Here is a 60,948-nt window from a genome sequence, read left to right as displayed (position 1 = left end):
TAGGGAGACTTTTTGCAAAGAGGCCTTTCCTTTCTACTACTAATCTCTTCTTCCAGTCTGGTCACATACACACACACACACATAAATAATTGTAACGTTTATTATTTCACCACAAAATCACTATTAATAAATGAAGAGCTTTAATATCTAGCACACAGATCCCTGACAAATGATTAATGTTGTCTGTTTTCAAATCTCACAGAGAATTGAACATGTTCTCTAGCGTTAAGATTTCATTTCCTTAGGAAAATGTTATGTCAAACAGCTGAGAAATAACAGAAAAAGAACCCTGAGGAGTCTGTGCTCCTTGGGTATGGCAAAGGAATGTGGTGATGATTTCACCTTTTAGACATTAAGTCACAACAAGGAACTCCAGAGTGACCTGAGATGGTGGAGTTAGTTGGGATGATTTCCTAGGTGAGGAAGATGCTGCATCATGCACTTGGCTGGAGGCTTTGGGTAGTTTTCTTCCTGAAGTCTCATCTAAATGGGCCACGTGGGAGTGGCAGGGACCTGTGAACTGAGTGGCTTGCAGGGCGGAGGCTCCCAAGAGCCCTCTGTGGCGTGGTTCTCACTCCACACCCTGAGAAAGCACAGCAGTGACTTAAAGTTGGCCTAAGTAGGGGTGTTTACACCATAAATTGACAAGCACTATCAACCATGGATTTTTCCAGGCAAGACAGTTATTATCAGCATACCACTGGCTTTAGGGAATTCAATCCTGGGAGTTCGGGGCATAGATGATTTTGGGGTTGAGCAGGTTTCTGAAGAACCAAGCACAGGCAGTCTCTCTTAACTGGAGCAGGGTGAAGAAAACTCCACCATGTTTTTAAATCATGATGATGTAAATCTTTAGGGTAATGCAAATAAAAAGAAGAATTTTTGATTCTAAGCTTCATTATACCTTTTGGAAAATTAGTCATGCAGTGATTTAAACCACAGAGAATAATGAAAAGAGGCTAAAATTATTCTTAACAATTAAAAACCAGCCTATTTGCTCCAGTTTGAAAAATTTAAGGGCAACAATGCGGTTTTTTTTTTCTTTTCATTTTTTAAGAAAACATCAGATTAAGACACGTGGATGGACCAAGGTGTAAATGTTGAAGGATCATCTCTGGGGATCTAAAAAAGATCAAGAGAAGAAAGATAATTATTGATAGAATGTTGTTAGATGAAGAAAGTTTCTTTCTTTCATTTTTTTTTTTTTAGATGAAGGAAGTTATTAACTCAGAAGAAAAATGACTTTAAAAAAGAACAGGTCAATGTCCATCTTATTTTCATCAAATTATGTAATTTTCATATTTCTTTCAATTCATGAGCCATACATTTTATCATAAATTTCTTATGTTTGGGATGAGATACAACATATTCAGAAACCCACTAATTTTAAAGGCAAGGCATAAAACTCAATCTAATTTATACCAAGGGCTCATGTAGGACTGTAGCAGGCAGTTCAACAGTAGAATAGTCTCTGATGATGGTTGTAGGTGTATTTTTAGCAACTAGAAAATGAACTGTGTTATATTAGTGTGTGATTATAAGGCGTATCAAAGGTGCCCACTGACTTGATATTGTCATTTAAATTATTTTTATTAGTTTGCTTAATGAATACTTTCTGAATAACTGACCAGGTAAAATATCTATTCAATTTAATTTAGTTAGTGAGGTAATTAAAAATATCAGTTTTATCAAATATCAAAATACCACATCAGTTGCATTTTCACAAAATGTTTAAACTACCATGATCATTATTAACACTGGCTTAATTGAGTGTGATTTTCTCATCTGATACAATGAGACCATCATTTGAAGAAGTGCCACTTTCTATTTGCTTTGAGGCATATAGGAAGTAGCAAGTGGAGGCAAAATGAGATTTTTCTTTTTCTTGCATAGAAGAACTGTAAGTCAGAGGTACAGGGGGTGAGAGGATTCACCAAAGAGTGGGGAGCAGAGCAGGCAGATCTACTGATGTATACTGCTGTGGGGAGCAGCAGGTGAGACAGGAGAGGTCTGCTGTACCGCATGGGTTAGCTCCCTGGCTGGGCATAGAACTCAAGCCATAGCAGTGATAGTGCTGAGACCTAACCTCTAGGCCACCAGGGAGGCCCTAAAATGAGATTTTTCATTGGAAAAGATGAACCTGCCCTGAAATTTTGTCATGGTCATCAAATCCAGACCAAGAACCTAGAAGGCCATATAAGGGGTGATCATCACAGGGTCCTCCTCAGAGCCCTACTTACCATGTCAGTGAACTGATCCACACAAGTCATCCTGATCAACTCAGGAGTTGCGGGGCTATTCAGGGTGAAGGTGTTGGTCAGCCCCCTTTCTCTGCGGGCAGCAGACACTGCATCATAGATGGCGAACAACACGGAGGATCCCAAGAACATTCCGGCCTCACCCAGTCCCTGAGAGGAGGGCAAAGGCCATCAGAAATGGTTCATTTAGGATTATTTTGTGTGTGTATAAATTCCAGAATTGAATTCCCCCAAATTGTTTTTGTGTGGGGTGCTCCTTGGAGGAGCACAGCACATCAGGATAGCAAGGCAGCTTAATATTCTCATTCCCCATCTGGTAAAGTCTCCAACACCAAAGCACCTGTGCATTCTCAGATGCTCTAATTTGGGCTCCAGACCATTTGTGTTTAACTCAAAACCCAAATAGAACCGCCACAGTCTTTGCATTTGTGACTGCAACTGCGAGTGATATGGCTGCCCCCGCCGCCTCCCCCACCCCAGAGCGGATGGTGAAGTTCTTGTATAAATAAATTATACCAATTATACCATTACAAATAAAAAGCTTCTCACGCATGCTGCTTCTCTGGCTGTGTGGGGGCTCTGAGTTAACAGGCGGTAGTGTTAAGTTTTGAATAATTCACCAATGCCTCTTTGTACTGATTTTTCTTTTTCTTCAAAATAGTCTAGTCTTGGTCTGTGCCAAAGACCTTAGAGGGGAGACAGGACTAATGGCCTGATGCAGGTAAAGTCTAGCCCAGGCTTTGTTTTCACTCTGCAGCAAATGTGGAGCTGGTGGAAGGCCAGCTTTCCTCTGCGGTGAGGAGGGGGTGGGAGCAGAGAGGCGGCTTGAGCCTGGTGCTGGGATGGCCCTTAGAAAGGCCCCTGGCCAAAATCTGGGGTTACATTGGAGAGAGAGGCCATCTGGACAGGCAGACTTGCCTCTCTCCCAACCTAGAACTACTATGAAAGAAAGGGAATTCCCTGAAAACCCCAGGTCAAACTTGTAACCTGTTCAAGCAGAATAGAAATAAAGTTAGAGAAGGTGTGATTTTGCCCTAGATCTTTATACATCAAGTGAAGCTGGGGGCGTCAGGAAGCTTGGAGTCCAACTCCTGTCAGAGGCTGCCAGAGGCTGATCCAGTGGCCTTACAAGACTGGCATCCTTATAAGAAAGGGAACTCAGGACACACACGAAAAGACTTGTGCACCCACAGAGGGGTGACTATATGAGGACACAGGGAGATGGGGACCAGCCAGCTACAAGCTACAGAGAGGTGGCCTTGGCAAAAATCAAACCTTCCTTGGTGACGTCTACTCTCCAGAACTGTGAGAAAATACATCTCTGTTGTCCAAGCCACCCAGCCTGTGTATTTTGGTGTGGTAACCTCGCAAAGTAACACAGTCTTTAGTGCTTACCTTTTTTTTTTGTTGTTGTTTTTTATGACAGTCTATCTTTTTTTTTTTAATAGTTTATTTTATATAATTCTTACATCATTCTTCATTTTTGCACAATGTATGCATTTTCGTTTTGGTTATATTCCCCGTACAATTGCACCCCCCCCTTATTTTGACCCTAATCCTTCCTCTCCCAACCCCCAACCCCCGCAGTGCGTCTCTGGTCCATAGTTGCTTGTTGATTTTAATTTTTTTTGTATTAATTAGTCTTTTTCCTGGTCACTTATTTAGGTTTTCTAATTTCCTGCTATGAGTGAGACCATCCGGTATTTTTCTTTTTCTTTCTGACTTATTTTGCTGAGCATGATCCCTTCTAGCTCCATCCATGTTGCTGCAAACTGCATGTGTTTATCTTTTTTGATTGCTGAGTAATATTCCATTGTGTATATGTACCACATCTTCTTGATCCAGCCATCTATTTTTGGGCATGTGGGTTGTTTCCATAGCTTAACTATTGTAAATAGTGATGCTATAAACATAGGGGTGCAGGTGCCCTTTGGAATTAATATTTCTGTGTCATTTGGGTAAATACCTTGGAGTGGAATTGCTGGATCATATGGAAGCTCTATCTTTAGTAGGTCAAGAAATTTGAGCTCTTACCTTAGACGAGTAGATGGCTATGGGGTTTCGGGAATGCACCAAAGTGACATAGAACTCTTCTGGTATTTCAGTGACGGTGGGGATTTTGTAGTCATCTGGACTCCGAGAATAAAGCACGCCTTCTGGGGAGTATTTCAGTTCTTCTATGGTATATAAGCCCATGCCTTGGATAAATGCTCCTTCAACCTGCAGGCAAAAATTTCACGGTTTATAAGTACCTGATGCAGGTTGAATAAATATTCCAATGGGACTGAAAATGGAGATCCGAGCCACAGTTAGCAGTTCCAGAAAGCACTGGGGTGGACTTAACAAAGGGCCTTTGGGATATGAGCCTTCTCCCCTTCCTGACCTCATCCCTCTCTCCTCACCCAGGTACCTCGCAGTCTATGTACCTAACTCTCATCTAGTTCCAAGTCACTCTCTGGACCCACCAGATTTGTTCAGGACCTCGAGTCTTTGTAGATGCAGTTTCTCCTGATTCTCTTCACCACTCCCCACCTCAGCTTGCCTACCCGGCAAACTCCTAGTCATCCTCCAACATGCAACTGAAGAATTACTATCTCTTTGGCGCCTTTTAGATCCTCCCAAAACCCCTGGGTGGATTTAGGAACTGCTTCTGCCAGAAGCATTGTGTATTGAACATATCCCCCATCCTGGTGGCTCTCAGAGGGTATTTTCTTTGCTTAGCTCTTGCTTGCATTCTCATTTTCCTGTTCTCGAATTTAGAAGCCACAGTGGGAGCTGGCCTTCATGTATTCTGCTCTTTGTATGGAGCTTGGTGCTTAGATTCTCAATAAATGTCTGTCGAATTAGACAAAAAAGAAGCTAATGTTAAAGGAACATGCACTAGAGTAAATGGAACCAGGACACTGTAGTTTATTATAATACCTGGATTTCCTTGCTTTCTATTATAAATTACAGTGGAAAGTAGGTGAGTGTTAGATAAGGTGGGTTGGAAGAAATATCTTTATTAAAATATTTTTTTTTTATTAAAAGCTTTGTTAAGTTCTATTTACAAACTACCATGCTCTAGGAAAAAGACCCCTTTTAAAGGATTTTTTATGATCTCTACCTGGAGATTATACAAATTGAAGGAAAATTACAATTTGCATTTTTTAAATGCTAAAATTGGATAACATGTGAATAATAAGGCAAATTTAAATGCTAAATTTGAAAATTCTAAATAAAAAACATCAAAGAAAAAGAAAAACACTGAAGTGCAAGAGTTCTAGTCTAAGCCACTTCTGGCTTTCCGTCCTTTTCCTGTGGGACAAATGTAGGGTTTTCCTGATCATAACATCTCCCTTTCTGCCTTTGCTTAAGCAATAAAGAGCAAGATTGAGAGGGGAGTAGGGTGAAAGGAGAAGGGGAGGCAGGGCTTGGTGCCAGTTCTCACACTTCACAGGCTTTAGGTGGGTTTTAGGTTCCGGTTAAGAGTGCACACTCCAGGTCCCAGGCCAGCGAAGTTATGACGAGCAAGCCTGGGTCTATTTTTATTTATTTATTTATTTTATAGAGGCATGTTTTATTTATTTATTTGTTTGTTTGTTTGGTTTGTTTATACAAGCACTGGGTACAGTCAGAAGCGCGGGAGGGTGAGAGAATTCACCAGAGCCAGAGCGGGGAGCAGAGCAGGCAGAAGGACCGAAGTACACTGCTGAGGGGAGCAGCGGGCGGCAGGAGAGGTCTGCGCGCCATGTGGGACCCTCCTCTGGTGGCCGGGGAGCAGCCGGGGATCGAACCGGCGCTGCAGAGGCCGCGGGCAGCTTCGCAACCCAGCGCTCAACCGCTGCGCCACCGGGGAGGCCCAGCCTGGGTCTATTTTATCCACATTTGCAGAATAAGTGTTTATTTTGCTAAGTCTGAGGACCACATTTTGAGAAATATTGAAGAGCCTAAAAATTCTTCCTTATAAAGCCCCTGGGCCAATCTAGGTAAACAAGTCTCTCAGGACTTGGGATGGTGAGAAGCTGTTGGCAGACAAAAGCACCATGTCTGTTAGGTTTGATGCCAAGTTGCTCAACCTCCAGATGGTTTTCAGGTGCAGACAATGGACCAGCCAGCTCACCTCACCTGGGAGCAACTTGGCAGGACTGGATGGGTTAATGTGACTGGCCTGGTTGGCTGCATTTTGAGAAACAAGAATAGGCAAAAAAGGCAAAGCTACACCAATAGCTGGAAAGATTTTAACTTGAAGTTTAATAAGACTTTGGGTATATAAATTCTATTTATTGTTGAGGTAAAAATTAGAACTAAATTTAGCAACTGGGGAAAGATTGCATTTAATAATTTCTTTTTCCCTTATATTTCTTTAAGTTGCATGGTCTGCCTAAATTCATATTAATATGAAAATGAATGTAATTTTATTATTATGTGCTTATATGACATTACCTAATTATGAACATTAAATCCATTGAGGAAAAATGAAAGCATGGAGAATTATATCACACATATTCCTGCTACACAAAGACAATTGTTTACTTTTTCTTGATATTTTCTTCCAATATTTTCTCTATTATTTTCACTTGTCATGTATTTATTATATATTCATATTCTTCTAATATGTATCTACTTTATCTGTGTAATTTATATTACCCAATATGTTATGCAGAATACTTGCACTAGGAATGAACAATGTTTGGAGGACTCTGGAATGGAATTCAGCAAAAGCCCCAATTGGTGATTCTGCTATCACGCACCTGTCCAATGTCCAGGGCTGGGTTTATGCTGAAAGCAGCATCCATGAAGATGTCCGTCCTGAGGAGCTGTGCCAAGAGAAAATGTATAATGGAGTCAACTATTTGTTTAAAATTATGTATGTATCTATGTATCAATAATTTTACTAAAGTTATTGGGAGGATCAAATTGGTTTTTCCTTACAGCATAGAACACATCTATGTTTATGTTTACACTATTAAGATTGTGAAGACAAATGTAGCTTTTTACCTTATGAGCCCCAGTCAAACAGTCAATTTCAACCTCAGAACAGGATGCTCCATAAACCCAGTATGGGTAAGGCTTGCCTTCCTCCTTCTTCCAGTCCATAAACGTCTCATAGCCTCTGAGAAGGGAAGTCAGGAGTGAAAAGAAAATGCACTTTTCCCACCAGTGGTCTGAAAGCCTGTTGGGCTCTGGGCCCTGGGGATCAGCACAGCACCCCTCTGTGACTGAAGATCCCCTTACCTGTCCCCCTCTCGGGGGACCATGGTGATAGGAGTGGTAAGAGTAAACTGCAGACCCAGGGAGACCGGTGTCTGACCCCCACCCTCCTGCATGCAGACGCTAGGATGGGTCAGAGAGCGTGTAGATCACGATGGTGTCCCTGCTTGGTAAACAACAGTGGCCCTAAAGCATTCCTGGCCTCACCCAGCCACCGACCCGAGGCTGAAGGGTTGATGGTGGGCAGAGCTCCAGTGCTCTCTGCACATCTGTTCAGATTGATGAACATACCCCAGCGTGGCCCAAGTGTCAATCTCAACCAGGATAAAATATGTCCCTTACTTGAAATATCCAGTGGCTGAGAGATTGATGGATTCTTGAAAGGCTTTTGAAATCTGGAAGAGATGATTAGGTACAAAGAAATATGTTTAGGAAAAGTAATGAAAATGCCTTCTGTACTGCGCTTGCCGTCTCTTGTTTGCACCTGGCTCAGTGCTCTCTTTCACCAAGAGTAAGACTTAAGAGTGTACAAGCCATAGGACTTTTCCAAGGAAGGTGTTAAAGGCTGCTGCTGGCTTTGCTTTGTAACCCTCTATTCTTTCTGGCTTTATTGTGTAAAGTTTCTTACTTTTCTTCTTTTTTTTTGAATTAGGGAGGGGTCCAGGCCATACTTATGTAGTAATGTACAGTGGTAGGTATGTAAATCTGTGTATGTGTATATAGATGCGCATCTATATAGATACACATGTGTTTACATGTATGTATGTATCTTCACCCTGCTTAGTACATTATGTCAGCTTCTCTGATGGAATAAACTGGGGTAGGCTGGAAAGTTATAATAACATGGTAATTGTTACAATAATTATTAAAAATAGACTAATCCTTTGATTATTAGGACTGCTATATTTTCAGTTGCTCTGGTGAGAAAACCAAGAAGGCCTGGGGTAAGTTGTCCCACAGACCCTAGTAGTGACAGAGCAGAGATAAGGACTGAGGAGTGTTTTATTTTGGAACCCATGCTGTAATCCTTCTCTATAAGAAATCAGACTTTGCAATATACAGATTCAATGCTATTCCAATCAAAATTTCAATGTCATTCTTCAAAGAAATAGAACAATTATTGATGAAATTCATATGGAATCACAAAAAACCCCGAATAGCCAAAGCTCTCCTGAAAAAAAAAAGAAGGGAATGGAGGCATCACACTCCCAGACTTCAAACTCTACTACAAAGCCATAATCATCAAAACTGCATGGTATTGGAACAAGACCAGACATACAGACCAATGGAATCGAATAGAAAATCCAGAAATAAACCCACAGATTTATGGTCAACTAATCTTTGACAAAGGAGCAAAGACTATGCATTGGAGCAAAGAAAGTTTGTTCAATAAATGGTGCTGGGAAAACTGGGTCGCTACATGCAAAAGAATGAAGCTTGACCACTACCTCACACCATACACAAAAATCAACTCAAAATGGATTAAAGAACTAGACATAAGACCTGAAACCATAAAATATATAAAAGGAAATATAGGCGAAACACTACGTGATTTGCACATCAAAGACATCTTTACAGACACATCACCCAAAGCAGTGATAGTGAAGGCAAAGATAAACAGCTGAGACTACATCAAATTAAAGAGCTTCTGCACAGCAAAAGAGACAATAACAAAAACAAAGAGAAACCCCACCAACTGGGAGAACATTTTTGCACCCAACACTAATGATAAAGGACTGATCACAAAAATCTGCAAAGAGCTGATGAGACTCAACAACAACAAAGAAAATAACCCAGTCAAAAAATGGGCAGAAGAGCTAAAAAGAAACTTCTCTGAAGAGGAAATGCAAATGGCCAACAGGCATATGAAAAAATGTTCAACATCACTTGCCATCAGGGAAATGCATATCAAAACTACCATGAGATACCATCTTACACCAGTGAGAATGGCACATATTAAAAAAACTAGCAACAACAAATGTTGGCGAGGGTGTGGAGAAAAAGGAACTCTTCTGCACTGTTGGTGGGAGTGCAAACTGGTCCAACCACTGTGGAGAGCTGTGTGGAGATTTCTGGACCTACTAAACATAGAGCTTCCATATGATCCAGCAATTCCACTCCTAGGTATTTACCCAAAGGACACAGAAACATCAATTCCAAAGAACACCTGCACCCCTATGTTTATAGCAGCACTGTTTACAATAGCTAAGCTTTGGAAACAACCCAAATGCCCAAAAATAGATGACTGGATCAAGAAGATGTGGTACATATACACCATGGAATATTACTCAGCATTCAAAAAAGATAAACACATGCAATTTGCAGCAACATGGATGGCACTGGAAGGGATCATGCTCAGCAAAATAAGCCAGAAAGAAAAAGAAAAATACCGGATGGTCTCACTCATAGCAAGAATCTAGAAAACTTAAATAAGGGACCAGGAAAACGAATAACTATAAGAAAGTGAAAATCAAAATCAACAAAAAACTACGAACCAGAGACACTTTTAGGGGGGCGGGGGTGGGAGGGGAGGGATTGGGGTCAGAATGGGGGGGCTGCAATTGTATGGGGAATATAAAAATAAAATTTATTATTAAAAAAATAAAATAAAATAAATTTTTAATTTAAAAAAAAAAGAAATCAGACTTTGAATTCATGTCAAGTTTCAATGAACACAGACACCTCTTTTACTCTTTTGAAAAAACAGAAGTAAATGCTATTAAATGTTTTATTCTAGAAAGGAGACCAATCAACTCAGGCACATAGGACTTTTATTCCTCTGGATATAGCTGCCTTTTCCTGGTTGGGATAATAAAGAGAATACTCACCCACTCCTCCCATTTTCCTTTAGGGTTTTTCTTGATGACTGGCTCAAGTCGGGACATAAGAATTTGGCAGGCATTCTGAAAATAAATATTTGAAATGGTACCAGAAGTTAAAGACACAAGAATAATGAAATGTTAAATACTGAAATCAATTAAAATGTTGACTGTAAGCTTCATAAATCCCTCTGGGCAGTTTCTTAAACTTGAATAATGCATGGCATCTGTTCAAGGAAAAATATTCTTGGGGATCTTGCAGTGTTGACTTAAAATTATTTTTATTATAGGGCCTCCCTGGTGGTGCAGGGTTAAAGTATCAGCACTATGAATCTAGCCACAACCACTGCAGCACAAGTTCGATCCCCAGCCAGGGAGATGACCCACATGGTGCAGCAGACCTCTCCTCTCTCACCTGCTGCTCCCCTTGGCAGTATATTTCAGTCAATCTGCCTGTTCTGCTCTCCACTATGTCTCTGGTGACTCCTCTCACCCCCTGCACCTCTAGCCTATACCCCAGTTCTTGTATGCATGAATAAATAAAAAGAAATCTTAAAAAAGTTCGATTTTGTTTTCTGATACAACCAGTCACTCTAGTAGCTACATAGTAGTAACGGTCTTCAATACCCTACTTTCATCAATGGATAGATCAACCAGATAGAAAATTAATAGGGAAATAATAATAATAAAAGGGATTTAGGCCACATAAACTTGATAGACATTTACAGGGTACTGCACCCCAAGAAAGCTGAGTACTCTTCTCATGCAGACATGGAACAACTAACTACTGAATGACTTGGATTAGTAAATGATTTCAATGGGAAGAAAGTACTGGAAGGAAACTGGGCAGAAGTTACCCACACCTCCTTTCTACCTGCAGGTGCAAGTTGCAGGTAGACACATTACAATTAGTGGACAGTAGTGGGCACTCTACAATTTGAAGCACATTTTGGACTGGACATTTTTAGTTATTGAAAGGAGACAGTCTGTGGCTAAACACGATCACTGGAGTTTTAATTATCTTAGAGTAATTACAAAAATGTAGGTAAGTTTTATTGAAGGGAAGGAAGAAGCTCACAGGGGAAGCGAGAAGCTCTTGAGTCTTGGTTCTAGCAGGAATTAGCTGAGGGACCCAGCCCAGCCATTTGACCTCTCTCAGCCTTGGTTTCATCTTTCATAATTGGGGTAGGATAAGATCACTTCTTGAATTGTCACTGGGTGAGCAAGAAGTGAAAGAAAATTCACCTGCACAGCCTTTCCAAAGATATCTGTCCCCATTGAGCCCGCCGTGAAGACTGGATTGGGCACAGTGTCTGTGCTTGTCTCAGACAAGTGTATATAAGACGTGGGGATGTTCAGTTCCCGACTGGCCACCTGCCAGAAGAAAAAAAATTATTTCATATTTCATTGACTTCTAGCTTCTGCCCTCCCTTTTCTTTTTTGAACTGAATATATAGGGCATGTGGCTATGTAGAGACAAATATTTAAAATAGCATCTTTGGCTTTATATGTAGATTATGAGTTTGAAATTTTTAAGTAGCACCGCAAAAGATACATTGCTTTTCAGAGACAAGCGGTCACCAAAGAATCTCTGTTTTATTTTACACCATAAGCTAATGGCACTATGGTCACTCTGGGACATCCAGGTTGGCATGACACATGGAAGTCAGAGGCCTGGTCTCACTATTTTATCTTCATGTTTTCCTTGTGGTTTACAGACAGTTTGGCAATTTTTTTCTCTCATGTGACCTTTTGCAGGCATCGGGTTTTATTATAAAGAAGCCAGATACATTCAAAGAAGGTCCTGTGGATTTTTGTGTAATTCCAAGCACACTATTAAATAATATTCTCTCCCTAAAGGAAATCTCTCTTCTCGATTTTTCATTGGGAGGTAAGTTTTGTCCCTCTTCCCCTCACACATATTTTGGATTCAAATGTCATATTTGACAAATTCTTAATATTAAAAAAAAGAAGGGAAAATTTCCCATTGCAAATAATTTCTTGTTCTTTCAATTGTACTGGAAATACTTCTTTGAATTAGCACACATAATGGCCAATGGAGTTTCTAAGCTGATTGTGATTCGAGGGAACATAATTTCTCATCCTATTAAACATACTCATTTCTAATGGAAAATTTGAATGAACACAGTATTGTCTTGAGCCATTGTCATAAAATTGGGAAGTATGTTATCTTTGAAAACTGGAATCACATTTTTCAGAAGACCCATGGACTTGATTCTTTGGTAAGCAGGAAGGATGATATATTTCCTCAATTCTAATATCCACTTCCCACTCTCACATGCAATTTTACATTACTAAAATCAAGACATGCCTTACAATTGATCTGAGCATTTGGGGGATGATATTTCTCCTGCTCAGCAAGAAGCTGTAAGCTTCTTTGTCAGGTGCTATAGTCTTTTACAGTAAGAAATGGACACTTAACTCACCTGAATCATTTTGGTATAAAGGCCTTGTCCCAATTCGCAGCCACCATGAATCACCAACACAGAGCCATCGAGATAGATGTGGACTAGAGCTGCACCCTGGGAGAAAATAATTATAATAGTAGTTTGGAAACCAGTGAAACCATATGTTACTGTGAGTTTAGCTGAGGTTGTCAGATAAATAGTTTTGCTTCATTGAGCCAATAGCTCATTTTTTTATAACATAGAAGAAAGCCATTATTAGTGTCTGTTGGAAATCTCCTTCAACAAGACTCCAGACTTAAAAACCATCAATGTCATGGGGGGCATGGACAAACTGGGTGAAAGGAGTCAATTGTCTGGTGAAAGATAGAATTGGAATTTTAGGGGTGAGCTTCATGTATACAGAGAGTTGATTTATAATGATATACATTTGAAACTTATATAATGTTATAATGCAATTATTTCAGTAAGAAATTCTTCTTAAAAGAGGAAAAGAAATATGTCAAAGTGGATATGTGAATGGTGGCCCATCTAAAGACGAGAGCCCTTGGGGGGCTGCCTCTCCAGAGTCCCAACCTGTACAGCAGTTTATTATACTTCCCTCCCTGGATGTGAAAATTAATTTTAAAGCACTAAGGACTAATTTATTGATGAGAGTCTCCTGGGTCTGAGACTGTATTCTCAGGACTACATTCTCAGTTCTCTACCAGAACTTTTGAACATTCTGGTTTCACCTAATGATGCTCTAAGAGGAATCAGGGATGACCATGGACATGTAAGAATGAGCATCATGAGACCATATTGGACTTCACGTTGATGATGATATAAACTTCCAATAGGGGCATATTAGAGATAAGAGCTGGGGACGGGAGACATCCTTTAGGAAAAAAGCTTCAAAATGCCTGCACAGCAGCCATCAGAACCACCTGATTTTGTGAGCAAAGATTTAGCTTTAGAAAAGTGACATCAGTCATCCCATTAAATTAGTGTTACTATTTTGAATATTACTGACATTTATAATAATATTTCTACTTAATTTTCCAAATTTGTGTTTTATGTAGGCATAAGAGTTATATGAAGACTTGGCCCTTGTTTTGTGGTTATAAACAGATAGCATTAAAATAAATAATGAGTTGAGCAACTATTGCAAGATCACAGGATTTTTTCCTTCCAAGGGTCTGTATATGTTACTCTGGCCTGGACAAAAGACTAAATCTATTCCAAGAGGTGTTGTGTTCCTAGCCTTCCCCCTTCCTCCTCTTCTTGTTTTCTACTTTATTATCAGACTCTCAGGAAGGGTGTGATAAGAAGTTAATTTTAGTGAGAGATAGTCTGGCTACTCCTCACTCACACCATGTAAGGGCTGTATCTTTCCTTGATAGAGATTTGGTTATAGGGACTTTTATTGATGGACTGAGAGTGAGAGAGAGACAGACAGAGAGAGAGAGAGAAACAGAATTTCCACAAAAAATAGTTTAATGATGAAACTAAAGGGAAGGAAAACTAGTTCCTGAGTCTCATATAGTAACTCCAAGTTTCTCTGTGAGTGGGGTAACTCCGTCTATTCTTGTGTATTTTTGAAAGCTCTGTCTTCAAATGACCCTATTCTTGTTACTAAGAAATTATAAAGGACAGAATGGAATCTTCTTGTTTCCTCCACTTCTTGCAAAGACTTGACATTCTATCCCATCCCCCAATGCCCAAGTTCGGAGCTCTGCCCAAAGTCAGCCCCCCAACCCCTGCAACCCCAGCCTCCCAAAGCAATCTGTTGAATATTTTCTGAGGTCTCTGATGCTATGTACCACCAGGTCAGCTCTGAAACCTGTGCCTTCAGTTGTTGCCCAACTGCGCTTTGTTTTCTGCCTAGGAAGTTGCCCTCATTTCTTCTTATTTCCTCGTTTCTTCTTATTGTGCACACTTGTCTCTTTGTGATAGTGAGTCATTTGGAAAAGGACTCCTGGCCAGAAGACAACCTCACCTGATTGTAGTAGGTCACCTCTCCAACCTCACCTGATTGTAGTAGGTCACGGGGATCCCAATTGTAAATTTCATGGGGACCACAGCAAGCCCCTTCTTCTTCCAGAAATTCTTTTTGTTAAATTCCTCAGCAGCCAATTTCCTGTTATAGAATGAAGATTTCTCCAGACATTCTTTCCAGCATCTTCGCAAGAGCTCTGGATTAAATGTTTCCTTAAAGGCTGTTTTGCTAATTTTCTTATACATGTTTATTTCTTTAACCTGAATGGCAAGAAAATAAAATAGATTTCAAGTATAAAAGCTTATTCCTTATGTGAAACATACATTTTTATTATGTACCTGATATAAAGGAAGTTTTTGTTAAAAAAAAACTAAGTGACTGTAAATATGTAAGTGTAAGTGTACATGTATAACAGAAAGATCAACAACAAAAGTAGCTAATACATAGATGATGTACTTTATTCCTTTGAATAATGTGCTTCGAAGTTGACATAATGCTACACGTAGGATGTATATTTGAACCAGTGAGTGATGTTAGAATTTTTTAGGGAGGCTCTGACTGATTACCTCTTCAGGGAGTAAGTTACACTGAAATGCCACAGCAGTGACATAAGCTTCAGGTACCACTGTACCCTGGGGAAAGCCAAATCCTCGAAAGGCAGTATTAGATGGCAAATTTGTTTTGCAAGCTCTACCACGACATCGGTAATTAGGAATATCGTATGCATTTTCAGATTTCAGCACAATGAACTCCACCACCTAAATGAAAACAGAGCAAAACTTCATATTTATCAAATATTCAAAACCACGTACCTGAATTTTATCTCTAATTAGAGCCTCTCATAGAATTTATCTAATTTGTAATGCAAATATTCGAGCAAGTAAAATATGACACTTCCAGCTCAATTATTATAGTAGCCTATGGGAAGGGCATGTTTGTTATTTACCATCTCAGACTCATCAGGAGTGCATCCACCATTGACATAATATTCAATATCAGCCGCTTTGATCACACCATTGTTCATGAATCCAACCTGGAAAGTAACATTACAAGTCATGCCATTGTTTTCAATAGTCCTTTACAATCAGACCACACTGTACACAAATGCTTCTGATCACAGTTGCCAACTCATAGCTAATTCAGGCACGTGGTTTGACCTGACAGTCATCAGAGGAACAGTGAGGATGGTGAGAAAGTTGACCAAGAGCCCATTAGAAAACTTTGATTAGTTTTAGGCAACACCCGCATGTCCCTTCAAGTGCCATTTAGTCACCGTCTTTATTATTGGTTCTCACTGGACAATATTTTAGACAGAACCTGAAATTTTTGCTCTCACTCACTTTGTACTTTGCGAGGAGTGGGTGTCGGCCAGCAGTTATCAGCATGTCATCACCACGCTCGAGAATAAACCGGATTGGGCGGCCTGTCCTGTAGGAAATGACTCTGTTACCATGTTGGATGCACCATAAAATTATAGTACACAGACATGGGGAAAAGGGGTTTGAGATAATCTAGCTTAGTGGTTTTCAGTAGAGGTAATAATGTGCTTTAAACAATATTTTGAAAGTTGGTGGGACATCAGAACAAAAAAAGTCCTATTGCAATTTTCATTCCAGTTTAGTGATCTCTGAGAATTTAGATATTAAAGTGATATATTATTTGGTTATAAGTTTTATTTCTTTTTCATATTACTTTAAGGAGCTGTATGATAATTTTGCAGTTATGTATATAAGTAGGTAATATCACTATGAGTTTCACTTTGGGATATTGAGCTATTTGCCATAAGGGATATTGAGACCCAAAGGGTTGAGAACCAGAGCTCTGTTGAACTCAGCTTTCCTTGCATTCAAACTTCCCTTTCATTAAAGCTCATCAAGGACTCCTCTGGCTTCCTCTGATGAAACGTTCCCAGTGCCTGCACATCTGTATTTACAAAGCAGCCTTTTCTATTGTTTTAAAGCGATACTGAGCTAAGACTTCCACAGTTTTTCTTTCCAAAGCAGTAGCCTGGGATAATTTAAGTTTGTCCTTTCTTTACTTAGTGAACAAGCAGTTGCAAAGTTCACAGAAGTCATGGCTACTCTTGTGTCTGGTTATTCCATCCAGATGCTGCAGAGGCTAAGCGAACATCCCGAGCATCTTCAGACCCTGCTTATCTCACAACAAAATGCATGCCTTGTAAGGTTGGAGTTTTAACCCTCCCTCCAGTCACCTCAGTTTAATTTAATGATTCAAAATACAGACATTTAAAGAGTGAAAGTCAATGCCATTCATTTAAAAATAATCCATAGGAATGTGCATGCTATGAGTCAAAAAAATAAAGTCATTTCACTTAATTCACACAATAATTTTGAGAAACAAGTAGATATTATTTTCCCCACTTTATGGATGAGGAAGCAATAACTTGCCCAAGCTTGACCTGGTGAGCAGGTAGAGCAGGGTGTGAACACAGGTCCTCTGGTCGTGACCTGGTGCTTCTTCATCCACAAGGTAACCACACTCTTTGGAAATGAAAGGCTGTGAGTACTGGGATCCAAGGGGCTGCAGGGTTGGAAGGATGCTGGTGGCATCTGCACCACTAGGACCAATGACACTAACAGCTGTCACTGTGACTTACTTGTTGGCGGCCACAGCACTGACAGCTCCTAGCAGAGCAGGCTTGGTCACTTTCCCCCCAAACGCTCCTCCAGCTCTTTTCATATGGCAGGCGATTCTATTCCTTGGGACCTTTAGTGCCGCAGACACAAATTCCTAGAGGAGGTAAGTCCCCAGAGTCACATAAGAGCGATTTAATACTTTAATTCCTCACTCTGATACCTCCTCTCTGCCTAGTAAGAGGAATTCAGTGATTCAACAAATATAACAAGCACAACCATCAACAAGATTTCATTTTAAACATCCCCCAAGAAACCTGATTGCTCTTAAACAGTCACTTCTCATTTCCCCACAACCTTGACTTTCTCCAGCACTGCTAATCTACTTTGTGCCTAGAGATTTGCTGGTGCTGAATCTTTCATATTAATAGAATTATGCAACATGTGGTCTTTGTGACTGGCTTTTTTCATTTAGCATAGTTTTCAAGATTCATCTATGTTCTAGCATATGCACCAGGTTCATCTCTTTTTGTAGCTGAACAATATTCCATGCAGGTATTACCCACTGAAGGACATTTATGCTGTTTCCATTTGGGGCCATTGTGAACAATGTGGCTATCAATATTCACATATAAACTTTTGTGTGGACAAATATTTTTCTAGTCATGGAATTTCTCAGTGTGTTAAATACTCTAACATACTGAGAAACACTGTTTAACATACATGATTGGTTGTTAAACACTCTTGAACATATTGAGAAACTTGCCAAATTGTTTTCCAAAGAGACTGTGCCATTTCTTCTGCCGCCAGCAGTGTGTGAAGGTTCTGATTCCTCTGCAGTCTTACCAGCACTTGTTATTGTCTGTCCGTTTGATTACAGCCATTCCAGTGGTGTGAGTATCACGTTAGTTTTGATTTGCATTTCCCTGGTGACTAGTGGTGTTGAGCATCTTTTTATGTGTTAATTGTTATCCAGAGACTTTCTCTGGAGAAATGTCCACTTAAATCCTTTCTGAGAACTGCTGTTGATACTGTCCCAAGTTCTGGGCTGTGGGCTCTGGGTGCAGAGAGCCCTAGTTACTACTGGGAAGAGCCTGCTGGAGCCCACAGCCACTAGTCTGCCAAAAGAGAGCTCAGAAGTGGTCACAGAAGTGATCACCTCCTTCCATGTACAGAAAAGGACATTGTAGGCACTCATGTGCCCCTTTGGGGCACAGCCGATATAGCCTCAGTCTTATGTCCATTTCAAAACTTGCAACTGGGGAGGTCCTGGCCACATCTCAGCTTAGCATCAGTCACTTCAGATTTTCCTTTTTGCCTTGAATGGCAGCCAGTAGATTTCTCCTCCCACTGTGGCTACCCAGTACTTTAGGGCTCAAAATACCAATTCACAGCGCTCCACCAGGAAGCCCCAGCTTTCCCCCTCATTGATGCTTGTTATTAATCCTCCTCCCAGAATAATTGTCTAAGAATTCACGTGTGCCTGGCACTACTCTGGGACCAACAACTCATACTGCAGGAGAGGAGAACGTCTGTGGATTTGCTTTACTGGCCCGGATGCAGCTGCAGCTTCTATCTCACCCATTAGAACAGGGCTGGACTTGCCATGCTACTGCTGGGCTGGAAATGTCTTGGAAATGCAATTGCTTCACACATGTAGCACCAAATACATAAAAACCATAGAGAAAAGCAGAGCAAATGGAACACAGAAGAAAATGTAAATGTAACACTAAGGCTCTGATCTCTCTGAGATTAAGTTTTACATGATTGGTTGTTATAAGGGAAAGATACACTTTGTTCTGCTTTGGGAAATAGCAGTGCTTTCAGATTTTTTGAGAGGTCTGCTCTTTTAGGAAATATTAGCCCCCATGTCCTCATCCCGGACTTGAGCGAACATCAAGAGTTCAGGAAGTTTGAGAAGCAGGTGTGTGAGGAATCAAAAGACCCCAGGATCAAAGTGCCCTGATCTAGGGACCTCAGGCCACATGTCATGTGCAGTCTCAGTTCCCCAAAATATCCTGTTACCTGCACGTGGGTTGGAAACTGTGTTCCAAGATGCAAAACCATTTCTTTATCTTCTTGTTTTGGGATAGCCAGGATAGATTGGGTCTCCATGTAAAAATGTTCCTGTCCTTCCACATGGACCTCACCTATAAAGCAAAAACACAGGACAATGTTTAGTTGGAAGTCCCAACCTGGGGATGCTCAGCAGTGTTTGGTTTATATCATGGGGTTAGGCCACTTTTTCTTTTTCTTTCTTTCTTTTTTTTTTTTCTTGGTACAATTTATGAGCTCATAAAAAAGGATTTACAAAAGAAACCTTACACCCCATTGTAAAGGAAAAAGAAATCATTTTAATCTATACATTATGACTTGTTAATCCAGCATGATCTCTACTCCGAATGCTTACCACCCCCCTCCTTAGCTTGATTTGCTTCATATCTATTTCCAACGTGCAGCAATCTTCAACAAGATAGTCAAGCTGAATTGTTTATTCTTAAAAAGTAAGAGATACTTTGTCCTCAAAGAGTTTTATCAAGTTTAGCATTTTCAAAGAGCCCTATGAGGCTGCTCAGCATTGTGGTTTTTCACTGAAATTTCCTATTAGAAAGATGGCAAAACAGACTTGGATCTTCCCAAGTCTGCAGGCTGCCTGTATTCATATCACAGCTCCGCTGGGTAAGTAGTAAAGGCTGAATAACAAGTAGGTCTCCTCCAAACACAGCTGGGTGAGAGAGCAGCATTTTTAGAAAGTAAACGGAATCATGAAAACCTTCCTAATCGTGTGATTTGTTCCAGGGCTCTTTGGAGACTTAGGAAGGGAAATATGAATCCTTGTGGGCAGTACTCTTATTTACAGAGTTTTCTTCTCCAGCTGTCATTCCATAGCGAGGCGACTTATTGTATTTGCTGCAGAATCCAAAGCATGAGGATGTCTACTTTCATAATCAGAGCTGGTGATTGCCTTCTCACTTCCTGTCAAACGGATCAGACCACACTTTTAATCCTGGTGGCTGCACATTTTCTTGAACGATACCTGCTCGATTTATGGCTTGTTCTCTCTGGTACTCCTCCCGCATCATTAGGGGCCGGAAATAGATGGGGTAGAAGGCCGCCCCGATCAGGGAGACGAAGCCGCCGAAAAAGGCGGTGCGCAGGTTCCTGGACATGGTGCCGGGTCGGGGCAGCCTGACCCGCCGAGCACCCGGCGCGCCCAGACTCCTGCTCCTGCCCTAGGCCACTTTTTCTAATTGGTCCTTACCGTGCCCAATCAGCTAAGCGACCTTGGGTCATTCACATCCCCTCCCTTGGTCTCAGTTTCCTCATCTGTTGAGTGATATCCATGTGGACTTAGTGCATGGCTAACATGGTCACATATCCAGGCTCTGCCCTCTCCCTGCTCAGCTAGTCTGACCAAGCTATTAAAGCCTCATTTTCTCATCTCTAAAATGGTGGGCAGGTGCATCTCAGGTGATATGAGTTATGATATGATAATTGAATCACAGAGAAGACAAGTAACTTGCTCAAGGACACAAAAGTTTGAAATGGCAAAGCTGAGACTTTTCCCCACCCTCCAATCAGCTCATTCTTACTCGCTAATCTGAGATTTTTGGTTTGTTCAGTACATTATTTTGTAGGCTACACCAAGAGAGTTATTTGACCCTAGTTTAAATATTTGGAAGGAGATATTATTTAGATTTCAAAACTAACCAAAAAACTTGTGTGATGTTAAAATAAGTGAATTGTTTTACCAGGAGTCAAGGGATTTCAAGAATTTTTTTCTTGGGACAATAGAATGTGAGTCATGCAAAAAAATTGTTGCTTTCTGTATATGAATACTGAGTATGCCTAACATTTCACGGAAAATCAATTCATTTAATCCCCATAACTAATCCTACAAGGCAGGAATTAAGAAATAGATGTGGAGAGGTTAAGAATGACTTAAAGATGACTGAATTTATTTTTCATTTTTCTGGCTCAAGATCACTTACCTTCAATGACTTGATCAACATTTTTAAAGGCTTGCTCTACATCTCCTTTCTCAATTTTTTTCTCAGGACAAAGAAATGAATTGTGCTCTAGGGCTTGCTGAAAGCAAACAAAGAAAAACAAACAAAAAAGTTTTTTTTTTTTTTAACATTCTAATAAGCCATTCATTCCTCATCAAAATCCCATGCTTCTCTATTTTATCTTCATACACCTAGACCTTTTGAACAATGTGCAGTGTCAGCTGAAATAGGGTGAAAATTGGTCACGAGGATTGGCGACACCTTCGTTTTGAGGGGATCTAAGGAGAGATGAGGATACCTAAGACTAGGTACCACCCTTTAGGTTGCTGAGTGGTCACCTTAGGTCATTGGTATTAATGTGCCAACTTCGTGGTGGCGGTGGTGAGGCAGATAATAAACAGAGGTCAAAAAGGAAGGGGATGGTGTGGCTGGAATGTTCAGAGATATTCCAGTGAAGTTAACTTAAACTGGGTGCTGAACTGGATGGGATTAAGGCCGTTAAAGAAGGGAGGGGGAATCATTTGAAGTTGAGAGTGCCTTGTAAAACAATAGTTTGAAGTTGAAAACAGGCTGAGGAATTAAAGTGAGACTAAGGCCAGGCTAGTTGGGGAGCAGGCTTTCTATCAAGAAACAGTTGAATGAGCTTGAAAGGTGATTGAGGTTAGACTATGAATCTTATCTAAGAACCTTATTAAGAGAACAATGTTGTATAGGAAAAGTGATGTGATGAAATTTGTGACTTAGCAACGTTCATGTGGTGGGTATGTGGGTTGAAACGCAATACAGGAGTCTCTTTAAGTGATTATTGTGGCAACTCTGAAAATAAGAGGGTGACGACCTGGCTAGAGGGTGGGGTGGGAGTCAAAGGGAGAATGGAAAGAAAGGGGAAGACTTAAAAGATACCCCAAAACTTGAATTTGGCAGCTGTTGGGAAGAACTGAGGAAAACCAGTGAGAATGCTGAAGACTACAGCCTACTTGGTTGGCCTTCCTATAGCTTAAGTACACACTTATCCATCCACCCCTCCATCTTGCACATTGATTGAGTTTCCCCCTATGGGTGTAGTGCTTTGCTAGACACCAGAGACATGTTCTTGACCTCATTAATAACCAAACTAAAACAACACTACAGCGAATATTTACTGAATGTGTTCCATGACCCAGGTATTATTCTAAGTCTTTCACTTGGTTTCTATTGCATAATACTCACAATGACTTCCTTATGCTTCCCATTTCACAGATGAGAAAACTGAGATATGAGGCGTTTAAGTAACTTGACAAAGCTTTCACTGCTATTAACAAGCCATTAAATGGCAGAGTCAAAATATGAATCAGTGTTGTATCTTTAGAGTTTGTGTTTAACTAGGAAGTGGGCAAGGAGGCAGAGGGCCCAAAAGCAGAAATTCAGTAGATGTCACACCTTTTTCTGAGTTTCACAGTGCTCTGGATTTGCCCACTAACTAGTTTTGTATCTGAGGTCATAAGGACATTCCTCTGGTGTTGCTTATCTGTATTCTTAGGTCATGCTTTGGCAAGAGGTCACTTGAGTAGAAGTGACAGTGGGAAGAAAAAGCGTGTTCCAGGCAGGAAAATTCTCACTATTCTGTCTTGACGTGCAGAATGCTAGAGCCTTCTGTGCAAAATGTAGATAATACCAAAGTATAGATGGAGCCCAAATTATACTATTTTATGACTCCAGGGGCTGATACCTTACTCATTTTAGAAAACATAGTGACTTGACTACCTCTATTGTGATAATCTTTGGTTCAATGTCTTCATAAGCGATCTTGACTTTTTTAGCAGCCTCCTTTGCATGAGCATAGGTATCAGCAGCCACAGTACAGACGATCTGACCCACGCAAATGACCTGCAGAAATGTCACATGTAATTAAAACAAAATTGTTAAAAAGGAATTATAATCTTTTACTTACCCAATGGGTTCTTATGACCAAAATAAAGATTATATTCTACATATGAAAATAAATTTAAAACAGTGGCTTGAGTGGGATGTAGGGGGTACACACACTGAATGTAGAATTTAATTTCTTGACCTCTGATTTTTTTTTTGTTGTTGTTGCTCCTCACCATTTCCATATCACACCAGTGATCCAGTCATCCTGAAATTCCACTGGTTCTTCCAATGTTCTATGTGCTATCTTGTTTCTAAGGCTTTCATGACTGTTTAGAAACTTTCTTAGGGCTTTTATCAGAATCTTGAGGGATCCACAATTCAAGAGAGAACTTGAGAACCACTAAGATGGAGTCACTATTTCCCTGCAAGTCTGACTACAAAGCCATGGATGCTGTGGCCATAACCAATAATCCATTTCTGGCATTTCCAGCAAAGGACTTGAATAATAAGCCTCACACAAATCACACACCTCATTCTGTGCATAGAGTATCTCTCCGTGATGGTTATTTTCCCCTGGAACATCCTCTGCTGTTATCACATCAACAACACCTGGAAGTGCCAGGGCTTCTGAAGTGTCAATTTCTCTAGGAGGGAAAATTTGAAAGTATACATTAGAGCTATAGGAGTAAGTTCATGGTACAACAGAAGTGATTTGTCAAACACAGGGAAAAGCAACAATGGATCTCATGAGTGAATCATGGGGCAATAATCTATACTGAAGAAGTACTAGTATTTAGCAGGTGTTCTGACTCCTGGCCACAAATTCTTTCAAGATAATATATAAAAAGTGACAGATTCTCATCCAGTAGAGCAAATGAATATTCTTACTTGACTTAAACATATAGATATGTAAAATAAGTCCTCAATTTGAATATGAAATTGTGAATACATTCTAGTAATATATAGGAACACCTATTATTTTCTTACATGATCTTTGCATAAGTTCTGGTGCTAGTGACTACAGCCAGGAAAAGTTCTTCATCAATGGGCGGCATGTCATCAATATAAACAGCTTCCCCTGTAGTGTGTTTAATGGCGGACTGGTGCATCATTGGGTGGCCAACTGGATCTTGTGGGGGTTGGCAGGGATCCACACACTGTTAATCAATAAAGCAAGCTATTTTATCTCTACATTGTCATACCCTGAAAACTAAGTCTGATATATCTGGTTTGCTCATAAGTCAAAAGGACAATCTAGGTGTTCATATCGGTGAGTCAAAGTTAACAACCATACATTGAGTACTATGATAAAATGGTAGAGAATAGATTCTGGCTTTACGTCCTTCTCCCATGAGGGGAGACATTATTTCTGACCTTAAGGATCTACAACCTTGTTGAGGAATCAGAACACACGCGAACACACATTAAAATAATGTGATCACTTCACATAGCAATAAAGAACAGTTTACACAACTACTATTGTTCAAGGAAAATATACAAGTTCTTGGGGGACTCAGGGTGATTTTAATAAAGCAGGGAAGGCTTTCTCAAAGCAGTAAACGTTGAGTCAGCTTCAAAGGAATGCCAGGCATTAACCAAGAAAAGGATATTTTAAATAACAAAACTGAAACGTGGAGAAGGAAGATTCAGAATCTAATTCCTTGTGTAGCCTTAATTAAAGCACAGACAATAAACAAAGCAGGTAGTGTGTGGGTGGCAATGGGTAGCATCAGCTAGTTCTAGTGGACTTTATCTTTACAAGTAAAAAAAAAATAACGGTGTTGAAAAGAGGGAAATATATGCAGAATGCACATATCTGAATTCATGGACAGATTAAAAAACAGGCAGTCCCATCTACCTACCTGGAACATCTGAATTCCTTGGGGTGTTTCTATGGGGAAATCTTGCAGAGCACTCATGAACTTTTCTGGGATATCAGGAAACTTCTGGGGATCCTGAAAAGAAGATAATTTCATATTTAATCTCACAATCTGAGGGACTAATTTGGAAAAACACATGTAGAAGCAGTGTATTTCAATTTATTCTCCCAGGTGTCGGATGCCTGTTCTTCCAGGAGAGAGTACTGAGTTTCGAGCTCCCTAGGCTCCCTAAGTTGTTTGAAGAACAACCACATTTTCTTAGCCACACACAAAAGTGAACACTTACTTCCAGGGGAGGACCTCCCTTTATGCCAAGGTCTCTTTCTGAATGGGTGGAATACGTACACTTCTAAAGAGAGGCTTTCAAATCCAGGCCAATCTTTTTGGCATTATCTTTAAGAGGCAACTCAGAATAGGCAAAGAGAGTCAGCTATAAGGATGTTCAATTACAGATGATTTGTGTTAATGGAGAAACTAGAATGAATATAAATATCCAACAACAGGGAAATGACTAAAACACTACAGCACATCTGTAAGTTACAAATATTCTGTAGTCATTAAAAATGATTTTATAGAAATGAATATTAAAAACACTCATGAAATATCATAAATGAAAAAATGGTTTACAAAAATTCATATACAAGATGATCCCATTTTTTAATAAAAAAGATGTATTCCAAATATTAATAGTAGGATTGTTGCATTAAAGTTAATTAAATTTTTTTTCTTTTGTGTTTTGACATCTTTTATAATGTTACAATGTATAACAGAGTAAGTGATTATATGATTATAAGTAATAGATATAAAACAAAACATGCTTATTAGATTATAGATTATAATGTATTAGAAATATACTGGCTATGTATTTATATGCTGAATATATTATAGAATATGCAATAAAGTATATAAAATATATACTAGAATGTGATATCAATATTACTAATAAATAATGTAAATACAAGTAATGAAAAAAAGCAGGCAGAACTAACAGAGTAAAGCTCTCAGCCATGGAAGAAATATGGGTGCATTTCTTGCTATTTTGGGGTCAGTTCATGACTTGTCATCAAGGGAACACTCACAGTCATGGACCATACTCTGAGAAACAGTGTTATGGAGCTCATTTTAAACTAGGTTAGGTAAGAAAAAAATTATTATGAAAAACTAGAAATAATCTAAAAGTCCAAAACCAAGAAATAGATTAAATAATGGTACAGGTATCTATAAACGCGCCTTGCCACCATCACGTCATGATGTCACTGAGTGTATATGATGACTAAAGCATGTTTATGTTACGATATAAGTAAGCTGTGCTAGCCAGGTCTATAGAAGTGGATGTGTGGGACACACACACACACACACACACACACACACATGTCCATAAAAAAGGGGCTTAGAAGACACACACCAGAGTATGAATAACAGTTATCTAGGAGTGATAGGATTACAAATGATTTTCTCCTCCTTTTTGCCTTGCTCACACTTTCTAAAGATCAAAGCAGGTATTATTTTATTAAGAACATTTTCTTTGAAGAGGAAAAAGTTATAAATGACTTACTGAAGACTTTTTGCAGCTTACTGTTGATCAACCTGACATTGTGAATTTGTATTTGTTACACAAGTTATAGGGCAAATGGAATTGTGAGGTCGTACTCCCCTGAGCTGTTGGAGGCTAGCAGCATCCACACTGACTCCCCCCCCCCACAATGGTGTGGACTCACAATCAATGTCCAGGGACCAGCTATACAAAGAAGTCATTTACCATTTTATTCAGTCCTCGCCTAACTTTGAGGTAGAATTTGAAGAGTAAGCTGATGATGAGGGTTCGCCTGTACTCTACCATGCCGCCCTCTGCATCTGCCGGGATGTGAATCTCATCCAGGACCAATCGACACGCATCACTCAGCATCTCGTCATCCCATTGCCTAGTAGGAAAGGATAGAAACATTTCAAGGAGACGCAAGGACAGATGCTAAACTGACAGAGCAAGGAAAGAGGAAGTCTAAACAAAATACCTTGATGTCTAAACAAAATACCTTCAAATATTTCTGGAACTTCCTTCAGAACCTGAAGCAGAGTTTCCCAAATTTTCCTTGCCAAGATCATTCACTATTATTTTTAACCTCATGGCCTAGGAATGTTGATGCATCTCAAATAGCTTGGATAAAAAGTACTATAGTACAAGTTTCCCAAGATCTGGATTTAAGTTGTATTCATTGCTGAAGCTTTAGCAAGCAGACCCTGCTTGACACACAGATGACACAGATAATGCTGGGAAGTAACTGTCTAGTTGTAAAATTTTTCACAAATACAAGTTCCCACAGAAATGCTTTGGAAGCATCAAATAAGTTCAGTATCTGAGAAAAAATGGTATTACTTTCTAATTATTGACAATGAATATGATGGGTCAATAAAAATTATAAAAGCAGAAGTTAGAAGAATTTTAAAAACGTACTTTCCAAATGCTAGAAATAATGAGACTGATCAAAGGAAGGCCATTTAACCTTTTGCCATATTTGACCTAATTTATGTGGCTTAAGGACATTTTCAGTTGTCTTGGATAACTGAAACATTTACTTCTTTTTTACAGGTTAATTAAAATCTTGAGGACAATATCTAATTAGATTAATTTGTACATTAATCTTATTACAAAAACGACAACAAAAATTCATTGTAGTCTACTTAGCTATTAAAAAAAGATGAAATCTTGCCATTTGTGACAAGAATAGAACTGGAAGGGATTATGCTAAGTGAAATAAATCAGAAGGAAAAAGGCATATACTGGATGATTTCATTCATGTGTGGAATATGGAGGAACAAAGCAAAGGAACAGACACAACCAAATCAAAGCACCCCCTAGAAATCTGCCTGCAGAACTGAAACTACCAGAGGCAGAGGTTGGGGAGCAGAGGGTAGAGGGTGTGCAGTGGACTATGGTGGAGGATGGTGGGTGCCTGGATTGTGAGGATGGTGTGGTAAATGCATCTAAGGAGGTATGAGCCTGTACCTTCTACTCATCTATAGTGTTGCAAATCTCAATTAAAAAAAATCCTTGTATCTTGAAGGAGGTTGGATTTTGGATGACTTTTCTTTATACTTTTCTATAGTGCTTAAATTTCTACAAGAACCTTTAGCTATTGATATATTGATCTTTTATTTTCTTACATTGTTGTTCATTTTTGGACAGTATTTGATTTCTCCCCTCAGCCGTAGTCCCTGTAGTTCTCCCACCACCACAGCACCCAGGACCTATCACCACAGTCTCTCGTGCTCTTCACTCAGTTGTTTTGACCCCTTTCCCTCCCCCTCCCCTGTTGTGTGCCTCGTATCTATAGTTTGCCTGCAAATTTTGTCTTTTTCCTGACCTTTTAAGGACATCTATATATTTTATAATAAGAAAAATATTTTCCAAGTGTTACTTTCATTAAAATGTTAAAACCAGGGCCTCCCTGGTTTTAGCAAAGGGTTAAGTCTCAGCACTATGAAGCTCTCCGCAGCCACTGCAGCATGACTTTGATCAACTGGCCAGGGAGCTACCCACATGGCACAGCAGACCTCTTCTGACATGCCTGCTGCTCCCCTCAGCAGTGTATTTCATAAGTCTGCCTGTTCTGTTCCCCACTCTGTCTCTGGTGAATCCTCTCACCCTCCCACACCTCTGGCTTGTACCCCAGTTCTTTTTTTTTAAATTAATTAATTATTTATTTATACAAGCACTGGGTACTGTCAGAAGCACAAGAGGGTGAGAGAATTCACCAGAGTCAGAGGGGAGAGCAGAGCAGGCAGACTGACGAAGTACACTGCTGAGGGGAGCAGCGGGCAGCAGGAGAGGTCTGCACGCCATGTGGGATCCTTGCCCGGTGGCCGGGGATCGAACCGACGCTGCAGAGGCTGCAGGCAGCTTCGCAACTCAGCGCTCAACCGTTGCACCATCAGGGAAGCCCTGTACCCCAGTTCTTGTATGCATCAATAAATAAATATCTAAAAAAATATTAAAACCGCAAGGTCTGAGTCCCATGTTTCAGACATGCTGTGACATACCTTCCAATGAGCTGCTTGCAGGTTTGGCTTGCAGAGACCACAGTGGGGCCAACACTTCCAAAGAACATTTGAAGGTCCTGGATCGTGTCTGTGCCACCTTCAAACTCCACACTCATGCCAGCATTGACAATGGCAAAGGCATTCTCTTGACGCTGGGCCAGCCGGAGCCCTGACACGAAGCGCCACTGGAAACAGAGAAGCACCCAGTGGTCACCGCTGCTGGACAGACAGCAGCAACTTTGATGATAATTTATAGTGAAAGTGTCCTGTGAATAACGGAGCTCTCAGGTCTTTACTGCTTTGTGTGTTTTCCATGTGTTAATATTGAACCCTCTCAACAACTCATTTCCAATTTCCTGATGAGGGAATTGAGAGGTTAAGTAAATTGCATAAAGTCACACAGAAGGTGGCAGAGCTGGGGTTCAAATCCCAGCAATCTGGCTTTAGATCTGCGCTTATCTGCTCTCTCCTCTGAATCACCACACGTGGTCTCGGGCAAGTGATTGAAACTGTATGGGTCTAAATTTCTTTTAAGGGGAAAGTTGAGTTTGATCACATAGTGTCTCCTATGCTGCTGAGATGGGTGGGGTAAGGGGAGGATCACGAGGTGGGGTGTATCTCACCACATAATCTTCTCTTTTAGTTTGATGTTTTAGGTAAACTTCATTTGAAAAAAAAAAAAGATTACTACTATTAAAAAATAGAAAGAAGGCTTGAAAATCACTGGGACAAATGGTCTCCAACATTCTTTCTAGGTCCAAGTCTGTCATTCTAATTTAAGCCTCATTACTAGTCTGAAACATTAGCTTCACAAAGTGGGAACACCTAGATCAATTGACAGGCACAGTAATGTGTGAATGGCATCTTGTTAGGGACAGGAGGAGATTAAACTCTACCACCAGGGGCCCTGCAAGGATTAAATATTTTTGATCTAGAAAGCAAAGGTGTTAAAGAAGTATCTGAGACACACTGATTGTATTTACTCTACTATAGTGATTGGTGGGGATTTTCCATTCTTGCTGCCACCACCCTTTTTACCTTCTTTATAACAGTAGCCTCCTAAATGGTCATTCAACCTTCAGTCTGTTTTCCACCAATGTTTCCTCTATCTTTCTCATGGACTGTTATTCCTAAAGTACCACTTTCACTCAGTTTTAACCTAGCTTTAAATCCTTCAAAGGTAACTCTCTGTTAGAAAACAAACATATTGATGGAGCAACAGACCAGCTTGGTGATGGAGCCCTGCTCCCTCCCAGGCTCATCCTATGAGGCTGCTCCAGTCACATCATAGGACTGCCCAGCCTCTGCCTGCCTGGCAACCTGGCACACCCTCTACCCCACCCCATGCTGCTCTGCCTGGAACAACTATCCCCTTCTTTCCACTATCTGTGCTGAATTCCCATTGGGTTCCCTTCCTTTTGAACAACACCAGGGGACGGCTCTCCCTTTCATCTGAGCTACTCATTTCCTTTCTGAATAATTAGCAAGTTGCTACTTCAAGTCCTTCCTCTTAGATTTAGATTTTTCAAGGCCAGGACCCCATGGCTTATGAATCCATGTCCTATCTTCTGGGTGGAGCACTGTGCCTGGCATATAGTGTTGTGGACAGTGAATAGATACATGCTTTTTTGGTTGACTTGGAAATATCTTTATGATAATGAATTTTTAGTTCACCAGGAACTTTCTGTAGATAGTCTGTAGATAATTTTACTCAATCTTGGTTAAGTTACATATTTCTCTGAAACCAAAATTTAAACTCTCCACACAAAAAGCCCTTGTTTTGCAGAAAGATAAGGCTCATGGAAATGTTTTAATTTGAACAAAAGAAAAGTATAAATATAACAATAGTGAACATATAACTGAATGCACATTCACCTTCAAACAGACACAGTTATATTTTTTTATGGAAGAAAGGGCTCATGGAGATGAAGTAACAAATCCCAATGTGGCCCTGATATAAAAGCAGATCTAATGATTATGTGGGAATTTCCTGTGAGCAGTCCCCAAAGTCTCCCTGAAACCGTTAGTTGGAAACTGAGAGGACCCCAATTACAGGAACCTGTCTGCACTTTGAGGCCAAGGGCAAGTTGGCTCCTCTCGGTGGGGCAGCAGGTCAGGAGAGCCTTACCTGAGTGGAGTAGGGAATATAAACAGATAGTACAATCTCCTCTGGCTTAAGGTTGGCTTCTGGTAACTTGCCAAGGAAAGGTCCATCTAAAGGAATTTGCCGTTCTCCATCTGTTAGAGAAAATGATCTTGATTAGTATGAAGTATCAGATAGGCAAATACGCAGCAAGGTATAGATGTGATGTATCTGGTAGAAAGAGAGAGGGCTGGCTGAGAGCCAGAGGATGCGGCTCTAATTCCAGCTTCCCAGCCGGGTCATCTTCAGCAACTCATAGGATATTTGGGGCTTCTGGCAAGCTAAGAGTAACACTAGAAAGTTGACTACAGAGCTGAGGTTACCACAGGAAGCGTGGAGAAAGGAAGGTGAGGAGGGAGCACCGCAGACTATGGTGGTGGACTGAGGGTGTCCTGGTGATGGGTGTGAAGGGGTCACAATATCTGAGGGGGGATCCTATACTTCTAATATGTAAACAATGATGGAAATCAATGTTACCTCAATTAAAGAAAGAAACAGTGCGTGTACACACACACACACACACACTCACACACATAGACACACATCTGGGCTTCTGGTTCCTCAACTGCAGAATGACAAGGTTGATCTAGAGAAGCTGAAAAGTCTTTCTGGATCCTTTTTTTCCTCCCTGGTTCTTATAGCTCATTCCACACCATACACAGATTTTGGTTTTAAAGAACATCAAAGCTATTTGGAAGAAAGTCAGTATAATGTAGGTTAACAAGTGGATACAAAGTATTTCATAAATGGAAAGACTGAGATCCAGATAGTGTTAGAGGTGGCCTAGTGACAGAGGCAGGACCTGATGTATAACTTTTTTCTTGAACAGTTGACCACACTCTTACTTAATTTCACCATATTTAAAAAATGTGATCTTAAAGAGAAGATACCAAACATCGATAACCCTCTGAATAATATGCACTTGCTTTTATTTCTTTAAGTTTAAATCATTTTCACCTGCAAAGCTCAAAATGCCTCTGGGTAAAGGGAGACATAATAAATAATATGCCCTGGCAGCTTGATTTCATTTAAAATGAAAAGTCCCATGAAAAATTTGCCATATTTATAAAACTCTGAAATAAAATATGCCATTAAACTTTAAGATCACAGAGAAGAGCTTTCATTAATTTTTTCTTTAAAATTTTTGATAGTACAATTTGGACTGTTCATAAATGTGGCCAAATAGTTAAACTGTCTGATGCAACAACTTATCTGACCTACAAGATATCGAACATCTGGAGAACAGGATAATCAACTTCAGTTTCATCTTTATATTTGAGATAAGATAACTCTAGCCTATATATAGTTGATGAGTTTAAGTCAGATGCTCTGGGGTCCCTACTTCACAGTTCATGGAAGGAGCTACATAACTGACAGTGATAATTATAACATATGATGCCTAAAGCTTGATCTCTTACCTTTAGATACCAGATTGATGACAGCATTTCCTGCTGCTAAAATAGGATTTAGGTCAGAAAAATCAGGTCTGCTCACCACATGTCCTCCAAAAGTCTAAAGTAGAAAAAAAAGATGGCATTTTAAAAGCTACACTTCATTATTTGACAAATAACGAACCATGTATATAGGAAGCTTATGTAAAATTTTAATTCTTGTCTTTGTTTTGTAGAAAGAGCTGGCAGAGTTTTGATGCACCTAAACAATTCAGACAAACTATTATATAAGATTCCCATGCCTGAACCCAACCCAAAATTAGTGCTTGTGAAAATATTCCTGTCCATGTGCCATAAGGAGGGAAAATTTCTTTGACAACTGACCCAGTATGAGTGTTTGCTAAAGCGGGAAAGGAGATGAGCAGAGCCTGAGAAACACGCAAGACCTGGGATGGGAGCATTCACATCCCAGCTGTCTTCTGTGCCGCTGTGCTCAGTTCTTCTGTATTGCCACAGAAGAACAGTATGTCTGCTTCACAGACAGCCTTGGCTGGGGCCACTCAGTGGGGCTAAGAAGACAAGGTGATAGGGAGAGGAGCAACTTGGTTCAGAAAAAGGGCAGAGATGCCAAAGGTGAAACACATGGTAAAATTTGAGAACTGGCAGAAATAAGGTCAGAGATAATCAAGAGAAATGCTTTCCAGCAATGCTCGACTCCCCAGTATGTGTGAAATGGGCAGTATTTTGAACCAATTCTCCTGAAATCATAAACAATAAAAAGCTTGATAACTGGAAATATAGAAGAATAAACATGTGGGGGCACATATTTAGAAACTAACCTCAGTGCAAAGATTAAAGAGGAGAATCAGTCACAAAAGGGGATTTTGGAAGTGTAGACTCTTGTTTATTATTCTACCTTGGGTAAGACATATTTTACAGACTGTGAAAGCTGCATAGGATCTTATAGACAATCCACTTAACTGAACCACCGTTTTTAAAATGAAGAAACACTGACTTCAAAAGATCATATGGAATGATCCAGCCATTCCACTCCTAGGTATTTACCCAAAGGACACAGAAACATCAATTCCAAAGAACACCTGCACCCCTATGTTTATAGCAGCACTGTTTACAATAGCTAAGCTTTGGAAACAACCCAAATGCCCAAAAATAGATGACTGGATCAAGAAGATGTGGTACATATATACCATGGAATATTACTCAGCATTCAAAAAAGATAAACACATGCAATTTGCAGCAACATGGATGGCGTTGGAAGGGATCATGCTCAGTGAAATAAGCCAGAAAGAAAAAGAAAAATACCGGATGGTCTCACTCATAGCAGGAATCTAGAGAACTTAAATAAGGGAACAGCAAAATGAATAACTATAAGAAAGTGAAAATCAAAATCAACAAACAACTATGAACCAGAGACAGTTTTTGGGGAGTGGGGGGCAGGAGGGGAGGGATTGGGGTCAGAATGGGGGGGTTGCAAATGTATGGGGAATATAAAAATAAAATTTATTGTTTAAAAAAAAAAAAGATCATATGGAGCCTCCCCAGTGGCGCAGTGGTTGAGCGCTGTGCTACAAAGCTGCCCGCAGCCTTTGCAGCGCCAGTTTGATTCCCGGCCACCAGTGAGGGTCCCACATGGCGCGCAGACCTCTCCTGCCGCCCGCTGCTCCCCTCAGCAGTGTACTTCGGTCCTTCTGCCTGCTCTGCTCTCTGCTCTGACTCTGGTGAATTATCTCACCCTCCCGTGCTTCTGACTATACCCAGTGCTTGTATAAATAAAGTATAAATAAATAAATCAATCTTTAAAAAAAAAAACTGAACATAACTAGAGGACTGTCTATAACTGTGGCTTAGCTCATCTAATCTAGAGAACATACCGCCATATTCCTAATCTGAGCTCCGGCAAGGGTTCTCAGATGCTTCAGGAGGGCACTGAAGGTCTTTGTCTTCTCCTTTGGTTGGTCCGAAACAATAAATTGCAAGGCATCATTCAACTGGGCCAGGCTGTATCCTGCGCCTATTGTCACCCCTGAAAGTCAGATAGTGGACTATAAGCTTCAAGTGAAGTGTGACAAGATAGAACTGCAGGGAAACAATCTTTCAAATATATCTTCTCTTCTCATATGAATTTAGAATGACAAAAATCAGAGATTATTAAAAATATGGCTGGCAATTTTCTTTATTACCAAATTTAAGTACCAAATTCTCTTTCTCTAATAAGTCAGAAGGAAAGAGAAAAGTATCTCTTTTCTAAACTAGGGTTCAGAAAAAAAAAGACAAAACTAGTAGGCAAATTATAAATCCAAGAGATATACAGCAGGGGAGGGCCAAAACAGGGGCGGGAAGAGCACAAAGGACTATGGTGATGGTTCATGGGTGATATAGTGGTGGGAGATTTATGGGGACTAAATCTGAGGGGAGAAGTCAAATATTGTACAAAAATGAACAATGATGTAAAGTAAATAATAAATAAATAAATAAATATCACCCTCCCCACAGGAAAAAAAAAAAAAACCCAACAAATTCTCTTTCTCAGTCATTATGCCACACATTGTAGGACATGGGAACCATAGATATCTAAAATATGTTATTCCATTTATTCTCAATTTAATGTTTTCCTCAATAAATTAATCAAATGCAAAAATTTCAGCCAAGGCCTTATAAGACTTTAAAAGATGGTTAATCTTAAATGGGAATTGACATGCAAATTTGCACTGTCTTTTGGGGCTTTCTCCATTGTCATTTCTTTCTATTGTTGTTCCCTTTTCAAAACAGCAAAAGCACATACTCCCTTGGGGTCAGTTTTATTTGCAAGTGTGTTTACAGGGAACACTTTCAGCTGTGACGTCATCCAGTTCATGCATTCTCAAAGTGGGCAATACACTAGAGAGGGTGAAAAAAATCTTGCTCTTTATATTCTGCACATACATAGATAAAAAGCCTATCTGTAGTGTTAAAATTTCATGGGAGGATGATAAAGAAAAACTGTCTGTTGCTTCTTAGAGGCACAATAATAAATAAAAGGTTGGGAAACACTCATGGAGTTCTAAAGGCTCTACTTATTCTGTCCCTTTAGCTTGGACTTCCCTTCTAGCCCTCACTCCATCTCTTTCTGTGGGACTCTTGATAGGGGCTTGACAACAGCTAAAAAGATGAATGGGCAGGCTGACTTAAGATTGACAGATCAGAAGGGAGCAATTGATTTTCCATCTAATATCTGTTTGCTCACTGGGGAGACTCTGATTTTATGTAGGATTATTAGCTCCTGTAACCTGGTAGTCATTCAAATGCTGAGTTTGGGTACTTCAACAGTGGAGCATGTTTCTCAGACATCTTTATTTCTTGCATTATGTGGAAGAAATATTTGACTAAGAGTATGAAGACCTAGGAGCTACTCCTGTGATGGTAATGTGTTGGCTGTGTGAAGTTGGGGTAAGTTCAATGGAGTTGTTAAGTCTTAAAGTAGAGAAAGTTACTTAAGCCCTTTGATTCTACATCTTCTTTAAGAGAATGGAGATGCCAAGGTTACTTGCTATGTCCCCCTCCCAGGGTGACTGTGAGAATCCAAGGAAACAGGGGATGAAAGCATCTGGTAAATTGTAAAGAATATAAAAATAAATAAGGTGGTGTTCACAGCTAAATTTTCTAATCTTATTACCCACACTAAAAAAAAAATTGTTTTTTTGGTGAAAGTGTGTGGGGTGAGTAAACTTTGTGATTCTGGCAAGAACCTTTCCCTTTGTCCAGCCGATATCTCAGATCATTCCCTTCAGTTAATCCTTCCATAGCAGGCCAAGCCACAAGGCACCTGCCCATGGTTATGACTCTCGGGGCAATGTAGTTCTGGGACACAAAGCTGAGTGGGCCAGCTGGCAAAAGTTCATAAAGGATACACAGTATATACTTAACAAATACATATTTTTTGAAGGTTTCCATACACTTTTAAATATCATTTTGGTCCAAGATGTCCTTAAATATTTGAAGTGTTATGAGTGGTTGCATATGTCCATTTTGTGTGGGGAGAGGGTATATGTTTTAACCTTTAGGTTCTAAAGGAGATCATTACCCTAAGAGACTAAGGAATGTCTGCATAGCTTAAACAAAACATTATGATAAAAGAATTGCATAGAATGCCACCTAGAATATCATGTCTGCTATCAAATCTGTTTTTCCGGATCATAGGCAGAATTAAGCATTTTCCCCCCTATATATTTGGAAAGCAATGTGTTCACACTTTTATTATAAAAGTCATTACAATTTATTTTTAGTTATTTGTTACAGTTGCTACTTGCTGCTAAACTTTCCCACTGTTACTAAGTGTTTTTGAAAGAGTAATTGAAAACTAGAGGTCAGTTAGTCTAGGAAGTGCTCAAATTAGCATAGTGCATGATTATCGACAGCCTGTCAGTAGCTACAACTAATTTGAAAAAGAAGGTTCTTGGGGCCTCCCCGATGGCGCAGTGGTTGAACGCTGGGTTGCCAGGCTGCCCGCAGCCTCTGCAGCTCCGGTTCGCTCCCCGGCCACCAGGCAACGGTTCCACATGGTGTGCAGACCTCTCCTGCTGCCCGCTGCTCCCCTCAGCAGTGTACTTCATCGGTCTGCCTGTTCTGCTCACCGCTCTGGCTCTGGTGAATTCTCTCACCCTTCAGCACTTCTGACTGTACCCAGTGCTTGTATAAATAAATAAATACATCTTAAAAAAAAAAAAAGAGAAAAAAGAAGGTTCTTACCGTCATTTGTGGTGTTCACAAAATGTAGCTCTGGAAGCCTGAGTGGAGATATGAAAACTGGATGGAATTCATTTCTGAATTTAATATTTGGCCCTTAAGGAGAAAAGTATTAAAGCAGTTAGTCAAGGAAGACAGTGGGTGCTAACAGATGTCATTTACTGATGATCCTGAGTTAAAATTGTGATGCCAATGACTCATTTGTAAAATGAAACAGTGGAGTGCTTCAAAAGACCATAGGTCATCATTAGTAAAAATGCATGACATTCGGATTTTAAAAAGACACGTGTTCCGGTTACCTAGTCTTGCCGAAAACCACCTACCCACTGTGGTGTTGCCCATGATGATGGGGGCTTGGGGGAAATTGGCTTTCAGCTCCAGAAGGTCACTCAGGGTCACAGGAGTATACCAGGTAGTCTTCTCCCCTTGGAATGTCCGTCTTCTCTTGTTTGGGTCTTCTGCCATTCTCTGCAGAGAAGCAAAATCAATAGGCTTGCAAGCACAACTGATGAAGGACTGTTCAAGCTGTATTTCCACTGTTCTGGGTGTCCAATTAGCCTGCTGGTCATTGCAACTTTTTGAGGTGACACAACTTCAGGGGATCAGGAAAGGATGGCCTAGTTTGAAACTACCTAGACTGATAAGATCTGTGTGGGCTCCACAGAATAAATGTTAACTAGGTGTCTGTCCATCAACTGGATAGAGCGGAAACTCCATCTATATTAGTAAGTATGTGAGGAGGAGGTTACAAGGTATAGTAAAAATACCTTAGTCTGGAATTAAGGGGCTAGGCTTCTTGTTCTAGTTCTGCCCTAATAGTGACTCAGAGGAGCCTCATCTTTGGGAATTAGTTTTTTTATTTTTTGGACAGGTATTACTCAGAGGCAAAATTATCCTTGAAAATAATCCCTTGAGTCATTCACCAAACATAATAAGGGGGATTTTATATATATATATATATATATATATATATATATATATATATATATATCTCCACAGTGTATTACATATATCCATACATCTATAGGTATTCACCTATATCTATACATATAATCTTTAAATGATAGTGAGTCCAAGTTCCCATACTCTGAGGGGCATGTGGAGACGAGACTCTAAAACCATGATCATGTCCATAGTCATGGAATGGAATGGTGGGCCTACCACACTGTTTATATATTATATTCTCTCTTTTTTCCCACTGGGTTGACATCATAGAGGTTAATTGTAAGAACAATGTAATCCCATTGTAATAAGTATTTTTTGATTTTTACTTTATTTTACAAAATGCCTTTAACATCATTCATGAGGTGGCTGTGTGACCTTGGGTAAGTTACCAACACTCTCTGAACTCAATATCTTATACCAAGGAGGTTAAACTGAAATATCTCTGAATACTACTCTTCTAAGTTGTTCTCTTCAAGTTACCTATAGTGGAGCTGAACCAGTCCTTAAGTGTGGGTTACTGCCCTACTGTGTGCTCCATGCTGGGCACAGTTCCAACTTTCAGTGTCTAATCCCCAGTGTTTCTATAGTATAATACAAACAGGCTTAAACCGTATCATGTCATAAGACAACAAACATAAAGTAACTTACTATTAGCTCAGGTGGAAATATAGGTTCCTGGGATGGATCCAAGGGCTGGAATTCATCTTCGTTGTACAGTTTGGTACACATCTCAACAAAAACACAACAAAATACAAATGGATCTTCAGCTTCTTTGAGAGTCTGTAAGCCAGACTTCAGGGTCTGGGCCCACAGTGCTGACTCTGCAGTCACAAAATGGTGGGGCCAGAGCAGGGGGTGTCCCTGAGAGGAGTCCTTCCTGTCCCTAACTCCACCTCCTTCAGAGGACCATGAAGGGTTCCCAGCAGATTTCATGTCCTCTGGGGTCCCTCTTTTAGTGTCAGAAATTGGGTTTGGAACTTTAGTGCTGGACTTCAGAGGTTACTTGAAGATAATGATTTGCCCCGAGCATGAAGACACACTTCGGCCCCAGGCCTCTTAGTGCTGGAGGGGCAGGGGACAGGTGTGGGGGAGAAACCAGATTAAGGTGTAGGAACTTGGGATTCTTCTGAAGGAAAGTATCTGTGGTGGCCAGCCTCGATAAAGTCAAGGGTTTGCTAATTTGGGGGGTAATCTTCAAGACTGTTTATGCCTTGAGTTCACTAGCTTTGTTTCTCACTAAAAGAAAACTTGAATAAATTTGGATGTATATTGTATTCTTCAGGCATGTATATTGTATTCTTCAGGCATGTATATTGTATTCTTCAGGCATCCCAGTTGAAGTGGAATACCAGATACTTACTTTTTCCGGCTCCTCCTCAAAAGGCCTCTCTTCCTGATCCATGCAACATTTCCCTGATCCTTTCAATTGACAAACAGTTGATCCCTTAGGAAGTAATGCAGTTTAAAACAAAATCACTTGTCCATTCTTTAAACACCAACCCAGCAAGAAGCACCAGCCATATCTGGGCCCACAAGAGCTGTGGAAGAGGTAACAGAGTTCCTCAAGGACTGTGGTGGGGGTGGGGGCGTGGGGACCGAGAACAAACTTCTCCACTGCTGGACAATTAGGGCAAACTGAAGGGAGCATACTTGGGATGGAATCTTGGTGATGGTGTAACTCAGTTCTCATGGGAAGAGGAAAGGGGTTAGAGAGCAGGGCTCAGACTTCTAACTGAGAGTGAGGTAAAAGGCATGTAGTTCAAGGTGGGAATATGTCCTTCCCCTTTTCCTGTGTCAAGAATTGTATGCTAACTAACCAGCTTTATCAATGTAAATTAGTTGGGTATAAAAGAAACTCTTTGTCTCTAGACCAGTGCTCAGACCTTATGGGACTACACAGGACTGAGTATAAAACATGAGTAATAAAACTTACCTGGCCTCACCACAAAAAAAAAAAAAAAGGTGGGAATGAGAAAACCAAAAGTGTTGGCTGGCTCTTGAAATATGGTTCATATGAACTGCCTTTAAGACTTTCCAAGTATAATTATAAATAAACTGAATACCTGAGCATCTATGGACATTATTGGAGTTATTTTGGACTTTTGTATCAGGTTTAAAATGACTTTAGTCTAATTTCCAGCACATTTTGTGCAGACCCCAAGTGCTGAATTCATCGGTCAGTTACTGCAACTCTCAGACTAATCATTTCAGTATTTGGAATTAACTTGTATACCCTGAATTGTTTCTGGTCATCTAATATTGCATAAAATTTATTTTTACCTGGGTCCCTCTGGTGGCACAAGGTGTTAAGCACCGTACTATGAAGCAATCCACAGCCTCTGCACCATGAGTTCGATCCCCGGCTGGCCAGGGAGCAACCCACATGGTGAGGCAGACCCCTCCTGTCTTGCCTGCTGCTCCCCTCCGCAGTGTATTTCAGTCAGTCTGCCTGTTCTGTTCCCCACTCTGTCTCTGGTGAATCCTCTCACCCCCGGCATCTCTGGCCTGTACCCCAGTTCTTGTATGCATAAATAAATAAATCTTAAAAAAAATTATTTTTACTTAAAATTGGATGCTGGAAAAATACATTAACTGAAATCTTATGAAAGGTATGTCTCCTCTTGCCATTTAACTTTCTAAAAACTTAATATATCCCCAAACTATTCTTCTCTGCCATACACCTAAATCATTCTTTTCCAACTTCCTCCTTCTTATCTGGTTTCTTGATCTCTCAACCTTGAAGGTGACTTAGATTCCTTTCTCATCCTTCATTGTCCAGAATTTATGATTCCAGAACCCCTCTATTTCCTGAAAGCTATTTTTCTGGGCACCTATTTCCCATACTGGTCTGGGTCCTCCTTCCCCCACGCGTGGGATACTGTGCCCACTCTCATCGTATCTTTCTAGGATTATCCTTATCACAGGCAAGGTGCCAAGAATTTTCATTCTGAAATATTGTCCTTATTGTGTTGACTTCTGCTCCGAGAAAGACAGTAACTGTATATTGGTGTAGCTAGCTGAAGTCTAAATTCCTTGGTCACATCAATTTTGTATCTTTCTCTATTTCTTACTTTCATGAATTTTTTTTCTTGGAATTTTCTACCGACCTTTAAAAAAAATATATCCATTTCTGTCACTTGCTTAAAGACTTAGCTCGAAACTCCTGTTCTCTAATAAGCTTCCTTTATGTCTCTCCTTCCTGCTCACTAATTCTCTTTATCCCATGTTCCCTGAAAACTTACATACTTGGTATATATTGAACTTCTAATAGCTTGCTTTTCAATTACGTTTTATTGTTTCTTAGTCTATAGTTTATTTTCTTCAATAGAGTTTGCATTTCTTTTTTTTTAAAGGTAATCCTTTTTTTTTTAATAGAGGCATGTTTTTATTTATTTGTTTGTTTGTTTGTTTTTGTTTATACAAGCACTGGGTACAGTCAGAAGCGCGGGAGGGTGAGAGAATTCACCAGAGCCAGAGCAGGGAGCAGAGCAGGCAGAAGGACCGAAGCACACTGCTGAGGGGAGCAGAGGGCGGCAGGAGAGGTCTGCGCGCCATGTGGGACCCTCCTCCAGTGGCCGGGGAGCAGCCGGGGATCGAACTGGCACCGCAGAGGCTGCGGGCAGCTTCGCAACCCAGTGCTCAACCGCTGCGCCACCGGGGAGGCCCGAGTTTGCATTTCTTGAAGTCATGGACTATATACTTTACTTCTTAGGGAAGTGCTTAATTTAGGGCTACAACAAGATATATGCCAAAAGTTTATTTAAAAAACAACAAAACAACAGTGGCATTCAATATGTAGAGTAAAACAATGAACATTAGAAAGGTCAACATGGGATCATTATTGATTATCGAATGCAATAGATGATTTTATACAAATTCTTATTAATATAGTAAATCACTGAATATATAATATGATATGATATGACATGATATAATATAATTTTAACTTACCACACTGAAAGTTTTTGCACTTTCTATTATTGGCCGGTATCCAGTACAGCGGCACAAATTACCTGATTGAGAAGAGATCAACTTTTAAGGAATGATATAGAAATATATTGTTCATTTATGTTTCCTGATTCTTCTGTGTTTGCCAAACCAGTAAAATGACTCTTTGGAACAAAGATGTTTTTCAAAAGTAGATTCTGTGATTGCATTTTCTTCCTGAAATACCACAAAGATATCCATAGTTTTCCCCAATCAGCTCTTTTACTTCATTTCCCACCCTTGACTTAGCTCATGTAACCTGTCACCCCATAATATCCCACGTGTAACCTTTGCTAAACTTTTCTCATGCAATATCCTTTCCCTCACATGTCCTCTTAGGAAAAGCATGCAATTTTTCAGGGCCCCACTCTCCCTATTCTATTGGGGTCTGGTTTAACACCCTCCTCAGAGCTTGTTAACTCACCATCTAGATCCTTCTGCAGACCTTTCATTGACTGTGCTGAGCGAGGCAGGGTCATTGGATCTTGAGCTTTTGGAGAGGGTAAAGATTTCCTAGATATTCTTGAACCCTCTCGGCACAGCACAGTATGTGTTCAGCAAGTTCAGTATTGTTTTAATCAGTCAACATTTCAAATGCAGGGTGTAAAAGGTGAGGAAACCACTTTCTAAAAAGTATATTTAAATTTTGTAGCCATAATAAATGATATTTAAGAAGAGGCTCTATTAACATGGGGAAGTCTTATGGAATACTGTTAAAATTATATACGTAATAGAAAATTAAATATATAACAGTCACAGTATTTAAGATAAGCAAGCAAGAGCTATGCATAGAAAAGACTGAAAGAAAATACAAGTAGCTGATTGTGCCTGTATCTTGGTGGCAAAGAGATGAGTTTTTTCCTTGTTTTTAATTTTTTTGGATTTTTATAAAAGGAATGATTGTTTTTATACTAGAAAATTTTAAATGTTTAAATACAGTTTAGAAATTTAAGAAATAATGTATGTATATAGATTGAACAGGTTTAACCACTTGAAAGTAAAGTGTTATGTGGAAGTTTGAGGCCAGTGAGTCATGTGGAAAGATGGTTAACAGACACACTCCTTTGTTTTTTATTGGAATAAGAATTGTTTAGGAAGAAATTGAAATCAAAAGATTGAGCAGCCATTATTTATTTATTTTTGCTAAGAGGAAAGAACATAAAAGGTCAGTTTACTAAAAATGGACTACCATATGACCCAGCAATTCCACTCCTGGGGATCTACGCAAAGGACATAAAAACATTGATTCAAAAGAACAGCTGTACCCCTACATTTATTGCAGCACTATTTACAATAGGTAAAACCTGGAAACAACTCAAATGCCCAAAAATAGATGACTAGATCAAGAAGGTGTGGCACATATACACAATGGAATATTATTCAGCAATCAAAAAAGATAAACTCATGCCATTCGCAGCAACATGGATGGAATGTGAAGGTATTATGCTCAGTGAAATAAGCCGGAAGGAAAAAGAAAAATATTGGATGGTTTCACTTATAGCAGGAATATAGGGGAACCCAATAAGACATCAGTGTAAAAAATTAATAACAGTACAAAACACAACAAAAGCAAAACCAGACAATTGTAAATCAGAGACATCCTGCAGGGGAGGAGGCAGGAGAGGGATCAGAGGGAGGAAGGGAGGAGCACAGTGGACTGTGGTGATGGTGCACGGGTGCATTGGGGAAGGAAACCCTATGGGGACTACACCTGAGGGGGTGAGAGGAAGCAAATATTGTTTAAAAATGAACAATGGTGTAAAAAAATTATTTAATAAAAAAAACACACACACACAAAAATCCCTGAAGCTGTTGACCTAAAAAAAAAAAAGGAACTGAAAAGTCTAGAACATAACTTCATGGCATGAGGAAAAACACTTAACACCTCTACAGTAAAGCAAAAGCAAACATGAGAGATCAGAGGAAGCTAGTATCAGAATTTTTTTTTTTTTTAATATTTATACACGCACTGGGTACAGTCAGAAGCGCGGGAGGGTGAGAGAATTCACCAGAGCCAGAGCGGGGAGCAGAGCAGGCAGAAGGACCAAAGTACACTGCTGAGGGGAGCAGCGGGCGGCAGGAGAGGTCTGCAGCGCCACAGGCTGCAGGCAGCTTCGTAACCCAGCGCTCAACTGCTGCGCTACCGGGGGAGGCCCAGTATCAGAATTTTTTGTCTTAGTGACATAATTAGTCTGGTGAGCCCCACTACAAGGCTCACCAATGGAAAGTTAATAGCACCCATTACAGAAATTCATTTGATTTAAGTAGAAAAAAGAAGAAAATTAAAAATACATTATTTCCTTAGTCTTGAAGGGGAAGAAAAGGTTAAATAAAGTGGTGATATACACAAATGGACCTTTTTAAAAGGAATGTGTCATACATGACTGCACTTCTTTGAATTTTATTTTACATAATCATTTTTCTTAAAATACGAACATGAAGTTTATCAGTGTCTAATGCTGATAATTATAAAAAAGAACTCCAGTACATCAATTGTGAACAAAAATATACTCTCCACCTAGGTATATAATACACCTAGAATAAAGTTATCTATTTCACCAATTTAGCCAAATTTGACAACATAATTTCCTGTTGGTTGTGTTAATTACAGGCATGGAATCTGGGCAGAAGTTCCATTTCTGTAAGACTCTGTGCACATTCAAAGAAAGAAACAAAAAGTATGGCAAATCAAAAGAGCTCTGCTTTTCAAAGTCCGTATTACCTCATCTGTGTAGATTACTTCATAGAACGAAGTATCTATTGTTCAAACCCTTTCAGGTTTGGTTAAAATTACCATTGAATTCATAGGGCAAAGTTTTAATAGCACTGAATGAAAAGCTAAAAAAAAATTGAGTAAAGAAGTTCTGGAGATAAGGTAAAATATTAGAGAATATTTACAGATCAGTTACAATAAAATTTAAGTTAAATTTTTGCCTCATTTTATTTTATATTTTTTCATTGTAAAACTGAATATATATCTAACTCTGTTTATCAAAAGGAACAAAGAGTTTTCTTACAATATTCAGAGGTTTGCTTTCATAACTTTCTTGCAAGAAGTTGTGACCAGTTACTTAAAAGTAGACATGTTTGTTACAAAAAAACTACACTTATTAATGTACTTTCTTTTGGTAGAAAACTGTGTTTGCTTATTTAAATTTAATAGTTATTTTGTCTTAAGAGATTGAATTGCTCCCCAAGCTTATCCATGATAACTAATTGCTATCTATGACCTCCTTGATATTATAATGAACTCAACCAGAACATAAAAATGTAAAGTATCTGAAAGTCTATTTTCTTTGTAAAATTAATTTTAGTAATTAAAGGTAATAAATTATTCTACTAGATTAACTTGATTGAGCAAAATCTCATTATTCTGCACTACCCAAATTTCCACATTTGGAAAAGATCATATTAAAAGTGTTAGAGGACCTCCCCTGGTGGTGCAGTGGTTGAGCAGTGGGTTGCGAGGCTGCCCCGCAGCCTCTGCAGCGCCAGTTTGATCCCTGGCCACCGGCGAGGGTCCCACAAAAAAAAAAAAAAAAAAAAAAGTGTTAGAAACAGCTCATTTGACTTTTGCATGATGACAAAGGCCCCCATTAAGGAAGAAAAGTTTATAATAAAATCAATTTCTGGCATCACTGCTGCCAAAATGAAGAGAGCTCTTCCTGGAAAGGATTTGAGTTAAGTAAGTGCTAAGAAGGTCTGCATCCTGGCCAGGAGACTGGAAATCCAAAGTTGGTCACACCTTCTCCCTCTGGTCTGAGGTCTCCTTCTCTAGACATGTGGGCACTTCCACCCTTCCTGCAGAGGACCAGGATGGCTCACCTCCAAGAGCTTCCATTATCTGCTCAGGGGTAGGCTCCACATGGTTCCTCAGCAGGGTGTAGATGGACATCACCATCCCGGGGCTGCAGAAGCCACACTGCGTGCCGTGGCATTTGGCGAGTCTTTCCTGAGAAGAAGGGTACATTATTTGTACTTGGAACCTCTCGTTTGCCTACTTTGGTCACCAGGCAGGAACAATACTTATATATTTCGCTTTCCAGAAATACCTGCAGGGTAATAGATGTCATTCTGGGGAAAAAACAGCAACTTTCATTTCTTGAAATCGTATTTGTTATTTTCCCCTTCAAGAAAAACCTAGTGTCAGGCATTAAGTCACTTTACTCTTTAGATGCTGGTTTCTTTATCTGTGAAATGGGAAGCGTAGTTCAGAAGAATAAGCAAAAAGCGTTTATGTCTATATGAGTTTTGGTCCTTCCTGCAACTGATTAGTTGTATGATCTTTACTGACTTACTTGACTTTTTCTTCACCTTGAAAATTAGGATAATAATGGTATCCACTTGACAGGAAGTGGTGAGGATAAATGAATGACTATATGCAAATCATTGCGCATAGCCTCTGGCAAGCCATTGTCATGCCCTTCACCATCTCTATTAGAGATGGTGGTTAGATGGTTAGATGACATCATCTATAGAAATGCTTTGAATATTGCAAATTCATATTTAGTAGCATTGTGTCATCCTCATAATTAATTTATTTTTAAAAATTTATTTATTTATGCATACAAGAACTGAGGTACAGGCTAGAGGGGTGTGTGTGTGTGTGTGGAGGGGGGTGAGAGGATTCACCAGAGACAGAGTGGGGAGCAGAATAGGCAGATTGACTGAAAAACACTGCAGAGGGTGAGACAGGAGAGGTATGCTGCACCATGTAGGTCTCCTCCCTGGCCAGGGATGGAACTTGTTCTACAGAGGCTGCAGACAGCTTCATAGTGCTGCGTCTCAACCCCTTGTGCCACCAGGGAGGCCCCAAGAGAAGGAATTTCATGGTGATAACATAGCTCATAATTTTCTTTCTACACTCTGCTTTTAAAACAATGTCTGCAGAAATTCCTATTCTTGTATATAAAAATAACATTACCATTTCTCTAAAAAGTTTTCTAAGCTTTATTGAACACTTTGCATTTGGATTAAATGTGTTTTATTGTAGCACGGTATACAATCACTCCTGAGACATTTGGGGAGTGATTTGTACACACAATTAGCCTTTTTATTAGAATTCAGTCATTTTGAAATGTGGTAGACAACTAGTATCTTCTAGGAACTTCTAGTCTCCTATCTCATTTTCTTCTATCATACTGGACTGTCCTTATTTTAGTTTAAGTCAAGGAGAGGTCTGAGAAGTTAAGATATATTAAGATATATCATTAAGATACATTAAAATGAATGCAGATTTATTATAGTTCTTTGGGTTAAGATATAGTTACATCAATGAAGGGATATTTTTTATACACCAATCTATGAAAAGATCCATTACTATGAAACACTGAATTATAAAATGAGAATTTAATAATGTACAAAGGATCTCAAGGTTAATGACCTAATGGGAGTCCTTGGAATACTCAGAATGTCTATGACAGTCCCTGCTCCCAGCCGCACTGTGCTCTCACCTGCACAGGGTGGATCCTGGTTTTGATACTTCCTACCCCTTCCACGGTGGTGACCGCAGCCCCATGCAGAGAGCAGATGGGCACCAGGCACGCGGTGACTGGATAATGACTGTGAGGGAATTATGTCAAGAAAACTCATTGGACTTGCAGGGTAATGTAACTCAGGCAGCTATTGCAGGTCAGGAAAGACATAAGACTTGCACTTCCCTGAGCATACAGAGACCCCTAGATATAAAACTATAAATGTCTGGATGTGTCTGAGGAAGGACTTACATATGACTAGAACTGAATAATAGAAACAAAAGTTGAGAAAAGAATAATAAAGAGTTTTAGGTAGGACCTCAAAGAGACTCTCATTCTCCATTCCTCCCCTCGTTCTTGGAAAAAGAAATCTTGTCCTCATCACAAGATGATGTATTAGCTTATATAAGCTGCCATGGGGTTGTTGAGTGCAGTGACTCTCAACTGTGCAAAGTTTTAATAGATAATCTGATTGCACATTCCCTAAATTAAATCAGCATTTCTGGGGTGAGAGCAATTCATCATTTTTAAAACTCCACGCGGATTCCAAGCATGACTGGCCATCTCTCTTGCACAGTGTCTATAGTAATGACTGCAAGTAGGCAGCCCCATAGTCTCAATTCACTTTTTGGGAACGGGGTCCAGAGTTCATCGCTTCAGTTTTGCCTCTTAATTCCCACACTGGCTAAGTTCTAATCTCTTTTCAGGTGTGGGGATTGTCCCTTTCCCTTTATTGTCCTACTCAAGCTGAGAAAATGAAGAAAGGATAAGAATGTAGTTCTTGGCTCCAGCAGCCTTTTGACTCACAGAAGCGAGTCCCCAGTTGGACCGAACCGAATAGAGGCCCTGGAAGAGCATTTGATACACAGAGTCAGGGCAGGTCCATTGGGTGTCTTCCAGTTTCCCTTGCATAAAGTTTACCTCCTCTAATCTTATCTCAGTCTCCTCTTCTCTCAATAATGCTTCTTCCCCTCTTTGCCCTGCTAGCCTGACCTCGCTGCTTTCTGGGAGCTAGAGGTGAAGGCTCCTTCACTTCCAGCTGCCACTGCGCCCCTGAGCTGCAGTGAGTCTCACATCCACTTCAGGTCCAGAGGGTGAGGGATCTTCCTCCCCTGCACCCTGGACACCATCTATTCCTGTCTTGCCATGGTCTTGCTCCATCATTAATTGTCCTCCTAACCTGTTTGCTCCTAAGATCTCATTCCCTAACCTGCTTTGAATCAAGAAATAGATTCAAATGTTTGCTGTGCTAAAAACAGAATCTCAAAACTTATGTCTCTCCCCAGCTACATGCCCATCTTTTGTGTCTTCATCAAGTTTCTCCGAGAGCTATCCACAATGTCCCAGCCTTCCAGTCAGTCCTGTACCACCTCTACTGTGCTGCCCAGCTTTCTATCTGAGGACATTGCTTGGAGAGCAACTTAGCAGCACTGAGGCGCTCTGGTATTTCATACTCCTTCAGCTCTGCCGGCTCTCTGTCTCCTTGATGGAGGTCTCTTACTTTGCCAGTCTCCCTGGCTGTATTTCCGTGGGGGTCCACACTCATAAGCCCCTCCCGCAGCTCCTGTTGCCTTCCAGGCAGCTAACACTCAAAGCTTGCCCCTGTCATCAATCAGCCATATGGCCCTCGCAAGTTAACTCCCCTTGCCTCTCTTTCCTCTTTTTACAATGCGAGTGATTGTGATGTTTATTTTAAAGTTGTTTGGGGCACCAAGTGTGATAATATAGTAGTCCCTTGCTATCCACATGAGACCTGTTCCAAGAATCCCTAGGATACCTAAAACTGCAGATAGCCAATCTACAAATACTGAGTTTTTCCCTGTACATACATATGATAAAGCTTAATTTACAATTAAACTCTAAAATTAATTTATAAATTATAATGCATAAATTTATAATTTAATCACCATGGTTCTGGAGCCATCTACCAGAATGATGTTATCTCATCTCTGTGTTTAAGCCACTCTTGCCTGAAGCCCCACCTCCCCAATCTCCAAAATCTACTTAAAAGCAGAGGACGTGGGTGCGTAGCAATCGGGAGCATGCCCTGAGAGACTGGCGCCCAGGACAGATGTTTTCCCATAGGAGCTTAGGAGTGCGTGCGGGCCAGGAAAGAGGGAGGGGCTGTTTATCCAGGTGTGCCCAGAGCAGGGCTGGTTCAAGGCAAAGGATACTGGATCTTCTTGGTCTTGGGATCATATCTCGACACCATGACGGTGCAGGTGCCACAGCCTCCTCCCCCACAGCCATACTTGGTGCCTGTGAGGCGGACTGGAAGGAAGGGAGTCAAGGAAATAGCGCTCAGGCCACTTTGCTTTTCAGACTTCTCTCCTCCTGCTATCAGTAACAAGTATCAGGTTTTCTTGAGTTTGTACCAAGTTTTCTTGCTTAAATGCCCAAAAATAGATGACTGGATCAAGAAGATGTGGTACATATACACAGCATTCAAAAAAGATAAACACATGCAATTTGCAGCAACATGGATGGAGCTGGAAGGGATCATGCTCAGCGAAATAAGCCAGAAAGAAAAAGAAAAATACCGGATGGTCTCACTCATAGCAGGAATCTAGAAAACTTAAATAAGGGACCAGGAAAATGAATAACTATAAGAAAGTGAAAATCAAATTCAACAAACAACTATGAACCAGAGACACACTATGGGAGGTAGAAAGAGGGGAGGGGAGGGATTGGGGTCAAAATAAGGGGGTCGCAATTGTATGGGGAATATAAAAATAAAATTTATAATTATAAATAAAAAAAAGAGAGATTGTTCTGCTTTCAGCATATAAATGAACTCATTGATGAAAGACTGCTGAGGAGAAATCCTTGCAGACCCACCTGCACACTGAATTATCTAAAAACCTTGGAGACCAGATGCATTTCTGAATACAGAATGTTCCAGATTTTAGAAAAGCGTAAGATAGCATTCCCAAGGGGGTCTAGGCAGCAACTTGTAATCAAACACCAGAATATCTCTGCCAGGAACCATATGGATATTCAAATTAAGTGAGATCCACAAAGACTACAAAGAAACTTGTTTCTGGTTAGGTGAGGATTTGCATCCAAATGAGATGTGCAAACTTACTGAATTCAAAACTGTGAACCTGCTGGTTCTGGATTCATGGAATGTTCTCACTGAGGAGGTGATGGGAGGTGTGCAAAACTCAGAAAATCCCCGTGGGAGGTTTAGCTTTCCATGGTTCAGCAGTGTGAAGGCTTCTGCCTTCTGATGGGATTAGAGATTAATTTAATCACTTTGGTTCCAGAGCCAGTAATATCAACAGTCACTGTGTACATTTTCCCCATAAGAAATTTGCATATTTCATAAAAAGAGAACAAATAATATATGGAAATTCTCTGCTTTCTTTTCTATAAGAATCTACTGAAATTCACATTTTTTTTTTTTCTTCTTCTTCTAGCTGAGGTTTAAAAAGGATTTCATGGGTGGAGGTCATAATTGACTTGGGTGGAGGTTAAGACTAACTTTATCTTGGAAACTGGACCAAGAGGCCCCTGGGGGTAAGAGCTGGGAATTTCTCTACCAAGGTCCAGAGGGGCCGCACATCCCCCTTCTGTTGTTGGTCCCTAGGTGGAGCCAGTTCTGTCTGCTCAGGCAGTTTGGATTTTCCACCTCCAGTCAGGGGCTGGATTCACGCTTGCAACACCTCAGAAGAGCTCAACGGAAAGGGCACGAGAAGCCAACTCACCTGTCCTCTTTGCTGTTGGCACCCTGAAATGTCCAAGCAAAGCAATCCAGGTATTGTGTGATTCCAAGAGGGGAGGCCACACTTCACTTTCTTGGGCCTTAAAATAGTGCCTTGATCACATGTTAATGCTGGCCTAAGTGAAAAATTGTTTTGTCCTCTGACCAAAAACAACCAGTTTGATACTCCCACCACCCTCACCAGAAGTGCCTGACTCAAGCAGTTACTTCCCTCCTCCGTGGATGCATCATAAAGGCCATCATTAGGGAGGGTTCCTGGATAAAATATAGTCCGCAGGCGAAATCTGAATTTCAGATAAGCAACTAATACTCTCTTAGGCAAGTATGTTCTATGCATTCAAATTCAGATTTAATGGGGAGTCTTCTATTTGCATGTGCTAGGTCTGGCAACCCTCCTTAAGTTCAAATATAAACTAGACATCGGAAGCTTGTTTTTTCAAGTGGAAAAGTTTCTCAGTGTCCCCAAGATACACAGCCCCACAGCATATCCAGAATGTCCTGAGGTGCCAATGTGTACACTGGAATTCTACTGGGATCTGGTCACTCATCAATGAGTTGCCGTGTCCACTATGCAAGACAGGGCATGTGACAGGGTCAACCTTGATCCTTGGCCTCCAGGACATCACAGCTTATTTTTCTTCCTTTATCTCTCGTCACTTCCTCCCACCACCTACAACTCTTAAACCACTGTATTCTCTTGTGTCAGCTTCCCGCTCCCCTCTCTTCCCCTCCTGCTAACAGGAATACCCTCTCCCCCAAACTTCTTTTTGTCCAGAAGATTCTTCCTCAACCCTCATCTCTTTCTTTCCTCCCAAGCCCAGTGTGAGTGCCAGCCCCTGTGTCCCCACAAGTCACTCTTGCTTCCTCACCGCTGTCTCTCCCACTAGACTGAAGGCAGATGCTGTCTCTTCCAGCTGACCTCGGAGCACCTGCTAATTGGTCAAGTCTGTTAGCTGTGTGAGGAATTATCTCAAAAACTGTAATAAGTGTTAGGGCTTCAGTGATGAGCACGTAAAGGGTATAGGCAAACAAGACCAATGGTTAGGGAACCTCTGAGCCATCCCATTTCCTCAGTTTTATCCTAGGGTCAGAATCTCACGGAAACAAAGCAGCTCTAAAATGACATACCCTCCTTGTCCCAAGTAGCTGTGGGCTCTTTGGGGTGCATTATCTCACTCTGCAGATCAGATTGCTTCACACCTGGCCAGGAGGTGACAAGGGAGAGGTGATACAGGATCACACCCAGCAGGTCTGGGCAGGGCAGGGCGTGGGGTGGGTGACTCAGGATGGCAGGTGATGGGCTCACCTCCAAACACATTTTGTTCTTTGTGACTATGTCCTGTTCTGAGAATGACACAGAGGACAGGTCCCAAGTCAGCAGTGAATTAAAGTTTTGTGGGAGCCTGAGGAGTCTATAGAATTACAGATCTACCTTAAGGAGAAGAATGTAAAATCATGCATATAAGTTTATTATTATTGTTTTTCATCAGCACACAGTTTTTTCACAGCAAGTTGATTGAGGGAATGAAAAAAGGAAAGAAAGACACCTGCACAGACACAGACAGGCAGGCTTAAAAGACAAGAGTTTCATTTTTGAAAGGCTTAAGTTTAAGAAAAGAAATGCCCGCATGCACACAGGCAGGCAGTGAGCTGCCCAGACATAAGTTTATGTGCGGAGCTTTGAACGCGGTCAAAAAAGCCTTATAAAAAGGCAAAGGCGGCTGGTGCTGGTCGGTGCTGATTCCGGCAGAGAATCTGCGCTACCCACAAATATTCAAGTTACTCACAACTTGAGGAACAAATTAAAAATAAAGCTCCTGACTCCACTCTGGAAAGGAATGGGCAGAAGGGGCGCTGGGGAGAAGGGGTGGGGCCCGAGACAGTGTTCCTAGGGCCCTCTGGTCAGGCTTATTCAGGAATCCACTTTCAGCTGAATACAGATTAATTTCTTCATTTAAGTTATTGACAGAAAGCCTGGGAAAGTATGTAGTGGATTTAGAACTGACAGAAAAGCAAAGTGATGGGTGACTACTAACGACATTTTGAAGCTGAATAAATTGGTGATGGAGCACAACCAATGAGGAGAATTTGGATATTGTGTGTGTGTGTGTGTGTGTGTGTGTGTGTGTGTGTGTGTGACTATAAACCCAGTTCCTGGAACAGGGGCCTTAGGGAACGATAATGGCTATCGTAATAAAATGACTGGGTAAGAAACCAGACCTTACAAGCCAACACAGGTTATTTACCTAGAGCAAAATCAAGGTGCCTCTCTTTATAAGTCATAGTATGGTCTCTCTCTCTCTTTTTTTTTTTTTTTGGTTCTGCTTCTGCTTCTCTGCTTCTTTACTTCTACTGCTTCTCTTCTATAGTATGTTCTCTTTTTACCACCCAATCCAGATTGATTGCAGCCAAATACAAGGATATGGACTTTCCTCAGGTAGAATAGCAGATTCACTTCAGGATCAGCATTCTTCTCTATGACCTATGTTGTGAATGAGAGAAGGGATTTTAGAAAGGTATTACCAACATGTTATAGCAATTCTGTTCATTATTTGGGGGGTTTGTTATTGAAAGAAGGTGGTTTCATGGGAAAAAATAATAAACTTTTCTAACACTTGGGACCAGAATTTTCAAGAAGTTATGGAGAATTTTTTCAATGTCTGAATTTTCCAATTTTTGTGACAATTATAAAGTCTGGATTGTTTTTCCTTAGCATTACTGAGGAAGGGCCCTGAAGGTGTTCCTGGACCCAGCTGCAGTGTGGGTGTATGTGGAGGCTTTCCTACACCAACAAGCGAGCCTCAGACACCAGCAGGGTATCTAAGTATCTAACTTAATTCAGCTCAATCCTGACACTATCTCCCCACAGACAGAATCAGATTCCACAGGGTTAAGGACTTTGTTGCCCAAGATCACCCTCTTCAGATACCAGCTGCAAACCCAGGCAAACCCAAACCTGTGACCTATGCTTCTTACCCAGGATTCCAGATTATAGAGCCCCACAGCCCTTCCTCTAGCTTCAGCTGCCAGTCACGAACTCAGGTTATTGCCCATGTTTCTGACTGACTGGGATAAATCAGAGAGGTTCCCATAACTCCCTTCTTCGTTTTGATTAGTTCGCTAGTGTGGCTCACAGAACTTAGATCTTTTTGCTCATTAGATCACGGAATTATTACAAAAGGATATAACTCAGGAGCATCCAGACGGAAGAGATGTACAGGGCAAGGTGTGTGGGGAGGGGTGGAGCTTTCATGCCTTCTCCATGTGCTCCCCTCTCCCAGCAGTTCAACAACCTGGAGGCTTTCTGAACCCCATCCTCTTAGTTTTTATGGAGGTCACATTAGTTAGGCACAATTGACTACATCACTCATGATTGGTGATTGTTTCAACCTGGAGCCCCTCTCGCTCTGTGGGTGGCACCGGACGTTTCTACCCTCTAATCACTTAGTTGGTTCTCAGGCAACCAGCCTTCATCCTTAGGTGCTTCTGAAAGTCACCTCATTCATATAACAAAAGACACCTTTCCCATTCTAGACATGAAATTCTGAGTTTGGGGAGTTGTGAGTTGGGAATTAAGGGCAAAAGCAAATTCATATGAAAATTATAATTTGATCATCGGAATGATCAAAATGATCAAATCATCGGAAATATATATTTCTTAGCAATAAGTATCACAAACCCAGATGGGAAAACATGCGCAGATTACAAAATTGACCCAGATAACTCAAGGCCATATATAGTCATAAAAATGGTTAGTCAGAGATTTCCTAAGGGAGTCGCAGGGAGCATGTTATGCAGGAGGCAATTCTGTCCATACTCCCTCTCCATCAGGTATCTCCACTCTAGCTGTCAGATTGTGCTCCAGGCTGCTCCAATAATCAAAGATGGCAAATAAGATGAAAGCTGTGTGCTCTCCTGGCCCAGGAAGTACCTCTGCTAGGAAGAGTCAGGCAAGATCAAAGGGAAGAATTGGAGAGAAATTTACCTGGAAGGATAGTGACACTGAAGGATAGTGACACAGAAAAAGAGGGCATCATCCCACTAAAAGTGTTATTTATTTTTATCACCCCTGACAAAGGCAAGAGACCTGCATTATTCTTCATATACTGCCTCCTATTTCCAAATCTCCTTTTGAGTCCTCAGAAGATCACTCAGCCAGATCTGAACTCACCATCCAATCTACTTGGAATTGTAGCATGCAGAAGGGACTAAGTATGGTGGCATTACAGAAGCAAAGCACTACAGTAATATTTGCTTTAATACCCTCATTGTGTGACTTTGGAAATTTTTTCCAAAGGTAGAAAAATAGGAATTAGGGGAACAAGATGATAGGTGGGCTAGGACTACTATTCCTTTCTCCCGTCTGCCTTGTATTGAGGGGACACAGCCTGTTAACATTATTCTCTGCTATAAAGACATCAGTATACCTGATACAGCATTCCATGTAAACAATACCTCCTCCCCAATCAGTTTTAGCTGCCTCTCAGTGCAACGCTTCTTTAATGCTTCCATCCATCATGATATTGTCTCAGGCCCAATATATGGCATTTGGAGAATGAAGATTCCAAAGAAGGAGGCAAGTCTAGATTTGGGGTATTTAATTAAAGGCTGTCAACTGCAATTCTGATATATCAAATGCATCCTATTTCTGGCCATTTATTTCTTTATCTATTTATTTAAAATATTTATTTATTTATGCATATAAGAGCTGGGGTACGGGCCAGAGATGTGGTGAGTGAGAGGATTCACCAGAGACAGAATGGGGAACAGAACAGGCAGACTGACTGGAATACACTGCTGAGGGGAACAGCGGATGAAACCCTGCACCATGTGGGTTTCTCCCTGGCCGGGGATCGAACTCGTGCTGCAGAGGCTGTGGATTGATTTATAGTGCAGTGCTTGACCCCTTGCGCCACCAGGGAGGCCCCTTCCTGGCCATTTAGAGACTACTTATATATCATGCAAGAAATACTGTTCATACCATTAGTCACACTACTATCCTGTCCTGGTATGTTCTATTTTTTCAACAATTTATAGACAGTTGGGAAATCTTAATTTTTTTTAGTAAGCAAATGAAAAGCATACAAGTGCTTCAGTAAACTCTTATAATCAGAGATGCTAATGAAACCACAACAAGACACCACTTACATTAACCTTAGCCAACCTCAGATTAGCTAAGCCTGGGAAGTTTGATTATACCAAGTACTGGCACTTCATAGATTGGCACATCTATAAGGCAAGGAAACAGCATCATTATGCAATACATTGCAGGAAATTTAACCAGTGCAGGCCTGTGGAAAGTCACCTGGCGTGACATTAGCAGGCTACAATCTCACTTAGAGATTTCCTTTCCAGAGCCAAAGAGGAGGCACATGGTAGGCTGCTCATTGTAGCATTTCTTGGGGTAGTGGAGAATTGTCCTGTGTGTATCTGTCACTGTGGTAATAGAGAAGAATGAAGGATGTGGTATCCTGGAGAACTATGTGTGCAGAAGGAAAGAGCCAAGTGTTCAAAGAGCAACACTGATAGATCGTATAAACTGTGCTGAGTCACAAGAGAAGCAAATGGAGATTGATAAAAAATAATACCACTGTATAAGCAAATAATACACACGTACTCGTGCATTGTACACAATTCAAGGATACATCTGTATTTCTAAATAACCATATGGAAAGTAAATAGAATGTATATATTTATATGTATAAATATTTACACACAGATATATAGACTATATCTCTATATGTAATTTTTTAAAAGCACAAGTGTATATATGCAGGAAGGAAATAAAAAGAAAAAATAAAATAATATAAAAAAAAGGGCCTCCCCGGTGGCGCAGCGGTTGAGCGCTGGGTTGCGAGGCTGCAATGCCTGCAGCGCCGGTTCAATCCCCGGCCACTGGGCTAGGGTCCCACATGGCACGCAGACCTCTCCTGCCGCCCACTGCTCCCCTCAGCAGTGTACTTTGGCCCTTCTGCCTATTCTGTTCCCCGCTCTGGCTCTGGTGAATTCTCTCGCCCTCCCGCTCTTCTGGCTGTACCCAGTGCTTGTATAAATAAATAAATAAATCTTAAAAAAAAATAATAATATAAAAAATAAATGCGAAGTCTTGTCCAGATTGTGATAATGATGTATTATTGATCAGGGAGTATGCTTTGCCCAACCTATGTCCCTCAGTCTAAAGAAGGTCAAACAACCACAAAAATAAAAACAAAACCATTTTGTCATAGAATTGTATTTATATATACTTTCTTCTGATGCCATCTGTAACTTGTCTTACAAAATTTGTAAAACAGAAAAGGGTAAAAACAGCAAAATATAGGCTGCATTTGAAAGACCGCAAACGTGGAGAGGGATAACCATTCTAATGTGCTTCTAGAGATTAAGCCAACAGAGCAGCAAGACCCATTTTCTTCACATTTAGAAAGTTCTTAGGTTTTGAATATCTACAATTTGTTACTCAGCAGTCTTTTTTCTGATTTTCCAGTCAGTGTGTTCAAAATCCTGCACTATCAGCAGACAGTATTGCTAAACCCATTTTCTTCACTCTTTTCTTTCTTCTTCACTTTTTTTCAGTTCATAGTTTTCCTAAAAATGATGTTTCCCTGCTATCTTGCCTCAATTAAAAGTTGTTTTCTCCTTTAGAGATGAATGGAATCCAATAAAATTGAGACTTGGAGAAGTGAAAGCATTAACACAAAATCCTTTCACAACAAATTTCTATTTTAAATTTTTACTAGGCTTTTTTCTAATTGTTCACAAGCACCTCAAGCTTTCTATTCATTTTGTAAATTAAAGTACTGGGTTGAGAAGGGTTGGCATAGCTAAGCTTTAGAGTTGCCACATCTCCTCCATGGTGCAGAAAGCAGTCTATTAATTCCATCAGGCAGACAGAGACGCTTCAGTCTGTCTCCTCAGTCCGAGGAAATTTAGTAAGGCAAAGGAAAATTATTGAGTCTTGTGATTTTTATTGTCCTCAGTGTCACAAATGCCTCCCTTTAAAAAAGCAGTGGTGAAATCAAGTAGAGCTAGTTGAAATAAAGGGGGAATGACAAAATTTTCATATCTGTGTCCTGGAGCCCAACTGTCAGAATGCACCCCCATTGTAATATAAGATACAAAAATGAAGCTCTTCACTGATTCTGAAAAAAAGTAAAGAACTGGCAAAGTCCCCCTGGCTTTCAGAATTTTGTACTAAACCTTGAACTAATGATCCATGTTCAAGGCCACATCTCGATATCTGACTTCAAAAAGACACAAGAGAGAGGTTAAGGAAATAAAAAGCAGCATCCTAGTGTCCAAAAAAATTAGCTTTACTTTCATCCCTGGTATATGAAAATTCAAATTAATCAGCACACACACTTACCTTTTTTCCATTCACAAAAAAAATGAGCTCATCAGAACTGGGAAGAGAAGGCATCATGCCAGGGAAATATACTCCACCAGGAGAGAGCTTTTTTTGTTTTCTAAAAAGCAGATATGTGGGAACAAAAACCTGGACGCCTAGGAGCTTTGGGGAAGCCCAAACTGCAGCAGCAGGCTGACAGGGGGTGATTTATAGCCTCACTGCCAGAAGAGGCGCGCCAACTGCAGCCTCCGCCTGGCCCAAGAGCACCGCAGAGGCTCTTGGCAAAGGCCCGCCTGGCTGCCGCCTTCCCATGAGTCAACTTGAGTATTTGCCTGTGCCCTTTGGAGTCCAAGAGTGGTTTCCCTAGGGGTATGAGCTGAAAGCCAGGGATTAGCAAATGAAAGTGAGTTTTAAACATGTTATTATTATTTTTATTAGACTAGCCAAGCTATCCATCAATAAAAAGCTATTAAAATTCATCAACCTTTAATTCTTTCTTGGGTTTTTTCTTGTGTTAAAGGGCAAAGGGAAGATTTCATCATGCACAGAAAGTAAAGACTTCATAAATATGTTTTTTAAACTTGATTATAACCACCTTCAAGTTCATTTTCTTTCCTTAACTTTTTGGTTCTCACTTATTCCCTCAAATGTAAGGGTTCAGATCATCCCCCTGTGGAGGACTGTGGGCATGGCCACGAGCTTGCATGTGCCGAGACTGTTCTGAAGATTCCTTTACTCCCCCAACAGCTTCACTTTATGGATGAAGAAACTGAAGCACAGAGACATTAAGCAACTTGCCGATCTCACAGGGGCAATGGGTGGGACAGTTGCCCCAGAACCCCTCTCTTTAACCTCCTTCCTGTGCTCCAGATGGCAACATGGAGGAAGTGAGGCCGGTCACAGATTTTGCAAGAGGCCTTGTAGGCATGGAAAGGGTTTTGCCGAGCATTCTGAATATGATGAGAAGCCATTCCAGGATTTTGAAGAGTGGGTGACAGATTTTGATTTAATTTAAAAAAAATATTCTTTGCTTCACAGAGAATGAAGGGTTTTGGCAAGCCTGGGGAAGGAGACATGATTAGATATTATGATGGTGATAGAGTTAAGAGATGATGAGGTTTGGACTAGGCTGATAGTGGGGTGAGACAGATTAGAAGTGAGTGAGTGAGAAGGGGTGAGACAGATTAGAAGTGAGTCACATGTGACGGATTGGGGGACCAGAGTGTCTCTACAGCATTTGGGCTGAGCAGTGAATGGGCTATCTTTTACATCATGCATTCTGTTTGAACATGTTAAATTTGAGAAGTTTAAGAAACATGTAAGTGGAGATGGTCAGTGGGTTGTTGGATATTTAAAGCTACTTTCTTTGCTTTCTGTCTTTTTTTCCCCCAAAGATTTATTTTTATTTATTTATGTATACAAGAATTGGGGTGTAGGCCAGAGGTGTGTGTGGGGGGTGTGTGTGTGAAAGGATTCACCAGAGACACAGGGGGGAGTAGAACAGATGGATTTACTGAAATACACTGCTGAGGGGAGCAACGGGTAAATCAGGAGAGGTCTGCCGCTCCATGTGTCACCACCCTGGCTGGGGATCGAACTCAGGCTGCAGTGGGATCGAACTCAGGCCATAGTGGCTGGTGATAGCTTGATAGCACTGAGACTTTAACCCCTGCACCACCAGGGAGTCCCTGCTTTCTGTCTTGAGGAAAGGAAGGACTCCAGATTTGGGGCAGAATTTCACCTCAGAGACTCCAGTACAGTATTCTTTCCAGCCCCAAACAGGGGTTTGAAGACTGAATAGGAGTTTACCAGATGACCAAAGAAAGGACTATTTGTGAAAAGTCAAAGAAATCTGAAATCATGTATTACGTTTCAGAGATTTACATGTAGTGTAACGGGGTGGTCCCCAGGAAAGGGAGAGGTTCCAGGTTTCCTGCCCCACCCAAAGGGAGGGTGGAGCTGAGCAGGGAGAGAAGCTGCAGAGGAGAAAAGGAAGGAAGGAAGGAAGCAGGATGGAGAGCCAGAAGGAGACCTGGAGGAGGCACGTGGAGCTGAGAGACACGTGAAGAAACTGCGCTTGCCTTTTGGTCATGGACTGGGTGACACAGATGTGGGTGAGAGACCCATGGGGAGGTGACAATGGCAGTTT

General features: G+C 40.5%; 2 protein-coding genes across 2 annotated transcripts; both read right to left on the bottom strand.

Moving 5' to 3' along the window:
• Positions 1-1,068: 1,068 nt before the first annotated feature.
• On the bottom strand, positions 1,069-58,874 carry LOC311181269 (aldehyde oxidase 4-like; the record flags this gene model as incomplete). The annotated part of the gene is made up of 35 exons (XM_084249608.1): positions 1,069-1,122; positions 2,241-2,408; positions 4,293-4,478; positions 6,992-7,057; positions 7,239-7,353; positions 7,794-7,846; positions 10,280-10,354; positions 11,516-11,644; positions 12,718-12,813; positions 14,707-14,934; positions 15,241-15,432; positions 15,621-15,707; positions 16,015-16,102; positions 17,292-17,425; positions 19,294-19,418; positions 21,261-21,357; positions 23,022-23,144; positions 23,659-23,773; positions 24,117-24,286; positions 24,992-25,084; positions 26,769-26,931; positions 29,048-29,232; positions 31,176-31,285; positions 32,609-32,702; positions 34,474-34,625; positions 37,328-37,420; positions 37,648-37,792; positions 38,918-38,998; positions 39,630-39,713; positions 42,221-42,282; positions 46,082-46,208; positions 47,710-47,818; positions 49,905-50,001; positions 53,879-53,936; positions 58,818-58,874. The coding sequence occupies 35 exons, from the start codon at positions 58,872-58,874 to the stop codon at positions 1,069-1,071; spliced, it is 4,011 nt and encodes a 1,336-aa protein (XP_084105734.1).
• On the bottom strand, positions 20,238-20,438 carry LOC311181278 (small integral membrane protein 20-like; the record flags this gene model as incomplete). Its single annotated transcript, XM_084249622.1, has 1 exon — positions 20,238-20,438. The coding sequence occupies one exon, from the start codon at positions 20,436-20,438 to the stop codon at positions 20,238-20,240; it is 201 nt and encodes a 66-aa protein (XP_084105748.1).
• Positions 58,875-60,948: the final 2,074 nt, after the last annotated feature.

The sequence above is a fragment of the Talpa europaea genome (assembly GCF_964194135.1).
Source record: "Talpa europaea genome assembly, chromosome: 1".
NCBI lineage: Eukaryota > Metazoa > Chordata > Mammalia > Eulipotyphla > Talpidae > Talpa > Talpa europaea.
This window is presented reverse-complemented; position numbering and strand designations above follow the sequence as displayed.